The 72,089-nt window shown below is 42.7% G+C and overlaps 1 protein-coding gene across 2 annotated transcripts; it reads left to right on the forward strand.

The window, feature by feature from the left end:
• The first annotated feature begins 10,085 nt into the window (after nucleotides 1-10,085).
• Nucleotides 10,086-40,514, forward strand: LOC147887513 (uncharacterized). Of its 2 annotated transcripts, XM_087394398.1 has the most exons (6): nucleotides 10,086-10,153; nucleotides 19,017-19,215; nucleotides 19,402-22,071; nucleotides 35,625-35,867; nucleotides 38,272-38,415; nucleotides 39,835-40,514. In XM_087394398.1, exons 2-6 carry the CDS (start codon nucleotides 19,144-19,146, stop codon nucleotides 40,105-40,107), a joined length of 3,402 nt encoding a protein of 1,133 aa, XP_087250524.1. In that variant the 5' UTR covers nucleotides 10,086-10,153; nucleotides 19,017-19,143; the 3' UTR covers nucleotides 40,108-40,514. The 2 variants fall into 2 exon arrangements, with proteins under 2 accessions (XP_087250524.1, XP_087250525.1); XM_087394399.1 differs by lacking the exon at nucleotides 35,625-35,867.
• Nucleotides 40,515-72,089: the final 31,575 nt, after the last annotated feature.

Genomic DNA, 72,089 nt, shown 5'->3' on the forward strand with positions numbered 1-72,089 from the left:
AAAGAGATCCTAGTTGTCCACGTGTCGAATTTGGATCCAAAGAAATCAGGAATGAGTATCTCTCTGCTCTATCATAATGGTTTCCGAAAGGGTGGATCTGTTGAGAACTGCTACCCCTCCTGATCCACGTACACCCCTATGTCCCTACTCTCATCTCTGTAGGAAGACTCCCACGTGTACCCACTGACTAAAGGTAAGGAGAGAGTGAAAGATTAATTGGGGGGGGGAAGAGAGAGAGAGAGAGAGGGATCTTTAATATATATATACATATATATATATATGTATATGTATATGTATATAGAGAGAGAGAGAGAGGAGAGGAGAGAGTGAAAGAGTAAGAGAGAGAGAGAGAGAAGAGAGAGAGAGAGAGAGAGCGAGAAATTTTATTAAAGTCTTCGAAAGACCGATGGGTCTATGAGACTATGAAAAAACCTGGTACAAACGAGCTATGGTGGTGGAGCTACTAAACGAGCATCCACACCAATGCAAAATGCAAAAGATGAAAAATGGTAGTACTAAGTCCTAAGTACATTATAGTCATGTTGGTGGTCGACTATATATCAATCTCATCATCATCATCATCAAGACATCAGGGTGGATGAGGCAATGGGGGCATGAAATCAGTGATAGAGTGTTGTCGGCCACTCACATGTGCGCCCTGACACATCTCTTGGTCATAGCTCTACATCTAACTAGGGCTACCGTTCGTGTCAGTCAGGCTCCGACTCTAAACAGGGAGGGGATGTCCCAAGTGTGATTTGTGTGTCAACCCTCTGTCTGAGCTGTCGGGTCAGTGGCCCGGCGGGTCACGGTCATCTCGTGGGGGTCCATGTGATCTCGCTGAAAAAACTTCGTGATAGAGCTCTAAGAGACATCAGCCAAGGAAAAATTATGCTCCTGTCTCCATGCTCGAAGTATCCTCTCGCGGTGTCTGAGTACCTCATGAATGAAGCCTACCAAACATCGTTGGTCTGGGTAGGAGAGGAATCAGGCCAAAATCTCATAGCTATCTCTGAAAAGGCAGTAGAAACGCCCTCATATCTCATAGTAAAAAGGACACCTGAAGATGAAGTGCTCCTCTATCTCAACCTCCTGCATGTCACATAATGTGCATATGTGCCTCTCCCTGGGTAGTCGCTCTGCTCTACTGCTCTCAATACAAAGTCTATGTGAAGAGACCCGGAACTGCCCAATAGAGATCCTCAGTGAGTGGGGTAAGTAGATCTATGTGTATCCTAGGGGGTCAATGAAACCCTCCTCTGTGATATGTAAGCAGTGATCTCTATAGAAGCTAAGCTTCACTGGGCGTTCACTCGGTCCCAATGAGGTTCAGAATGTGTGTAGCTGTAAGAGATCCTCACGGATAACCTGGTTGACCTCGTGTGATAGGAGGGGAGAAAACAGAGCATCCATGCTATACTGGAAGGGCGGTAGTTTATTCGTATGGAACCCCAGTCGCTCAAACCATCTCTCTATGCGTGCATACCAGCACCTCTCGTCCCCTCCTACTTCTGAAAGTGCCATAGAAGAGGACAGTGCTAGCCACAGTATCCTCCTATGCCCGAATGTGTAATCCCCATACTCGCAAATTCGGTACAGATACTTGATGACCTGAAATGCAACATCTAGCTGTAATGGGAGTGACCCAAACTCAGCCTGAATGATCAAATGAGGAATGGATACGTGATGACCTGAAATGCAACATCTAGGCAACATCTAGTTGTAATCGGGGTGACCCAAACTCAGCCTGAATGATCAGGTGAGAAATGGATGGCTTACCATGAATCATCAGTTGATAACACGAGAACATGTAGCCACTCCACACGGGCCCACTCTGTATCTGACAAGTCTGGCTCCCAACAAGAGCTGCCATACATCCCCGTTGGAAGGACCAATGAGTCAAAAAGCAACCCCTTGGTCCGTGGATCCTGAAAGTGTGAGCAGAAGCACTGCCTCTCTAGTCTGACCAATGAGGCATATCCTCTGCCCAAGCGTGCCTGCATCGCAGGTCTCATAGTGAAGATGGGTCCGCAAAAGACAACCCCAAACAGGTGACCCATCAAATGTGAACTGCTCTTGGCACATGATGGCTCAAGATGTATTGAAGATCATAACCTTGGTTTTACCCAGGTTGACCTTCAAATCATGAGACTCACAAAAGGACTGTCGTACATCAAGGTGTCTCTAGACCCCCTCTGCTGAGGAAGACAAAAGAGCCACATCATCTGCGTTAAGCAATATCCAGATCAACATCCCCGCAAGCGAGAAACCAACCCCCCCTGTGTCTGCATCACTGTCTCAAGCTCATCAATGTAGAGACAAAACAAGGTAGGTGATAATGGACACCCTTGTTTGACCCCGATAGTGCTCATGATCTCGTCTGTCCACGTAGATCCTGCCCAGACTCTGCCTGAAACTCTCTCGTAAAGCGCCATGATAGCCCAAATGATCTCCTGGTCATAACCCAAATCCTATAATAGGCGCCCTATGAGGGGGCTCTCAGAACCGTGTCAGATGCCTTGCAAAAATCCACAAAGCAACAATAAACCCTCTGCTTCCGTGCCCTCGCCCCCTCCTCGATGATACACCTGAGCATGAGAATGTGGTCCATGGTTCCATGATCACACCGAAATCCGACATGTCCTACTGTTCTAAGTCCTCGACACTCTGCAAATCTACTGACCTCAGAAACAAGCACTAATGCATAAATCTTAGACATGACAAGTCCAATCATAATGGTCCTGTAGTACCAGAGACATGCGAGTATGGTCGACTGGTACGTGGAAAGAAACTAGACTTCGTTCGCCGAAACAAGGAGGAGCTACTAAATATTTTGTTTAGTAACAACTCTAAGGACTTTTGGCAGAGACTTCTAGATGGATGGTCCCCCTCACCACTCACTGACACGCAAGTCTAGTATGATTATGCATGCATTGTTTATGACATCCCAAATCAGCCAGTCCCTAACCTCTCACATATGCCACGCCCCACATCCTGCACCCTCTTCACTTGGGAGGGGGGTGAAAGGATGCCGTAATGAAAGTTCATAATGGCTGAGCGAAGGATCATGAGGGACTATGCACTGAGTTCATTACATATGGGATTAACCTCCTAGCCCTAATCTTAGCAAAGCTCTTTAATGAAGCTGTTTGTTTGGGGTTTCCACGCACCTGGACTATTAATACTATCTCACCCATCCACAAGGCAGGGGATCCCATGAGCCCGGAGAACTACTGGACCATTATGATTGGACATGGAGTGTCGAGGACTTAGAGTAGCAGGACAGGCCGAATTCTAGCGTGATCATGGAACCATGGACCACATTCTCATGCTTAAGTGTATCATCGATGAGGGGGCGAGGACACGAAAGCAGATTTACTATTGCGTTATGGATTTTCGCAAGGCATTTGACACGATTCTAAGAGCCCGCCTTATAGGGCACATACTACAGGATTTGGGTTATGACCAGGAGATCATTTGGACTATCATGGCACTTTACGAGAGAGTTACAGGCAAAGTCCGGGTAGGATCTGGGTGGACAGTCAAGAATCATGAGCATTATTGGGGTCAAACAAGGGTGTCCATTATCACCTACCTTGTTTGGCCTCTACATTGACGAGCTTGAGACAGTGATGCAGACACAGGAGGGGTTGGTTTCTCTCTTGCAGGCACGTTGATCTGGATATTGCTTTACATAGATGACGTGGCTCTTTTGTCTTCCTTAGCGGAGGGACTCTAGAGGCACCTTGATGCACTACAGTCCTTTTGTGAGTCTCATGATTTGAAGGTCAACCTGGGTAAAACCAAGGTTATGATCTTCAATACATCTCAAGCCGTCATGCACCAGGAGCAGTTCACATTTGATGGGTCACTTGTTGAGATAGTTTCATCATACACTTATCTTGGGGTTGTCTTTTTTGGACTCATCTTCACTATGAGACCCACGATGCAAGAACGCTTGGGCAGAGGATATGCTTCATTGGCCAGACTAGAGAAGAAGTGCTTTCGCTCACACTTTCAGGATCCACGGACCAAGGGGTTGCTTTTTAACTCCTTGGTCCATCCAGTTGGGCCATGTTGGGGGCCAGACTTGTTGGATATAGAGTGGGCCTATGTGGAGCGGCTATAGGTTCTCATGTTATCATGGATGATTTGTGGGGTAAGCCATCCGTTCCTCACCAGATCATTCAGGATGAGTTTGGGTCACCCCCATTACAACTAAATGCTGCATTTCAGGTCATCGTGTATCTGTATCGAGCCAGGGAGTATGGGGATTACACCTCTATGCGTAGAAGGCTACCATGGCTAGTAGCACAGTCCTCTTCAAAAGATTGTTTTTGGTTTTGAATTTGAGTTGATGTCGTAAATCCTTACACTCATCATCGTACAAGCTATTACAGGGTATGGTCCCAAGAGGTGGTGGGCGGGTGGAGCGGGTGGTGTGAGGGAAAGCGTGAAGGGTAGCCTCGTATAGTGAGCAGGTGACCAGGGTAGCACAATCCTCTAATAGGGGTATGAAGTCAATATAAGCGAGAAGTATGTATAGATGGCCAGAGTAAGTAGGTGAGTGCACGGTCAAATCATATATCATGATAGGCGGAGTAAGAACTCAGTGGGGTGGAGGGTGCTGTGATGCCAAAAATTGATATTTTTTATTTGGCATTGGTATTGTTTTCTTCTATGTTTGATAAGAGTTTGAGTATCAAGTGATAGCCTAGCGGCTCTCACTTATTTCTATTTTCTAAGATATTGTATGGGATTGAGAGGATGAGTGGAATGGATTATTGTATAAATACCATGTGTATGAATGATAAATACCTTGGTATGGGGTGAGAGTTATTTGTGTATAGGATATTATGGGGTTTTTAGAAAATAGGAAGAGTGAGTCATATAAAGAGGTGGGCTCATGTCCATGTGTTTCGATAATATAAGAGAGGCCACATGCCAAGCCGCACTTGGTTGAAGCGAACTTGCTCCTGTGTGCATCGTGTCAACTCCATCTCGCGCTCATGGATACTGTGTACCTCCATGAGCAAGGTCTCCCAAGCCTCTGGTGTGTCAGCCCTAGCTGAAACTGGAATGGCTGTGAAATGAAAGTATGGGGATGAGTCCAAAAGCTGGGCAGTGACTAGGTGAGCTGGGTGAGGTACGGAGATGATAGTGGAATGGATGAGGCAGGGATGTGGGAGTGTGGGCTGATTGAGAGGGAGAGGGGAGAGAAAGGTTGAAGCGTAATGCGGAGCAGTGTATGACACCTCCGAAGTTGGTGTCATAAGCAGTGAGAGAGCTATAATAGGAGAGGAAGGGAAGGAAGCAATCGGCGTCATGGGTATGAGTATATCAGGCTATAGCTGAAACTAGTGCTGAAGTGGAAGTGGAAGTTGAAAGTGAGGATGTAGAGGGAGCTGAGGTTGGGAACTCGGACTGAAGCGAGGGCTGAAGTCGAAGTAGAGATAGAGGGAGCTAAGACTGCAGAGGTGGATGTCGTTGAGGATGATGAGGATACTGCCAGAATGGATGATGTGGCGTTCTTCGTTATTGCTTTGCTGTCCACTCCTAGCCCACTCCTGTTGACGTGTGTATGAACGTCCTCTATGCTCGGTTGCTTTGGAATCCTATCCTCTTTCTTATCTCTCCCTTTGTCTTTGTAATTATCTCGCTCTCCTTTCCCCATGTTTTTTTGGCACTGATTCCATACTTTTTCTTTTTTGCAGGTACGTGGAGCATTACCATCTAGGAGCTATGGTCCCTCATGAGGGCCCGCTGACTCGTAAAAGTACTATCATTTTGATAGCACGAGGGAGGTTAAAAGGTTAAGAGTGGAGCTCAGTGAGATGAAAGAAAGGAGGGTTGATTGATTGGAGAGAAAATGAATTGAGAGTAGAGGGGCTCGGTGATGAGGTTAAAGAGGTTAATTATAGAGGGGCTGGGCAAGAAGGGGTGGTGAGGTAAGGAGGGTGATGTGGCAGACTAGGGGGTGGCAGCTAGCCTGTTAGAGTAGTGTAGGGTGGGTTGTAGCGGTGGTAGGAGTAGCTGCGAGCCTAGGGGCTGCAACGAGGGCAGCAAGGCCGTCAATGGCAGCAAATGGCGGGCAATGAAGACCAAGGCTCAGGTGAGGGGGGCAGTCGGGCAAGGGCAGACGGAGATGGATGCCCAAGACGGAGAGAGAGAGAGAGAGAGAGAGAGAGAGAGAGAGAGAGAGAGAGAGAGAACAAAATGAGTGAGTGTGTGTGTTACCTATTATTTCAATGAATCTAAATCTCCACTAATCCATGCTCTTAGTCAACGCTTTGAAAGGCCCTTGGCAGCCATTGCTTCATCAAGACTATGTTCACATTTACGTTAGTGCTAAAGGGTGCAACAGAGTTTAGAGAGAATCCTCAAGAAAAGAGAAATCCATTTTATTTACTCTAGTTGCATTTCAAATCGTGAATCCAAGAGAATAACGTTTTGTCAATTAGTCCAATGGTGAAAACCATAAGACAATTCCTAAATTAAGTAAGTTGCAAGGTAGTTCACTTTCAAATTCTTAAAATGCAAACACATATAATTATGTAAGTGTGCGTAACAAGGTCGAGAGCACTATATCTCTCATCATAAGTCTCTCAAGTGTATTCTTCAAGGTTGCCAATGTCTTCTTCTACAATATCATGCCCAAGACTCTACCTGCACATCCGACGGAGAAGTGTGCCAACTCACCTGGCATCATCACAACAAAAATGAAAGTTAGGACAATACATTTTTGATGTGGAAACCATGCTTCAATGCCGGCACACAGTTGTTATCCCTATCACTCAATCAAGATTAGCATTAATAAAATCTTGGCATTCTTAAAGCAGTTGGCATGTACAGTATTAATGAAGTGCATATAAAATGGTAGATGAATCCCAATGGGCTAAATGAAACTCCATAAGCATGGGATCTGAAATCAAGTCTACAAGGGCATTTCCTTTGCTCCCAAAGAAAGAAATCTCAAACCATAAAGGAAATTGCCCAAGAACATCCCTAGTGTAGCTTATTGTAAAGAATCCCAAGTGTAAAAGCTCTCAAGGGGGATCTTCCTCCATTAGCCTGCTTAAGTAGTTCTGAAAAGGTATAGTTCCCTTCACCAATAGACAAGTCTGACCAATCAATGATAAGCATAACAAGTAAATGTACAAGTCTTTCCGATCTACCTAGGGAAATCCTATAGAGCATTGGCCCAAAGATAATGCCCCAAATCCTCATGTGTGTGAAGCAATGCTATCATATATTAAACATGACAAGAACCATGTAACATACAAGAAATTCTAGAGAGCTCAGTTATAGCATGAATTTCAAGAGCAATGTTACTAAATCTAATCAATAATACTCCAAAATAAAATGCTCCCCACCTCTTGTAGTGTAGAAGTTTGATAATTCTAAAAAGTGCCTTATATAGTGCTAAGTAAATTCCTAAGGGAATACATGGAAATCCCAATAGTAAGGGTTCGTAATATTAAACACAAATCATGATGTGGAATCATGAACAGGGTTTTTCCAATGTACACCACCTTGCTAGAGCAGTGGTCATAATGGTGTTATCTTCACTTTTTCTTAAAAAGGAACATCAATATTTATCAAAATCCAAACTAATATCTTTTCAAAGAGGCTTACTTTCTATAACCATAAGGTACACATTATTAGCTATATTCTCTGGGATAAGATTCCCAAGGCATAGCCCCAATTGCAAAGCAATGCCATCATAACATTGTCTTGCAAAACATTGTACAAAATGGTCCGACATCCAATATAATAGTGTCATTGAGCTGTAAGTATCTTCACACTACTCCAACAAACTGAAGGAACTAGCACAGGACTCAGGATTATATGCTACTAGAACTCTAGAGTTTTGTAGTAGTCAGCACTCTTAGCTTCAGGCTCACTCTTCGTGATAGCACACCCTGCATTTCGCTATGCTCTTGAAGGCCCATGAACCTCGTGGATGAGCTAGGGTCCTATGTTGAAACTTCAGTAAAAACCTCAAGCAAACATATAATGGCTAGCGTGCATAGACTAAGGAAATGAGAGAGAGAGAGAGAGAGAGAGAGAGATTGCACCTTGAGACCAAAATAAGCGTCAATGAGATCCAACATCTATCATGAAACGTCCACAAGGTATTATAGGTGATGCATTTCGCTTGCGAGCAAAGTTGCACAAAGTGACACTCATTCAAGAAGAACCACCCAAACAGCTAGAGGGTGAAGGGAAAAATATAGGATGCTTTATCATCCCTTAACCAATTTGCCTACCTACACTGCCAACATTGATGAAATGGAGGGAAAAACCTATGCTGATGGTGGGGAGAAGGGCTTGAAGGAGGCACTTTGCTAGGGTTACTGGGTGTGAAAGGTTGAGGCAAGCAGCTTGCAATAAGAAACCTGACAATTACAAATATAAAATCATGTTTTGGTAGCCTTGACAAAATGGTGGTGAGGATCCAATGCCAATGGATGCAACTTTGTGGGAGATGTGGGCAAGGATTACAAAATCGAATGACAACCCATGTCAAGATTCGGAAAAACTAAATCGAAAGTACATGTCGAGAGGAGCGGGCAGTGGGAAGCTACAGTGGATGTCAAATTTGTTAGTGGAAAGTGACCCACCACTATTGTGAATTGTTCAACAAGGAAGAGGTTATGCGATGAGATGGACTTCGCAGGTCATTAGTAAAATGGGTGTGATAGAATGAGGTTTGTGGTGATGGAGGGGGTAGTGGAGGGCATGGCTAGAGGTTTGGGGTGATGGAGGATTGCCAGCAAGATGGTGGCAATAGCCATGCTTGCCCAAGCACCAAAGTTGGAAGGTGGACTCAAGGAAGGGCTCTAGCAATGTGAGGCATGAGAGAAAAAATGCCATGGTGGTGGTGGTGGTGCTATTGCTATGAAGGCAGAAAAATGCCGATTAGCAAACGAGCAATTACTTCAAGTGCATGTCCTACCACTACCTTTGAGGCACGTTTTGATCTATGGAGAGCTTCTTTTTCTTTACATTTTGTGCTGAGCTTTCTTGATAAATCTATGTATGATGTTTTCTTTACCTTTGATTTGGAAATTGCGAATACACCCATTCAACAAGGTATTCTAGAGTACATTTCCACCATTTATCACCTATATTGAGAATACTAATTTTTTAAAGAGACTAGAATGACAAGTAAACTACATAGTGGAAAGAAATAAATTGCGGGATGCAAATCATCTCTCCTTTGGCAAATTTTGAAATATCGAGATCAATTTAAACCCTTTGAAACCATGTTTAAGAATGCAAATATGTGCAAGTTTGGGGCATAGAAGGTGAATTGGGCTCTTCCCTCTACTTCTTAGAAATGGCCTTAGGAGTGCACACCTTTGTTTGGGCCTAAATGTAGACAATTTGGTAAAGAGAACATTTAAAGATTTCAACTTGAGACCGAGCGGAGCGGGTCTCGGAGAGGATGTTCCCGCATCAGCGCGAATGCCCAAAACTGCTGTCAATCTTCAAAGTCCACCCCGTTCTCACGACTATCAATGGAAATCGCCACGCCACAAGGTAGCACTACACCCTTCCATTGGAGATGGGTTTTTTTCCATTCTCCTTGGGCATTACGGGGCTACTGTCTATCCTGCCAATCCAAACACTCATCTTTCTTGCCGCGTTGTCAGAACTGTCAGGTGACTGAGCATTCCGGTTGATGGTGCATTCGTGGTGGGAACATCTCCCGGCCAGTGGCACAGGTTTTCTGTGCGTGGGCGTTTTTGCTGGGCTGGCGGAAGGTGGGAATGCGCTCTAACCCATCATAGATGGGTCATGATTCTCGATGTTATTAGAAATTGGATGTAGATGCTTTTGGTGGAGAGAACATGAGGAGCAATAAGCGTCCAGAGAGGATGCCATGAGTGACTCTAAAAGGGTTGCACTTTGGCGGAGCCAAAATATTTATCGTTAACTGTATGCGCCGACTAATTTAGTCAAACTCGTAGGGTCCCCTTCTGCTGGCCAATGGGAAAGGGCCACGTGGAAATGGTTGCCAGGTTGTCGGATCTTCTGCCTCAACTGAACAAAAAGCTTACCATTCTTCCTCTTCTTCATTTTCTGCTCCTTTTCTTCTCCTCTGCAGGCATTTCACGCCATCGCCGATCGCCTCTCCATCCATCAGGCACGTATCCTTCTCCCTTTTCTCTCCCATCGCAGCCCCATCCTCCCTCTCATCCAATCATAATCCGATCGCATTGCGATCGCCAGTGTTTCGATTGCTAACATAGAAACATATAGCTCGCGAATCTCGATACCTTCGCCCTTCTTTTCGCACGATCGCATCGCTGATCCCAGCAGCTGGCGTTGATGTACGTATTAGAAGAGTTTCCCGACGATCCGAGTAGCGCTTCTTGACGATTCGTCGTGCGCTTGATCACGAATTCATTTCGCGGCATGTATAATCGCCTGAAGTGCGTTTTACTGGTCGAGAGATTTTCGACTGCTAAGGCATTATTTTTCGAGGCTGATATTGTCAGACCGGAAACTAAATAGCCAAGCTCGTTCTTTCCTTGGACTGCGAGTCCTCTTTAGCACTATTTCGGACGGATCTGCCTGAATTTACGAGGCTATACGTGTGTTTGAATAGTTTGTGAACTCGTCCGATCGAAGCCTCTTGCCCACGCTCCCTTTTCGCGGTGGTCCAGAGGAGAAAGAATTCATTTGCCTGTTCTCTTCTGGAGGTACGCAAGGACGTGCGAGGAATTATGTTTTTAACAAGTTTTGGGCAAAAGTGAATCCTCAAGGCTAACACGCGCTAGCAAACAAAGAATCGACAAGAATCTTTTGCTGCGCTACTTCCATGTCGGCGATATCTATCGAGTTAGAGGTGCGCATATTAGCGGAGTGAGTGCTGTTAGTTGGTTTGGCTACCTCTGATCAATTACGCCTGATCTACGAGATAGTTTCCATGTCACTCAATATGGGGATAGGACGGTCACAAGCAAGAGCCTCATTCCTCCCCGCGCCGCTTTTTTCGTGTGGAGGGGCTTAGAACATGCTAAAGAAGGATTGGTTGGTGTTGATAGGGCTCTTATAAAAGGAACGTTACCAGCTTTTCCATCTGGTTTCGTTTAAGGTGCCCAAGACATGCCAGGGGCCTGTTTTCCATAAAAAATTCTAAATTCATATTTGCTGTTGAGCCTTAAGGTGTGATTTGACATATTTCCGTTAGTACTTGGTTGCTCAATCGCTAGCTCTAGCAGTTTTATTGCTTTACATGTCTGTTTGCCTCCATAGGTTGTTTTGTTGATTCTGTGGTTGAGACTTGTAAACTCGGGATAAGTCATCGGTTTGTTCACCTTAGGTTGCTTTGGATATGGTCGGGATTCGTGCAACTACGTTGTGTACCTGATTGAAAATCTTATTCTGTGAAACGAAAAGGTATAAAAAGGTCAGGAACAGTGAAGGCCTACGATAGCCTTCAAGGTTTTAGTCTAGTGGTAATGGAGCACATGCCTATGCATGAATATATCAATTGATGGATGGATTTGCTAATAAGCACTATGTTATATAGGATCAAACAAATCATATATTATTCACCACTTGCAAAGGAGATATTTTGAGAGGTGCAGCGATTTGTTTATGACTATTTTATTCCCATTATCAATTGAATGAACCAAATACAAAGGATGTTTTGCAAAATGAAGAGAGTTTTGATCTGACGTGATCTTCATATATCGAAGGAATGTTATATTTGTTTAAAGAATTGAAAGGTAGTTACTAACTTTTGGAAATGCTATGAAGGATATCAATAAAACCAACACTATGTGCCTCTCTTTGGATTTTGAGAACTGTGATACACTAGATTGAGCCTTTTTGGAAGGCATCATGAGGCTGGGTTCCTCCAAGCGATGGATCAGGGGGTTTCTCAGCCCTTTATTTGGCAGCATTACTAAGCTCCTTATTAGGGGCGCACATGAGAACCCTTCCTCCTCTTCAGAGGGTTTGGCATGGTTGCCCCTAGCATCTTTCCTTTTCATCTTCATGGCAAACATGCAGCCTCCAATTGATCGGGAGCAGGACTTGCAGGACTCAGGGTTAGCAGATGACAAGGCACAGAGAACAACCAATTGCTTGGAGAGGGTCTGCACGTACCTACATTAGTATTGCTCGCTAGGATCAACTGGCATAAATCGGGTGACTTTCTCATGGACGTCTCTCCTTGGGGACAACCTTGGGCTTTAGGCATATCCTGTCATGAAGAAGGGGGAGGGAACAAAAGTATTCAAAAGGTTGAAGACTGCCTCATGGGCAGATCTGAAGACTGAAATGTTGGTGCAGAAGGTCTTGTAGAAGACAACAAACTACTACGGGACTGTTACAGCTGCAAGACAGGCACTACGGAGCCATTCAGAGACCTGTACCTGGTCGGCAGCAGTGGGGGCCTGTCAAATGGCCCTCCAGGTCACTAGGACAGATGCAGACTGCACAGAACAGGTCGGCGGATAACAGCTAGCAGTCGGGTCTGTTGGATGAGTCACTTAAGAGGTGGTTCTATTGGTATGGGACAATACGGATACTATCTGTGGATGCATCATAATTGTTGAATAGTGGATTTTGAAACATATAGTAGAGGTTATAGATGAAATGATCTGTATATGGTGGTTAACTTTTCATGAGATGAAAAGTAAACTTGTAGAACATGAAAGTATTTAGAAGCAAGAAGCAATGGTAGAATCGTATGACTGATTTGCTTAAAGTAAGAATAAAAAGTCTTCAGGTCACTTGTCTTTTGTAAAGCTGATCAGTTGGGCCAAAATATAGTGTTGCACTCTTGATTGTAATAGAAGATGAAGTTGATCATGATATGGACAGCTTATCTAGAATTTTTGTTGGATCAGAAAGCTTGAAGTCTTTCTGAAAACTCCACTTGTAGTTCAAGTGAATGTTTTCAGTGTCTTGATTTGCTTTTAGCAAGCATTGCCAGCTTGGTATGACCGTTAAATCAAGGATACCAAAGGTACTTTGCTAAAATACCTCTTGGTGGTATGATATATGGTCTGCTATGCTATTTTAGGAACACATGTCATAAGAATATGGTCATGAGAATATCGTAATGCTATTCTTTATAGGGTTATGATGGGTTCTGCCATTTAGTGATGTTGTAAATTCCAGACTTGCGGATGTGTGTGTATATGCATCAGATAATAGTGTACTCTCTTGAGAGAACAAGCTCAGTTTCTTCCTCGTATAGGAGTTATGCTAAGTTGACTCCAGGGTGAAGGGAAGAAGAACTGATTAGCTCATCCTGTTTTTCATGGTTTGGTAACCGCTTGAAGGCAAACAGTGGCTGCAGTTGAGAGCTATTTAAGAACAGCTTTATGAAGGTTCTTTATTGGGAATATGGAGGTCCAGTAGTGGTCAGATATTTCATGTTGAGAACATGGAAATTAATCAAAACTACCTAGCTATGGGTGGTTTCTCATCATGGGATGATCTAATGAGGGGTTTACTCCTTTTTGGTTTAATTAGCTAGTGGATTCTAACTCAAGGTCATTGTCAGAAGTTTACAAGTTCCAATTTTGGGTACTGACTCATCTAGGAGCAAACTCATGGTTGCCGGTGTAATGGAACGTGGTATAAAACTGTCACATGCACCCCTGCACTTGGGTGCAAGGTGACAAGTGGCTTCATCGACTAAGTGCAAATAGTTCCTATGATAGGATATTTTGTTGTATGCCGTAACCCCATTGTCAACCCTTGTCCAGGGACAGTCAAGCACGTAGGTCAGTCTTTGAGCCTTAGGTCAAGTCAGAAAGTCAATCCTTGTTCACTAGTACCCACTAGAGAACAGTAGGTTAGTATTTCCGTCTTAGGGTTCGAGGTAGGTCTAGGTCTCAGCCTAGGTTAGGAGCCCAGAAGGGCCCCCAAAGGGCTTGACCATTGAGCTCCCATCAAGGGAGAAAATGCTGGGGAAGGGCTGCCTTATATAGGCTGCTCTGTGCCCCGCCCTAGGCTGCTTTTTATGGGGCAAAGAGCCCAACCAGCCAGCCAAACCAACCGACCAGCTGGTCGGCCAGTTTGGGGCTGGTTGGCTCACCCCACAGCCCCCTATATAAAGGAGGGGGCTGCAGCCCTCAATCCTTGTTCAGCTCTAGCCTTCCCTACAGCTCTACAGCCCTCCAGTGCAGCCCGGTGCACCTCCAGAGATCCCCTGCACAGTAGCAAGAGTTAGCAGTGCAGATCAGCCTCTAAGGGAGGAGTACATGCAGCACTACAGCCAGGGTTTGGACCAGCAAACGGAAGAAGGTTTGGTGGCTGTTTCAGCAGCTCTTTTACAGTTTCTGAGATTGATATATAGTCGACCATCGACATGACTATGTTGTACTTAGGACTTAGTACTGCCATTCTGCATTTTTTGCATTTTGCATTAGTATGGACGCTCGTTTAGTAGCTCCACTACCACAGCTTGTTGTATCAGGATTTTCACAGTCTCATAGAGCCATCGGTCTTCCGAAGACTTTAATAAGCTTTCTTTCTTTCTTATCACTCAGCTCTCAGTTCACATCTTGGCTCTCTTATAGCTTTCACTACTCTCAGATTTCCATCTTCCCTTCATCTCTCACACTCACGCAGCTCCACTGCATGCCCGGGGATAGCACAAGCCTCTTCAATAGCCTTGCACAGCGGTTCAATCGAGCGTGTGGGCAGCATGGTCTTGGTCGAGATTTGGGTTGCTTCTCAAGCATTTCTAGGTCAGCCCATTGTATCAAAGGGTCATCTTGAGAGTTGTCTCTCGAGATCTCTGAAGGAGTGTCAGTTGTATTCTTTTGCAGTTCTCCAAGATATAAAGTAAATTCTTCCCCATTTGGGGAGGGGGGTCCCTCAGTGGGTACATCTGGTGTCGTCTACATTCTCTCTCTAACCCTAATCTCTCTCTCTCTCTCTCTCTCTCTCTCTCTCTCTCACATGGTGCATACGCATACGCCTCGCACAAAGCTTGAAAGAAGGTCTTGCCGTGCATTACACAATCACTCACCGTTGCATGTTACATTGGTATCAGACCTTCAATCTGTAATCCAGCTTGACTACCACGAGTGCATGGTCTTGTTGAGATCTAGAAAGGACACACATGCCAGCATCATAGAGCAGCAGAGAGAAGAGGAACAAAACTTCGACTACCAGGAAGATAAGGAAAGTACGCTTTTGCAGAGCACTCAAGTGATGTTAGAGAAGGTCATGGAATAGAACAGACTCCTCCTGGCCCAGCTTGAAGAATCTCATGACAGTTGGGCGAAAAAGACAAGCAGTTGGATTAAATGCAGAAACAGCTTGAACTATAGAGGAGGACAAACCTGAAAAAGGCAAGGGACTCTTAGAATTCGAAAAACTGCTCTTGTTGATGCACAAGGAGTGCAAACAAGAGGCAGCACTTCGGCGTGGCCCAAGCCAAGAAGCAGCACCGACTCGACCAGGAAGCTATGTTGCTCCAACACAAACAGATGTTGGCTACTGTGCAAGCTAGGATGAGTACTACTTCCTCCTCGGGTTTGACCGCACCAAAGATTACTCCACTCACCCGGTCCACTCTGAATTTCATAAAATACGACGGTAAGTGCGACCAATCAGCCGTTTTTCAGTTTATTCATCAATTTGTAGCTCATTTTCCGTTAGCTCGTATTCAAGATGAACAAGACAAACTCCACCTAGCTAGCCCTCATCTGACAAGTGAAGCAGTGACCTGTTACCAAGGTTTGCCTTCCAGTTCCACTACTTGTGAACTTCCAATCAAGGCTCTGATACCATGTTAGAAATGAACCAAATAGAGGGTATCTGCAGCGGAAGACTGATAGATGGGCACGTCTTTACTTGTGTTACTCAAACATGCAGTGTGTGCAAGCCAGTAAATAGACAATGCTCCAAGAGAGATATAGAACCAACATAATATATATTTCCATCCACAAAAGGACACAATACAAAAGAGTCCAGAATCACACCTAACCGTGGTCATCTGTCCTTACCAAAAGTTGTCCTACTACCTCCTTGGCACTTCTAGGTCCCTGAGCCCTTATGCTCCTTGTCGGGATTCTGTAGACTTAGTTACCGTGCCTTGGTCCCTGCAGTTTGCTGCCCTGGATGTCAGCCTAGGTGTGCATTCCCTTCTCAGCTTTGTCTGCAGCTCTTCAGCCTCCTGTAGACCTCTTGAATGTGGGTCCTACTCTTTCTGATCTGCTGCACCAATCTGCTGGACATCTGCTGCTCAAGTCCTTGTACCTTACTGCCCTAGAAGACAGCCAAGGGTGCAGCTCTTCCTTGGATCTGTCTGCAGTACACAGCTCCTCTTGGTCCTCCTTAATGTAGGCCCAGGCCCTGTTGCTTCACTGCTCCAGTCTGCTTCTGAAGGCTGCCAAGAATGGACAAGATAAGAGCCGTAGGGGCTTTCCTTTTATAGGGCAAATGATCCTCCAACAAACCCGACCTAGTAGGGGGATTTGGGCGAACTTTACTGGCTTCCCTCTGGTCTGTAAAACCAACTTGGGGGGCTCACAATTTGATATCTTGTAGACCCTGCTTGGCCACGTGGCAGGCTGCCACTGCTTCAGGGAGATCTGCCTCCACACTGACCTGCTCCAGGCTTCTTCTGCCCCTAAACTTGCTCCAAACAGGCGCATACTTGCCCTGTTCATCTCGCCTTCAGTACAGGGCCATATCTGCCCTAAACCAAGATCTTTTGCAGGCACCAGACCTGCCCAAAATAGGCACCTGCTTGTTGTTTCTTTTCTGCCATCTATCAGGCTCAGTTCAAGCCCCAGGCAACCTGCTCGAGTTCTGTAGAATACCCAGCAGCCACTCCCTACACATCCGTACTGATTCCGTACAGTTGCTGACATCATCTGCCACATAGGCACCCTGCTCCAGCTCAGCAAACCTGTGCAGTCATGCTCCCAAGTAAGATGTACTGCCACATGTCTGCCCCGTTGCAGTCCACCATGGCACCTTCCATCTACCAGGAATGTCCTCGGACCTGCTGCCCACATGGCAGCCCATGTGCTGCCCATGTGGCAGCCCCATCCTTTTATGTTTTGTTGTGTGTGTGCTTCACATGGCAGCCAAGGTGCTGCCCACGTGGCAGCCACATCACTCCCTTGGTTAGCCTGCCCATGCTCTCCTAATATGGAGGCTTATAGATGGGGCGGTACCACACTATTTCCAACATGGAGAAGGATAAGATGGATTTGATGGGCAGGTGGTGAAGGGTTCAGATCCAGTGGATGTCAAAGATTGGGTGCAAAGCACTTTCCATGATCATTGAAATCTTTCCAACAAGGGAGATAGATAATAAAACACGTGGCCCTCCCTTGCCGAGCATGCATGCATATCAGAAGAAAATACAACAGGAAATGAGGCCTGTCTCAAAACCCTCCTGGAACATCCAGCAAAGAAAGTGGGAGCCTATATTAGGGCATCACAGCAAAGTCCTGGACCTACCACACCAATTGGCTAGTACTTGCAGTATAACTAAATATTGTACGAATTTCTTCTTCCGCAAAATTTTGATGTACAGCCACTATCTATTTCATAGTGGTGTCCAGTACCATAGATCCTGAAGGGTCTCAATATAATCATACCAATCATTCCATTGCTTCTGCACATTTATCTGGTAGTGAATCCATGTGAGGCATGGACAATCTCAAAGGATGTGTTCGAGACCAACAATGCGGCAAGGATAGCTAGACTCTAGAATTAGTTGTTCACGCTACACATGCCCTTACCCTGCCCTTCCTCCCTCACTCACCCTAGCATCTCAAGCCACTCCACTCCATGCCCTTCTCTCTTTCCTCCACTCCACTATCAAACACCTCAGCCTCAACCTTCTACCCTCCAGCCTCCTCCCAAGCCTCTCATCCTTTTAGCTTTCACAAGAGAGCTTTGCTTCACATCCCCCCTCCCCCCCTCCTCTTTCTCTCTCCCTCTCTCTCTTCCTCCCCTTGCAAGCATTCAATTTAGCCTCCCCCCCTTCCTTCTTCTCTCCCTTTTTTCCCTCGCTTTGCCGCAAATGTTCCAGCCCCTCTCCCCCGCCCCCCCCCCCCCCTTCTTTCTCTCTGTCTCTTTCTCTCTCTTCTTCTCAGCCTAAAGACTGCCAGTCTTACACTGATGTGATGCAGTAGCTACTCTTGTTGGTTGTATTATGTCTCATAGGCTCATAAGGCCTCCTAAAGACACCTCTCTCTCTCTCTCTCTCTCTCTCTCTCTCTCTCGGTAGTCTCACCTTCTCTTCCCTTTTTGCTGTGCTTTCTTGCAGCTCCCCCACTCTCTTTCCTCTCTTTCATGTTCTGGTATATTCCTGTCTCTTAGGATACTGTACTGCATGATGTGTCATATGATGTGGCATTCCCATTCCAGGTCAATGTTCCCCTTTTCCAAAACATTTCTGGTTTTGGAATCCGATGTTCCTAGAGTAACAATGCTAGGCCCATTCTTGGTACTTATCCTTGTGGCTGCAGGTGTGAGGGACCTGGAAGGATGCTTTTGTGGAGCATTGAACATACTACAGTGGGCTGCCTACTTGATTGCGTTCTTTCCTTGATCTGTGTGTTCTCTCTAGTATACTCGTGTGCACACGTTGTGTGGGTGAGATCTTGAGCATTGGGTGATCCTGGGCACACTCCATGGTAGGGGTTAGAGGCTGTAGGAAGCTAGCCTCGAATATTCAGACAGCTATATCCACTCTATTTTATCAGAGCTGTGACATGATTTCGGACTTCATGTTCCTGCTTTCAAACACATTTATTGAACATTTGCCAATAGGTCACTTTGCTTGTTGACTGTGAGTTATAATTTTTTAATTAAGGGGCTTTAAGCTATTTAAAGTGATATTTAATCTTGAGAGCAATTCAACACCAAAAATTTTAACTATTGAATTGATTTCGATCTATGATATTTGTGGTTAAAAGAGTTAAATTCTTTATGGAACTCTCTTTTATCTTGCATGCTTTATAATGCAAGTACATGTCTCATTCCTCAATCTGAAATCCCTTTTGCAGAAAAAGCTACCAGGGAACAACCGATTATTTTTGTGTGCTTGGAACTTTTGTCTTTGGGAATTTCCCGAGAGCAGCTATAGAAGCTGATCTAAGAAATCCAAATCCCTGAAATTTTTTCCAAGCAAGCATGGAGCCAGAAAGCGAGTTTATGGTTGAAGATGCAGCTCCTTTAGATGACACTGCTAGAGAGGGAGACGAGGTTGTCTTCCTCAGTTCCTTGTAAATTTTGGCCTCTGAGGATTGTGTTTTTCATGCATTTCTGGATTTTCTTACATATGATTCAGAAAAACTTTGCAGCATTTTGTGGCATGCCACTAGGAGAGGTTTCACTTTGTATTTTGGATTACGAAAGGGCTAACAAAATCTGTTCTGTACATGAATGCAGCCATTAAATTCAAAGGAGACACAGGGTTTGGAGCTTGAATCTAAGGAGCTTCTGCACAATAATGATAGTTCAGAGCAAGGACCGTGTGAGACTGTGACTGAAGATGACAATCTTCACAAGTCAATGGCTGCACACCCAGAAACCCCTCATAGTGAGCTTATGATTGCAAAACACAATCCTGAGCAGGAAGCCTTGGACTGGGAAAGCAAATTGAAAGCAGCACAAGAAAGCATTGAGGACTTGGAAACAAAACTATCACATTCTGAGGAAGCAATAACTGTTAACAAGATGGAATCTGCTGAAAAAATATCTTCTCTTCTTCATGAACTGGAGAAATCCAAAATTGATCTTGAAGCTTCTTCAATTCATGAATCGAAGTTGAAGTCCATGGAAATCGAAGCAGCTCGCCTTACTGAAGAACTCTGTAGTTCGAAATCTGAGGTGACAGATTTGAAGGTAAAAGTACAAATGACACAGGAAGGTAATGCACAACTTACTAGCCAGCTGGAGGGTTTGGCAGATAAGGTACCTATGCTACAAGGGCAGCTTGCTTCTGCAGAGCAAAAAATGAAGGAGGCTGAAGAAAGTCTTTTGGCACAAATTGAAGCTCATAAAGCAGAGTTAACTACAAGGGAATCGATTCATGAAACCCTCCACAATGCTCATGGAAAGTTGCAGATGGACTTGGAGGCCTCAAAGAGCAGACATTTAGAATTGGAGACTGCCCTTAGTGCTGCACTTGACAAAACAGAAGAACACCAGAAAGAAGCCAAAAGGCAAGAAGCACTTTTTAAAGAATCTTTAGATAAGTCACAGGAATTAGCAGAAACTGCAGAAGCAAAATTTACAGAGGCAGATAAGAAAATTCAGTCATTGCAGCTTGAGCTTGATGAGATGCAACATCAGCTCATTGCACATGCTGAAATAGGAGAGATTCTAAATGAGACAAAAGATCAGTTGGCTAAAGTTGAAGAAGAATGTTCTCAAGTGAAAGAAAACTTGACTCAAATTGAGCAAGATTATGCTGATGAAAAAAAGCGAGCTGTAGAGCTTGATTCAAAACTGAAGAGCATGGAAGAAATAATGGGAAACCAGTTAGAAAGTCTCAAAGTGGCTGAAGAGTTTGCAGAAAAATCCAAAGAGCAGGTTTCAGATTTAGAAAGAATGCTCAAGGTCGTTGAAGATAAGCTCAAGTCAACTGAAAAAGTCACTGAGAGTTTACAACTGGAAGTAAATGGTCTGAATGAAAGAGAAGCAATAGCTAAAGAGCATCTTAAAGAAGCTGAAGCAAAATCTGAAAATCTGGAGATTGAACTTCAGAACAAGCTGGAGGCCCATGAAGAAAGGTATCAGGGTCTTCAGAAATCAGTGTTTCAACTCGAACAGAACTCTGCTGAGCTGCAGGATACTTTAGTTGCTGCTAAATTGGAGGCGGAAACTGCCAAGACAAAAGTGAGTGAGCTAGAGCTTTCCTTAGAAAATTTACAGCATACTAAAGATGAACTTAAAGAGAGGCTAAGGATTTCTGAGGAGCAGTCTTTGCATCATGCAACTAATGCAGACAGTTTGATAAATAGGGGGGTTGAACTGGAGAGCATGATAAACCAGCATAAAACAGAAGCAGATGATGCAAGGAAAAGGGTCACAGAGCTTGAGGCTGCCTTACTGGATGCACAGCACAAAGGCAGTGAACTTGAAGTGAAGTTGAAGTCAGCTCAAGACAATTCAGCAATGTTCGAAAATTCAGTCAGTGAATTGTCAAATACAGTTGCTGAATTGGAGGAATCAGTAAGGATTTTTGAGTCTCAGGCCAAGGAATCTTCTGCAAAAGTTGTTGAGCTAGAAACAGCACATGCGTCTTCAAAGCTAAAAGAACAAGAACTTACAGAGAGCATACAATCTGCAGAGGAGAGGCTGATGCAGAAGGAGAGTGATGCAAAAGACACGGAAAATAGAATCCTCGAACTTGAAGCATGCATTGCAGATATGGAGATCAAGTTCAAAGTTGTCACAAACAGAGCAGATGAGTTGCAAGTAGCTTTGGAAGAAGCAAGGAATAAAGAACTTGCCCTTGCTGAGAAAGTGGGGGATGCAGAAAGGGAACTGTCAGAAGCAACCAACCAAGCACGAGAACTTGAAGGATTGATTGAATCCTCTCGTACTGAAGCGAATGAGGCCAAAAATAGGGTTACATCCATGGAAGCTTTGCTGGTACAGGTGCAAGAGAAATGTGCTCTAGCAGAAGCTGATGTGAAGCAATTAACTGGTGAGCGGTCTCTGCTTGAAGAGAAGCTTGGAGAAGTGGAAACACATCATGCTAACATATCAACAGAACTTATGCAAGCCGAACATAAAATTACTGAACTGCAGCCATTGGTTGATAAATTAAGGGATTCTGAAGGTTTAGTAATCACCCTGAAGGAGAAAATATCTGCTGCTGATGAGGGGTTGAGTAAAGCAGAAGCAGACTTACAGGCAGCCAGTCTTGGTGAATCAAAGTTGAGAGAGGAGTTGTCATTTCATCAAAGTTCCAACAGTAACCTGCAGGAATCGTTGGCTCAGATTCAGAGTGAGAAGCAAGCTATCATAGCTCAACTTGACAGTACACAGAAGAGCTTTGCTGAGTTAAACGAACAGCTTATACAAGAGAGGGAGCAACTGCAACGCCAGGTCTTTTCATTCACTGATTTTTTTGAAGGGGAGGGATATTGGCATCAAATGTTTATTTAGCAGTTATGCCTGGGCTTTTCCAACTAGATGCTTTCTTTTTTATTTGTGATCTGTAAATTCAGAGTACTGCAACACACTGTATCTCTGGTTTACAAACGTGAATCTCATGGGCACTGAGATGCACACCAAACCAGGAACAGCATAAAATCTTATGTGCATCAAGATTGAGAGAGAAAATGAAGTGGAATGTATTTTAATTTTGGTTCCTCAATATAAATATGTCTGCTCATTTTGAGATTTGCATAATCATTTCTTTAATCAGCTTTTCAAAACAAAGGCAGCTGGCGGTAAGCAGAGACTGGCCCCCGACACTTTTGTCTAATTTTGTTAGTCTAAGGAGTAGTTGAGGGGATAAGATTGTAAGCCTGCTGGCAGAAGAGAGATGAAATGGATTAAGGTTGTGTTCGGGCATCTAAGGGAGGCTTGCTGACTGATGAGCTCGCCTTGTTGCAAGTTTACAGCAATGCTAGTTTGGTAGGAATGCAACACTGGAGTTTTGACTATGCTGAATAGTCCCAAGATACCTATGTAGGACTTGGTGAATGATTTAAATATTCAGTCCGTCCAAAATATGTCTTTTGTTATGCGCTGGATCCTAGGAGCTTAGCAAAATTAGGTTTAACTATTTAAGGAATGGACATGGTATGCCTACATCTAGGCCATGATATGGACTTGGTTTCTCTGATTTTAAAAATGCTAACCTTAGAAAGACCAAGCTTCATGAATATGTTTTAAACTCTTGTAGCAGCCTCTTCTTTCTACTATACTACAGACTGTTGTTACTATTCACCTTTATGCAATCCATACAGGTTTTGTTGCAAAGGTCACCTCCCCATCTGTAAGCCCCCAAATGAGGAGAGCATGGGGGAGGGAGACCTACGGCAGGATGTGTGGATCTGGGACAGATTTGGAGCATTCATGGTTGGCGGGGTGTCCCAGGTAAAAGGCGCGATGACATCAGCAATGTACGGAACAGTACGGCGCTGCATACGTGGCTGGAGAGAGCCTGGCAGAGGGCAGAACCAGCAGGGAGAACGGGCGCTGACATGGCGGGGGATGGGGCAGCACATGGCAGCCCATATGGAGGGCTGGTTGGGCTGGGCAAAGCCAGCAAACCAGGCCCTATCTAGGAATAAATGCACGCATCTTAGGCCAATAAAAGGTATGCTTCACAAGAGACAGAGTCCGATGTATACCCGGATGTCCAGCACTAGGAATGTCATGACACTCCCAGAGAATCTTGGATCGAAGTTCCAGAACATCTGGCACACAAATCTTTCCATTTCGGAATAGCAAGCCGTTCCTAATCATCCACTGACCTCTTGCCGCCTGTACCGTAGGGGGCACAATCCCAGAGTCCTGGTCAACCATGGAGCTCCCATCCTGGACTCTCTGCCAATAAGAACTGAAATGACTATCAGTTGCGCAAAGCCCTCTCAAGGATTGAAATAGGTATGAGGATATTTCCATAAATGACATAGCATTTACAAACTTGACTCGACTTAAGGCATCCGCCACACTATTCAACGAACCCTTTCGATAACGTATTTCAAAATCAAAATCTTGCATTAATTTTGCCCATCTAGCTTTCCGTCCCCTCAATTCAGACCCATCACACACATACTTAATTGACTGATGATGAGTCAATACAAGAAACTTCGAACCATACAAGTAGTGTCTCCAAACCTTAAGGGCATACACTACAGCATAGAGTTCCTTTTCTAGTGTGGGCCAACGATATTGGGTGTCGTCTAGCTTCTCACTCTCAAAAGCTACAGGTCTGCCCTCTTGAAATAGAGCTGCTTCAATCGCAAAATCACTCGCATCGGCCTCTAAAACATAAGGCCGGGTAGGATCGGGTAATGCAAGAACGGGCGCTTCCTTGATAGAAAACTTCAAGGTTTCAAAAGCCTTCTTCAATGCATCATTCTAAGAGATCGGCTGGGTAGACCTGCGTCCACGATCTTTCAATATGTTTGTCAGGGGTGCCGTGATGTGTGAATAATCACGCACAGACTTCCATAGAAATACCGTAAATCCTAGGAAAGAACGAAGTTGTTTCACAGTCTGAGGGATCGGCCATTCTAAAACCTTCTGGATACGATCCAGATCAATGCTAATACCTTCAGAAGAAATCTTGTGTCCTAAGTAAATGATCTCCTTCATAAAGAAGTCACATTTACTCATCTTGACATAGAGCTTATGCTGTCTTAGAATAACTAAGACAATCCGGAGGTGTCCTATGTGATTCTCAAGCGTTCGGCTATATACCAAGATGTCATCTAAGAACACTACAACGAATTTGCCCAGAAAATCTCGGAAGAAATCGTTCATCATTTGCTGGAAGGTGGCAGGAGCATTGGTCAAACCAAAAGGTAATACAAGAAACTCGTAGTGGCCATACCTAGTTCGAAATGTGGTTCTATCTATGTGTTTAGCATAGATACGGATTTGGTGATAACCCGTATGCAAATCAATCTTAGTGAAATACTTCGCTCCGGCCGAATGGTCTATCAGATCATCGGAACGAGGTAGAGGGTATCGATTCTTAATTGTCACTTTATTCAATCGTTTATAATCTATACACATTCTCCATGTAGAATCTTTCTTCTTTCTTAAGAGGACAGGTTCCCCCCCGGTACTTGTTTCTTCTCCAAGTGTTTCTTGGAGGCGTTGTCTATAGACTTCGTCTCCCCGGTACCAGTGGTAGATTGGAAGAACTTCCGTTTGTTCTTCCCACTCGTGTCGGAAACTGTGGTTCCCTTTGCACTGGCCATGGTATCATCATAAATACGTGCGTAATTCATGGCCTCTTGCAACGTGGTACACTTGTTGTTCTTGATTTGTAACTTGTAGGAGTCAGGCAAACCATCCACAAAGAAACCTAACAAGGTCACTGGATCCATCTTTGTAGCTCTGGTCTGCAAATCCCTAAACCTCTGAAGATAAACCTCAAAAGTCAAGTTCAGCTTGGACATATCGAGGGCTTTGAGCTTGCCTACGATATCATAATCTTCCTCCTTCTTCAAAAACTCTTTCTTGAAGACCCCTTTGAAATCTATCCATGTTGCAGGCTTGGGTTGGAGTTCCTTCCACCACAATAAAGCCTTTCCTGACATGAATCCGGCTGCAAGCTGTATTTTCTTGTCATCTGGGTACGGGTGAAACTGGAAGTGTACTTGCCACTTGTGCAATCAAGTGTCAATGACCTCCTTGGTACGAGACTTTTGATCTCCGAGAAAAGGATCTGGAGTGATGTTCGGACCTAACACTGAAGCCATGGCATCCACATGCGTGAGTGCCTGAACAGTGCTAGTCAGAAGTGTGAAGGTAGTCTGAATCCCTTGGAGTTGCTGCGTCAACCCCGTTTGATTCGCGTTAACTTGCTCAAACTTTCCATCAAGAGCAGTGGTGAATTCACTGAACGCTTTCTTCATAATCAGATTGTCGTAGAGACCCTGGTCATCCTCCACAGGGTAGTTCAAATCCTGGTCACCCATCGCAAACTCAGGATTTACAGAATCATCCATGGCTGAAATCTGATCTGAAAAGTAGTGGACTTAGAGAACTAACAGGTGGAATCGAAGCTTGAAGGAGAGTGGAGCCAAGGGAAAAACTGTCCCAAGAGGAGGTGACGAAAGAAGAGAAGCTGGCCGAAAAGAAGGGGTACAAAGCTGACGATCAGCTTGAGTAGGTGAACCCGGATTCCCACTGTTGGTTCCGCTGCAGGCTGTACCGTACGGAAATCTGCTGCAGCTGTAGCCGTACCTAGGTGACGAAAGTCTGCTATGGGTGTGGAGGGATCCTCTTGCGCACTCCTGCATAGGCTGTGGTTGATCTTATGATCTCGCCAGGCTATAAAGGAGACGGTGCAGCTATTTAGAAAGCTATGCTTTCTAAAAAAGCCCACCCTCCCAACTTGGAGGGTCGATGCTTTTTTTTAGCATGCCCACCCTCCTAAACTTGGAGGGTTGGTGCTTTTCTCGCATCAGCCACCCCGAACAGCAGCCTAGCCGCATCTGCTCCAGTCTATGGCGCACCCCTCTACACGCACCTACCTGCATCACCTAACCTCCTGCGCAGCCCTGAACAATACACGGAATCCCTTCGCCTACCAAACAGCTCCTCTCACGCCTCTCCTCCAATCCTCTCCACTTAGCTACACCTCACACCCTCTCTCACCTAACCCTTCAGCAATCTCGAATTCATCCTCACTCTCTTCTTCCTACCTTTTCCCTAAATCTTGACCACTTCCCATAACCGACGGACCAAACAAGAACTTGCAGCATAAATTTCGAAATTGGGCATACCTGGAGGAACAAATCGTCCAAAATTCTTGGAACAGAAGTTCCTACCTCAGGAGTTGGCTCTGATACCAACTGACACGTCCCAACACTCCTGAAACCTCTGATCTGCAAGTAAACACAAGAACACACACAACGTGAGAAAACTGAGCAGGCTGCTCACCACCCAACCATGACATCTACGGGATGTGAACCCGAATCAGGAGGTGTCCCCTCCGAGCCACTAGCTGAGCTACTGGCATGAACTCCCAACCAGATCCTAACCAGCCTGGTGTCCCATACCACCAGGTGGCACTGTGAAGCCTGGGATCTGCTACTGGGCCTTGGGCTACGTTATGATGCAGGCGAGCGTCCGCGACTCAATCCAGGATCAGACCTAGCACCTGGGAACGAAACTTGCTCCCATCGGTTCCTTGAGAACTGAATCTCTGAGCCTCTTTTATAGACTCGGGCCCCAAGCACCAAAAATAGCGAAGACCTCTAACTGGTTCGTACCCTTGCCGCTCAACTCGAGAATCAAGCCTACCTAGCTCTAAGCCTCCCCAGGCTACCTGAGCTAGTCGCCTCCTGCTTTGGTCGTAGGCCTATCGTCTTCCTGAACGCTGCTGGTTAGTGTTGTCTGGCTAGAAATACTCAGTAATCGTGCGATGAGGGGAGTCTGGCTGTACGTTCTAGTCTCGCCTCGTCTCGCCTCTGTGATCTGAGCAAGAAAGAAAGAAAGATATATTAATGTATTTGGGAGGCCTCATAGGCCTATGACACAAAGCACATAACAAAAAAGATAGCTACTACATCTCTAAGTATCAGAGAGTCGAGGAGTGCACATGGCATCTCAGTTGGAAGTTATCATAGCACACAACTTTATTCTAGTCCTATCAAAAAGTGGCCTTCATTACATCAATTTAAGACTAAGAGTTTGTGGTTTGGATTTTAAATCCCTAATTAGTGCTTGTGCTTCTCACTAGACAAGCCATTTGCCTGATTTACGCTCCTCCTTCACTTTAGTAAGTTCAATGTTCCTTTATTTGAGCTGGGTCGGAGTGAGCTTCTCGGATATTACACACTCTCTTTTAGTGTGATCCACGTAACTTTATATTACAAGAAGACTGTCTCAAAAGGAGAGATCAGCCAATACAAAATCAAAAAATCTCAGTATAAGACAAGTAGACAGCATAGTCTATCTGCTGAACAGACAAGTAATCATAGAATGATTGCTTGAGTGACATGCGAAAATAAAAGAACATGGAAGAGGTGGGCTCGTGAAAGACTTGTTGATTCCTGTCTTTCCATATGGTCCAAAGTGCCCAATATCTAACCCATGCAAAGAACAAGTCAAACTCCAGTTGTCACGGGTGAATCCCAAAGAGCCAAAAAAGCTTTCCAAAAAGATTCCCTGGGAGCCAAACATCTGTGGCATAATGCATGAGCAATGTGTCGATAAGCCAAGAGTGTGCTAAAAGGAATGACACCAAGTAGCACTTGCCATAAAAAAACCTGTTGTCAAAGTGGCAGTTTGTAGGACCTGATTTGATGCAAACTTTTTACGCCACCAGAGTCAATTGGCATGTTGTGAAATCCAAGGAGAAGGTACCATAACTCTGTACAAACCAGCCACTGAAATATCAGCCAAGCATAAAGACCAGAGTCAGTTGGCATGTTGTGAAATCCAAGGAGAAGGTACCATAACTCTGTACAAACCAGCCACTGAAATATCAGCCAAGCATAAAGGCCGCAAAGTAGAACCCTGGCAATGCAAAGGCCAATCAGTAAGCCAATCTGTGAGCTCCAATTTGGGAACCGGTAAGAAAGAGCCAGGGGGGGATGTATTGTGGGAGCCTTTCTATTGGCTTTGATGGGTCTCTTTATCTGGCCTGGCCGAGTTCCAAGATGTTGGTACATTCCCTAGACTGATGTGTTGGTTAGGTAGCCATGCTTCATTTGAGCCTCTGAGCTACTTGGGGTGCACAGAGTAGTAGGCTCAGTCATAGTCATTTTCATGTTTTGTTTTTGGTTCTGTTCCAATAGTCCCTCACATTTCCTTCATTGGCGGGTGTTGGAACATGAAGTCAAAGTGAGTGTTTTAGGTGCTCTAAGAGTGTTTTTATAGTCTAGTGAGTCCTAGACATGCCACATGTCATATTGGGAGTTATCCCATATACACTTTGGCTTTCTAGAGTCTAGTGTCACACTATATAGTGTTGTACTTGTCTAGTGTCACATCAGAGCGGCCTACATCAAGCTTTTCTATCATGTGATTATTTTGGTTATCATTGCTTTATACTTTCCATTTCCTTTCATTGCTTTCTAGTTCTTTCATTTCTCTTCATTCCATTCCTCCTACCATGTGCCTTCATTGTCAGTGTAGATGGTAGTAGAAGTTGGCTGGCTGCTGTCAAGATCTACAAGTAAAATGAAATGCATGAAGATCCAAGCATGAAACAATTGCCAATGTGGGACACTCTCGTGTCATAACAACCTACCCAGTCACATTGTCCATGAAAGCATGCAAGACCAGTGGAGGCTCATCACCGTATAACGTTCCTGTTATTCCGACGGAGCACCCGCGCCCCTGCCCCGTCATCCCCTGCTCCCTCATCCCCGCTTGCCTTAGCTAGGCCTTAGTCATCCCGTGCCTTAGCTAGCCAATCAGTAAGGCCCCAGACCGACTCTCTAAGGTAGAACGGGAAGAAGTGGCAACTCAAGTGAGGGACTGACTTCAGAAGAGTTTCATCACTCATAGCACTTCTTCTTTTGCATCCCTTGTACTCTTGGTGAAAAAGAAGGATGGTTCTTACCGTATGTGCATTGACTACAGAGACCATCCAAAACAGGTTTCCAATTCCTAGGATAGATGAGCTGTTGGATGAACTCAAGGGTGCTCAGTTTTTCACTAAGATTGATTTGAGATCCGGCTATCATCATATTAGAATGAAAGCTGGGGATGAGCACAAGACAGCCTTTCGCACAGAGAGGGGATTGTATGAGTTCAAGGTGATGCCTTTTGGATTGACCAATGCACCAGCTACTTTCCAGGCACTCATGAACAAGATTTTGCAGCCTCTCCTTTTCAAATATGTGCTGGTATTTTTTGATGACATCCTCATTTATAGCAAGGACAAGCAGGAGCACATCATACATGTCAAGCAAGTGCTGGAAATTTTGAGGTTGCATCAGCTTTATGATATAGCCCAGCAAATGCACTTTGATGGCACAAGAGGTTGAGTATCTTGGTCACATTGTGAGCAAGGATGGCATTCGAGTGGATCTTGCAAAGGTGAAATGCATTGAGGATTGGCCGCAGCCACGCAACCCTACTCAGTTGAGGGGATTCCTAGGTCTTGCTTCCTTCTACAGGCGCTTTATTTGCAAGTTTACCAAGAGGGCAGCCCCTCTGACAGACCTTTTGAAGAAGGATGCTTTTATGTGGTCTACAGATGCACAGCGCAGCTTTGAAGACCTGAAATTTGCCCTCACTCATGCTCCTGTGTTGGTATGCCCTGATTTCTCACGTACTTTCATTGTGAAGGCAGATGCGAGTGGCAAAGGATTAGGGGCTGTGCTAAGACACAAACACGAGGTAATTGCTTTTGAAAGCAGGAAATTGGATGCCAAGGAACTAGATTATCATGTGTATGATCAAGAAATGTTGGCTATCCTCCATGCTTTCGAAAAATGGTACCACTACCTGTATGGTAGCAAAATCAAGGTTAAGATAGATCATAGGACACTCAGGTATTTCCTTACGCAGCCGAACTTGTCAATGAAGCAGAAGAGATGGCTGGCTAAGGTTCAGTCTTATGATTCGACATCAAGTACAGGAAATGGAAAGAAAACGTGGTTGCAGATGCCTTATCCCGTATGTGGGCTTGCAGTTTGTCTGCCATTTCTACCATCTACCAGGAGTGAATTCATGGTATTCAGGAAGAATACATGCAGGATTCTAAGGCGGCTTCCATATTTGTGGAGTTACAAAGGCCATCGAGCTAGGGGCATGCTGAATTTAAGCTGCATAATGGGCTGTTGTGGTGCAAGGACAGAATTTATTTGGTGCCGGATTCAAAGTACCAACTGCTGGTCTTACAGGAAATGCACTCATCTCCTATGGTAGGACATGCGGGTATTACTAAGACATATGAAAGGTCAAATAGAGCTTTACCTGGGATGGCTTGTGGCAGGATGTAGTTAAATTTGTCAATGAATGTTTGCCCTACCAGCAAAATAAAGTGGACAGCTGGTTATCCGCAGGTTTCTTGCAGCCATTACCTAATTTAGAAGGCAAATGGACTCACATTGCTATGGATTTCATCACAGGGTTGCCTTCCACAGAGCGGGGATGGGATAGCATTTTTGTGGTGGTTGATAGAATGACAAAGCAGGCCCATTTCATACCCACTAAGACCCGTTATTCAGCATCACAGGTTGCTTGGCAGTTCATCGAGCATGTTTTTAAGCATCATGGTTTCCCTCAGGAGATTGTCAGCGACAGAGATGCAAAATTTATGGGTCACTTTTGGCAGGAATTATTTACAGCAGTGGGTACTTCTCTTACACCTAGCACTGCTCACCACCTCGAGATGGATGGACAGTCAGAAAGGGTGAACAAATGGCTGGAGGAGTATTTAAGGCATTTTTGTCATGACACACAGAAGTATTGGGATAAGTGGTTGGCACTTGCTGAATTTTGTTACAATAGTACCAAGCACATCTCTATTGGCATGAGCCTGTTCGAGGCTATGATGGATGCACAGTGGGTATGCCATCTTTAGTTGCAGACATGGCTGTGAAAAATCAGCAAGCAAGAAATGACTTGGAGAGTATGGATGCCCTTCTGCAATTGGCTAAAAAGAATATGCAGGATGCCTAAGCCAAGGATAAGAAGTATGCGGATGAACGCAGGAGGTATCTGTCTTTTGAAGAAGGGGATTATGTGCACTTGAAGAAGGGGATTATGTGCACTTACGCCTGCATAAGAACTGTTATGCCTCGTTGAAGGGTAACACCAACACGAAGCTTGCTCACAGGTATTATGGTCCCTATAGGATCATCCGCAAAGTTGGCAAGGTGGCGTATGAGTTGGAGCTACCCAGGACCTCCAGGATTCATAATGTTTTCCATGTGTCCTTGCTGAAGCCACATATCGGACAGCATGTTCAAGTCCTTCCTAAGCTACCTCCTATGGATGAGGAGGGCCCCATACTCTATGTTCCGGAGCGCATCATGGGTTTCAGGGATCATGTACTCCGAAACAAAGTCTACACCGAGTATCTTATCAAGTGGCAAGGACTCCTTGAGGATGAGAACTCATGGCAGCCAGAGAGCATTGTCCAGGACAACCCCTATCTCCTACCGGGCTGATTATTATTTGCTGTTTGCTGCACCTATTTAACAGCCCGCATATGAAATTTTGAGGGCAAAATTCTATGGGAAGGGATGGCTGTAATGAAGGGGTAAAAGAGGTCAAGTTAGAGGTCCTTTAGGGGGGAAATGTGGAGGGACTATATAAGTCTCCATCCACCCCCTACTATGTACTTTTTGATGTGACATCTAATCCTATCTACTCTCCCTTCCTCCTTCCTGCCTATGCTCACTCACTCTCTCTCTCTCTTCCCTACTCACTCTCAATCTCTCCCTCTCTTTCCTACCTCATTCTCTCTCTCCTATCCTTCCTCTCCCTCTTCCCCTCTCTCTCTCCCCCTTCTGCTCCGCTATCCCCCTTTCTCCAAATCTGTCCCTACCCCCTTCTCTACATTTTTCTCAAAACCAGGAGGCTGAGTGACACAGACCTTTTCCTGTAAATCACCATGAAGGAAGGTGGTCTTAATGTCCCCAACTGATGCATCTCCCAATGTTTGTGGGATGCAAGAGCAATGATGCACCGTATGGTCGTGATGCGTGAGATGGGAGCGAGGTCTCCTCAAAATCAATGCCATGTTGCTGTGCATAACCGTTTGCAACAAGACCAGCTTTGAATCAGTCAACGTTGCCATCAGCTTTCCATTCGACCTTGTAAACCCATTTGTGCCTATAGTACACTTGCCTCCAGGCACTCCTAAGCGCCATTTGCATGAATGGAGTCAAGTTCAGCATTCATAGCATCCATCCATTCTTTGTTGTCAAAAGCATTCTTATGACATAGTGGCTCTTCATTACAGGCAGTGGCAATCAAATATACAAACAAAAAATTGCCTTGCATCTGTTTGTGCGCACCTCTAGTGCAGGCACGCAAAGGTTCAGCTTGCTTGCGGTCCCTTAGGGTATCCAAAAGCCAACGAGGGACTAATTTTTGATGTCTCATGACGGCCCTCTCCTCTTGAACTGCTTACTTGATAGCATGGTCATTTGGTGGTGGAAAATCAGGCTAAGCAAGGGCAACGGGAGGAGGATTGGAGCTGCTAGAAGCATGTGACACAGTGCTCTGCACTGTGTCATCTGTATCTGTGAAAGGCGGAATAGAATCAAATATATCAAAGGAGTCGTGCCTGAGTGTCATGGAACCGTATGATCAAGGGTTGCTCTTGATTGGGGTCTCTCCCCACTCGCCATGCCCTCTCAATCCTATGCTCAGCCACACCCAGAGTAGCGGTCATGAAAGTAGTCGCATCTACCATCGGTGTAGCCTCAGTGCGCGGGATCCCACGTACTCTGATGTTGAGAGCCTTGCTGGCTCTCTGCTGCTACTCCATGAGGGTAGCCGAAACGGTTACCCTTGCGGGTTCCTGTTTGGCCATGTCAACCCATTTGGAGGTGTCCTCAATAACAGATTGTGTTCTCGCAATTTGTGCCTCAACAACCAGGGTACTCCCTGGGACTGTGTGTATGGCTGTGACCTCCTACTAGAGTTGTGAGATATCCTATCCGAGTCCCTGAATGAGACCAGACTGCTCCTGAATGGCGCATGCGTGCGAGAGAGAGAGAGAGAGAGAGAGAGAATCTATTAACGTCCACTGGAGACCAAAAGGTCTATGGGACAGCAAGAAACCCTCTAGTACATCTACTTTAGGGAGGGCACATGGCAGCTCCCAAGGAGTGCAAAAAGCCACCCACATTATTTAGAATACCTACATGATAGTTTGGAAGAATAAATAGCCATACATCGGTTTAATAATGAGAGTCCTTTGGTTTTGATTTGAACTCTCTGATTAGTGCTACGCCTTCACGGTAAACTGTCCATTTTCCATCCTTTCTGGCAGCCCTGACTTTAGCTAATTCAGTTGCCTTAATCTTAAGTTGATCTTGTGTAAGCTCCTCTGCTATCCATACTTTGGTGCCCTTGAACTTGTAAGATTGTCAAAGAAGCTTAACCCGCATATCTTTTGACTTCAGTGTAAGGATTGCATGACCTTTATAGTGCATAATAGAAGCTGGCCTGGAGTCGTCATCATCCTGCTCATCATCATCCACTCATTCAATGTTGGGCAAGCTTGCTTTGATCTTTGTCAATATTTCACTATATGTGTCCTCCTCTTTGTACCAATCTTTTGGGAGTCCCCCTATTCTAATCTTCAGCGCATTATCACATCTAGCTTCGTGTTCTTTAATCTCTGCTTGAATATCTGACTTACATGCTTTGGTATCCACTTCCACAATCACTTCCTTCTTAGCAGTTTGTACTTCAGTATGAACAAGAGAGAGAGAGAGAGAGCACTCACACGTGCACATGCGCATGCATGTACACATGCATGCACACACACACATACACCTTTTTTTTTTGTGAGAAGAATATTTTATTGCTGTGTAATAATTACATTCATAGGTACTCCAAAAGCGGAGTAACTACTACTCAACTGAAAATCTCAGTATAAGCCATATATACATCATGGTCAATCAAATGAGTTTGAAAGCAATCATAAAACGATTGCCGCAGAGATCGTTTGAAAAAAACAAAAGATGGAAAAGTAGGATCACTAAAGACTCTATGATTTCTATCCATCCATAGAGTCCAAAGTGCCCAGTAGCGCACCCAAACAAAAAAAAAATCAAAACCCTGTCGAGCTGGATGAAAACCAAATAACCGGAAGAACCTGCCAAAAGTAACAGTAGGAAATCTTGCTCGAAGCCCCTGACGAATGAGAGCGAGGAAATCACAAGTATGTGAACAGTGCCAGAAAATGTGAGGCACAGATTCAGCAGAATGTAGACATCGGTGGCAAACAGCCAAGGCAATATGCCTATGCGCGAGTAACTGCTGAGATGGAAAAATGCCAAGTAGGACTCGCCAAAGGAAAACCTGTTGCCGAAGAGGGACTTTATAATGCCAAAGGAGACGCAGCCGCTTTCTCCACCACTTTGATGGGCGATCCATATGCCAAACAGAATTGGCTCTATCAGAAACCCAAGACGGAGGTAACATCACTTTATATAGAGACAGCCCACAAAGAAGAAGGAAATAGTGTATTTGCAAGGAGAAGAAGAGGAAAGAGATATTTAGGGATTTAGAGAGAAGAAAAGACAAGTTCTAGAGAAGGAAAAGAGGAAAAACAAGAAAAAGATCCAAGATGAACTAGAAATCAGAGAAAAAAGAGAAGTTCTAGCGATGGAAAGAGTACACAAGACCCAGGAACCAAAAAGGAGAGAAAGGAGAAAGACAGAACCCTCAGAACTAGCATTTAGAAGCAGCCCGTAAGCGAACCCAGTACAACAGCAACCCAGGAGCAGGAAACGAGCCGGCAGCAGCAGCCTGAACAGGGTGGAAATGTCCGTACAGGTCCGTACACCTGTACGGAGCTATGGCAGGCCTGTACAGCAGGGAATTATGACGCTAGACAGCTGTTTTGGGTCGCTGATTTGGAGCAATAGGTAGCTGAGGCGGATAGGCTTGTTTGAGGAGGCTAAGGAGCTGATGGGAGGGCTGGAGCAAGGGCTGCAGGTCCTCTTCTCTTCGAACACCACACACACACACACACTGGGGGTTTACACACACACACACACACTCTTGCGTGCGCATATGTAGCTATGTCTGATTTCCAACATTTTATTTTCATTCCGAATATTAAAGATTGGAAGCAAATAGTTTACAAAGATACTGTGCAAATAAATGGATCTGCCACTTAAGAATTCTGCTATTGAACTCAGTGTTTCCTGATGCAAGGAAAGCCTGTGACATCTATTGAATCTATAAGTTAAAGTTTTTTGGAATACGTTTAACTTGTTTGTGGACTGAACTACAAGGAAATTTTACTCTTTTTCCAGATGGCAACCATTATGCAAGAGAATGGAGATTTAGCAGAGAAGGCTGCAAGCCTACAGGGAAAGTTGCATGATACTCTGTTAGCTGCAGAAATGTCTGCTAAAAGTCTTCAGGAATCCTCATTGAGGGAGGTGTCACTGGATGGTGAAGTTCAGGATCTAAAGGTCCAATTAGAGAAAGCTGTTAAGGAAATAGAAGAGCTGAAGCGAAAACTCAAAGATTCTATGAGTAAAGAAGAATACCAGGTGCCCACTTGTACTTGTGTTAGCTTCATGTATTTTGTAAAAATGAAATCGTACAGTCTTCACAGAAGTTGTAATTAAGAGGGTGTGGACTGCTATTTTATAGCCTTCGCCTTTGCTACTAGCCTTTGTTATGGCTGAGTTTTCCCTTCACCTTGGAGTGTTGATAGAAACTCAATACGAAGACCTTTGTATAGATGGATGCTCAAGTATGTGCGGGTATGTGGATATGTATGTGTGAGAGCATATGTTCATACTATGGTCTACACCTTCTGTTGGGCATTGATGATGTCACTATGTGTGATGGAGTTTATGGTTTGACCTTGTGAGTGGCAATCATGTGATTCAAACTGCATGCTGTGTTGTGTTTCAAAGGATGAGTTTGGGCATGTTCCTGGATCTGTCTATCTATTCAATGCTGCCCTATGGGGGAGAAGATTTATCTCAATGAGAACAAAGGAAACTAATATGCCAGCTATGAACTAGCTCCCACAAACTCCAAGTAGAGACTAGTATGGAAAAATGTGCTACGAGAGGATAGGTTTGCAGCCTATGCCCATCACGGGATGTAGAGGACGAATGCCACACTCTGGGCTGCTCGTCTGACCCGCTAACTTGTCCTGAACCACCTTGATTTTTTTTAGAAACTCCTCGACCTATTCACCTTCTCCCATCTTAAGTGCATTGAGTTGGTTTTGGAGGGGTTCAATATCATCATGGAATTGTCAGTCTCATACCGATTCTTTAGAACAACTCACAAAGCCAATAAATATTCTTAGCCCTCAAGGAATTTCCCAACAAAGAATCCCTGCCATTCCATTCCAAGTGGGATAAAATATGCTTATACTTTTCCTCCATAGCAGACTTGAAAATTTTAAAAACAGAGTTGTAAGTTTCACGAGTTACACCAGCAACATCACAAGCTCCAAGCACCTCCTTTTCTTGCATATGGCCCTTGAAGTCCTTCATTACCTCTCTAGCAACTTGTTCACGTAGCCCTTTTTGTCTAGGGTCCTTGCACCACGAAGCTAACCATGGAACCTCAGGCTTGATGGAACAGATATGACAAACTCCCTTCTTTCCTTTGTTCTACTAGTTGTTCTATAAAAAATTTTAATTTGTACGATTGGATATATTCTAATATATATATCTTACATTTAGACTTGTAATTAGCTCTTGAAATTTTTTGGGTTGGGTTGTTTGTAATGTGTTTTGAGGTTTTGGAAGCTGGATTGTGAGTTATGGATGGGTCTTGGACGATGGAATCTATAAGCTAATGTCTAGGCTTAAGACGTTAAATTGTTTGTCAAATAGTTAATAATTCAATAACATCGAGTCTGGATTTTGTAGATAATAGAATATATGTATGATGATTTCATGCGTTGACTAATTCTATTTAATGGAAATGCTGCATGCTTTGCATCATTTGAACCGGGTCATAAAGTACAATGTGGAGTTTTGAAACTTCCCCTCGTTAATAAGACGTTTTGAAACATTTAATGTTTCAACATGTGCTACTATGCTGTTTTTCATTGGTCCGCCAACACTTTTTCAGAACTTCAAGCAATTAATTGCTCATTTCTCTTACTAAAGGCATTATTGCTTTGCTTTGATCATAGTTGAGCCACATAGGATCTAGTGTAAGTACGACACCCACAAACCTGAGAACAAAACCAAAAGTCCTAAAATATGTAGTTTCACGTTTTTATTATTTTGTGTCCAAATTTACTTCTAATAGCTGGACACTTTAGATGACATGACATATGCGACATGTTACTCTTTGCTTTAAAATTTGTACCTGTCCATGCATGATACTCATTTGTATGAAACTTTTATAAGTTATTGCAGTACAAGATGAAGGTTCAACTCTGTGAATGTGTAAACTATCATGAAAGTACAGTTGTATAGGCTAAAGGTTACACATAGGTCACAGGTGTCTGATGTTATGTATGTAGTAATATGTATCACGTTTGAAAACCAATGGCACATACCTAACCTACCTTAAAAAATTTCCCTGTACGGCACCAGTACTGGTATTGTGCTGAGAACATTCCGTGCAACCATGGCTTTGATTCCTTTTTTGATGCGTTATGGTTCGTTTTGGATCTGTGGTGTTCTTTTCCTTTGGACAACCTGTTGTTTGAACATTTGCCCCTACTATTGGGCTTTTAAGGCAGTTTCTATAAGACCCAAAGTCTGAGTACTATCTTGTGATGGAATGCTTCTTTAGAGGTGACGATGTAGGAAAGAAGCAATAAATGCGTAAAGCTCATCAGCTGAGCCCTTGCCCTATCCTGGTGACCCTTCCAATCATCCCTTGGTTTTTTCTTTGTGATGCTGCTGTATAAAATTGAGACATGAATGTTGGATCTAACCATACTGTAATTTACTTTCTGATGGATTTCAGGCACAATTAGATCAACTCATGGTTACTTCCAACTCTTTTGAAAGAAAGCTAGCTGAAGCAGAGGAGGAGATGTTCAAATCAAAGCTTGAGATCAACAAAGTCCAAAAGGCTTACATGGAGCAACAGACTATTGTAAAGGCGCTGGTATGATTAGATATGACTCTACTCTTTTCTTGAAGCAATATGTTGTAGATGGTATCTTCTCACGACCACATTTCTTTTGCTTGATACATTTAATAGTATCTCCTCTTACACCCTCTCCTTCTGTAAAAGTTACAAACACAAGAAAGAACCTCAGCTGGCTGAATTGAAAAAGCCCCTTCTTAAGCCCTGGAGCATAAATTTACTCTTGAAGTAATCCACAGTTGCACAGACGCTAACCATGATTGGCAAGGCACCTTAAGGAAATAGGGGATGGATGAACCCCTGCCTTGTGAGAACAAGGGAGAGAGCAAAGTGAGAGAGCAGGAATAGGAGAGAGAGAGAGAGCTGAAAACGATAGTTGCAATGGATGAGTGTGTTACAACTGAATAGAGCGATAGGTTTTGTCTAAGTGACAAAACCTTATCCTTCACTAACCGTTAGTGAACTAACTGTGGTTAGGGGGGAAAACCTCTAAGTGAGGGAAAAGTGCCCCTAACCTACTTATTACATTACATTGGTCACTGCTAAATTATAACAATAATTCTAACATGCCTATCATGTGGACACAAAACTAGAGTGATAGTAATGCAGGTTTATCAATACTTTAAGCCCACACTCAAGATATTCACGAGATTTTTCTGACTAGCCTGGAAAATAAGTGACTGATGGAAACTCCAAAGGACACAAAAATAAGATGCTTGTAGGCCCCCCTGATACCGATTCCGAAGGACAGGAAACTGCCCAAGCGCAAAGAGACCAGAATCTAGAATTATCAGACCAAAGACAAACCGTATTGATCAAGATGCAGCATTTATCTCATGAGTGTCGTCTATATGTGTTATGTCTACGTTTTAAGCTCACTTCAAAAAATTCGGTATACTATGGCAGATTTCACCACCATGGTTTTCGGTCATCTTTCAGAGATGAACTCTGTAATTGTGTTTCCATGCACATGGCCATCTTGGTGAAATTGCTAGTGTCGTGTTCAGATTTGTGAGACATAATTTAGGCTTGTCCAATATTAGTAGAAAGTAGCAATTGGGAGACAGTTGTTGTTTCGCCTAAAATGCAAAGTTCTGATGTGCTGTGCAAAACTGATATGGCTGCTTTCTGGAGACCTCAAAAACAGGAAAGACAAGCTTTGTTCTTTGCATGGCAGCTTTCCAATTGGTTTGAGGCCTTTGGTCTCGTAGATTGTTTTCTATGAACTGCCTTAGGCGAAATTTGTAGCTGACCTAGGTAAAGCATCGCTAAACCTGCATATTTGTTCTTGCTTTCGACCTAATGTCTGTTATTATTTTGCTCGAATGGTTCGGAAGTGTAAGATTCGCACATTACTTCACATTGTCTTCACATTCAACTTGGGAATCGAGTGTTATGAGCTATCAAAGTTTTGTGATGGTAATTTTGTGTATGCAGGAGGTTACGGCAGCCCAAAGGGATACTTTTGACAAAAAACCTTCTGGGACAACAAAAGCAAGGGATTTTGATTTTGGTTCCACAGGGATAGCTCGACAGAGGAAAAAGGGGGTTAGTAAGGAGGTGGTTGATGCGTCGACTCCACAAATGAGAGCAAACGGAAAGCATTCCCAGCTTTCAACTCACAGCTCACATCAAATGCTTTTTGCGCTTTCATTCGTATCATTATTGTCAATGGTAGCCGGATTTTGGATTGCACAAAAGATATATTAGTAGATCTATTCGAAAGTATTAGAAAGCGGGGAGAGCTGAAGCAAGATTGTGGCAAACGAATTTACGAATCTTAGATCAGTTGTATATGGGAGTACCTTTTTAGAAGCAGAAGTGCCAGACGTGTGCTCTTTGTTCTCAACGTGTGTAGCTTTATGATGGGATCTCGAGCTTTGTAATAAAGAGGGGAAACAACACCTTTGTAACTCTTCTATACAAGGTGACAAGGTGGCGCAGCTATGGCGTGTAATAGAATTTCAAACAATTTGTATAGCATATACTAGAGGATTTTGTTGGCCTTCCCTCATGGAAGGTCTAATTGGAGGTGCTGAGAAAATTTAGCATTTTGATTTTTGGCTTGCCTTGCCCTGAGGAGGGAAGGCTTTAGTAAAGGTGTTTCTGTTTAAGAAAGGGAAAATGATGTGGATTTTTGCTATTTTGGTCCCCATTTTTTTCTCTCCCTTTCTCGCTCTCCCCATTTTCTCTCTCTCTCTCTCTCTCTCTCTCTCTCTCTCTCTCTCTCTCTGCTTCTTCTTCTTATTCTCTCAGCTTCCAACTTCCAAGGTAGGCCTTTTGAATTTATTCAACTTGTTATGATTGGGCCAAGTTACACTTGCAATTTGCATCCCATCTTTTTCTCCCCCTTTCTCTCTCTTCCTTCTTCTCTCTCCCTCTCTTCCTAGTTGCATCCCATCTTTTCTTTCCCCCCCCTTCTCTCTCTCTCTCTCTCTCTCTCGGCAAGCCACATGAATGAAATTCATCTTGTTAATATTGGAGAGATGTTGACCACCGATTTAAAAAAAATTAATCGACCACCTTTTTTCGAGATAATGTGCTTTTGTATTGCTTCGCCAATTGTAGACAAGTTATTCTTTGAAAAACAAAGAGACTCATTTTTTATTCATTTCCTTCTATTTAATGTTTTTCAAGAGGCATGCTAGCTTTTAGTAGGGAATGGTCAGTCCCAAAAAGAATCCCATTACGAGGGAATCCCTCGGGAAGGAAAGATAACTGCAAAGAGTGTACACAAACCAAGGACATCACTAAAACTACAGATTCACTTTTGGAAGTCTAGGACATTAACCCTTCTTATTTGCACTTGCTGATAACATAGTTTACAACTTCATTTACATCATGGGCATGCATTACATCCAAAGGATATGTTGTGAAATATACTCTTGTTAATGTGTGTCCAACATCTAGTTGCATATAATGGCGAGGTATGTGAACAAACTTGGAAAGCTTAATTCTTTCACTATTGCTTCTAGGTTTTCTCACATCTTCTTGATTTATACACCTTAGAATGCTCGAGATATTGTGAGAAAGGGAAAACCATGCATTGCATAGTAACCAAAGTCTATCAACATATGTCCTTGCTTCGAGCCATGAGCACGGATGTTGACATGAAAAGTCTTGCATCGAGTCCAGAGGCCAAGCGAGCCTTGGAACCAAACAAGACAAAGAAGACCTGACTATGTAAGAGGGTTGAAGTAGGAACAAAACCACGGACGGAATGTGCCAATCAAGCCAAGTGCAACAACAAGACTAGCTCTTGTTGGTGGAAGGCGTGTTCGATTGATGGATATACCAAGGCCAAAGGAATTGGCTTGATGACGGGGTGCATGAAAGCACACATGCATGTCCACACTGACAATTGCTGACATGGGATGAGTGGACATCCAGAGTTCTAAGTCCTAACTAGATCGAGAGGGAATGACCACAGCCAAGAAGCCTCGAGCTGGTGATCGTCAAATCAAAAGCTACGCAACCCATCAAGGTGAAGTTCCAGGAGTTCAAGGGTATTGAAGAAGAAAATTCTTATAGCCACTTGCAGAGTTATCTTCGAGTCGCCACATTAATGGAGCTATAACAAAGGATGAGTATATCAACTACTTCCCTTGTACTTTGGCCAAGACTGCTCAACAAAGGTTTAATCAATTTCCAATTGGGTAGTTCAAAGACTGGCAGTATGTGTTCGAACTTCGAATCCTTTCTCAGGCGGTTCAAATAGGAGTTTAATAAGGAGTATGTATGCACCAAGTTGAGTGAAGTTAAGGAGAAGGAGAATGATAGGATTTGCCTTGTGGGTGCGGGCCCTCATCAATAAGCTAAGCACATCGCTTGATGACAAGTCTTTACATGCTTGGTTGCTTACGGGTTGCACCCAAGTGGATTTGCAATTATCAAACTAATGAAGAACTATTGAATTGAGCAATAGCATTGGAGAAGAGTGGACTTGCCAAGTCCAAGCCCAAGAGGAGAGTGATAAAGAAGATACCAAGTTATCTAAGTGACAAGTTGAAGTCCAAACTCAAGAACGCCTCGAAGGATTTGGGTATCCGAGGTAAATCTAGATAGAATAAGCAATGGTGCAATAAGTGCTTTTGAAAAGGACACACTAATAATGATTGTCAGACCAAGTATTGTACGATTGTACTAAATTTAGGCATGATGATTCCAAGGGTTAGTACGGTAAAAATCGCATCGTAGATGTACACCAGGTAGCAAAAGATAACAAGCCCGAGTATGGACACCCACCAAGACCCGAACAAAGCAACGAAAAAATGATAAAGGGAAAAACCAAGGACCACCACAAATCTAGTGTTACTTCTGTGGAGAGCATGGTCACACCAAGACCGAATGTAAGCTATCATTGGATCACACCAAGTTGCTTAAGAGCAATGCACAGAGAAGGGAAATCAATCCCTTGACTATCGAGAGATCTTGGCTGAGATGCCTAACTCATTGGATGCCAATGTCGTCATTTGGTCTCAAGCACCAATGACTAGTACCGAGAAGGGCCCACCCAATCCAAGGATGTCAATTAGAAAGAGCACAAACGTCCAAGATTGCCAGAGAATTAAAAGGCAAGGAGCTTGTAATTGATCTACCAATCGAGCAACATCCAACACTTCAACCAATCGAGCTTGATGAGGCTCAATAAGAAAGCCTCAGAGCGAGCCAAGTACCATGGAGTGCCAAGAGTGCTATAGTAGTGGCAAAGAATCCTGTGTTTCATGCTCGCACGAAGCACATTGAGGTTCACTATCACTATGTCAGAGAGAAGTTGCATGCAGGAGAGATTAGTATGATCTGTGTCAACACATGACAATGTTGCATACAGCTTCACCAAAGCACTTCCACATGAAAAGTTTGAGGCATTTTGCAGAGCCCTGAACTTATCTCCTTTTGGTGATTGATCATTTCCTTGTACATGACATTGGCACTACAGGGGGTGTTAGAATTATTATTATATTCTAGCAGTGACCAATGTAATGTAATAAGTAGGTTAGGGGCACTTTTCCCTCATTTGAGGTTTTTCTCCCTAACCACAGTTAGTTCACTAACTACGGTTAGTGAAGGATAAGGTTTTGTCACTTATAGACAAAACCTTTCCCTTTTGTTGTACTTCTTCACTTCATCTATTGCAAGCACAACGTTCAGCCCTCTTGCTCCCACTCTTTCTCTAACAATTGGAGGTGAATTGAGCATGGGAAACCTTTCGTAATATCAAGGTAAGTCTCACAATGGATGAGTTATTGTGGCTTGCTCCATATTGTTGAGACTTTCTCTTGCAATAGCTCCATGCCGATTAGCACCCACCTTAAGTTGTAGATTCTCTAATTACCATTCGAGTCATTGCTACACCACTAGAGGATGAGGAAGTTGCAGTCAGGCACTGTCAAAATCGGAGCAGTGAAACACAACATGAGTCTCATCTAATGAAAATGCACAAATCTTGAGATACACATATTTTAGGTGATTGCTGACCTCAAACTGAAAATGAAAGACAATAGGTTACAGAGAATAGTAATATTTGTATCCTAGTCACTTCATTGACGATGTGCTTGTAAAATGAGAATTAGGCTAGCCCAAGATAACTATAACATGGCTTGGTTTTGAACACTTGGTTCTAGATCCAACCCAAGAGCTCAATTTGGGTATGATTGAGGAGTCGTGTACAATCTTGGTAAGTCCCATCTATAAGATGAGCAGCTTCGTGTTGTCAAAATTCTTGTTTTGCAATATAAAGATATGTTTGCATGGAGCTATACCAATTTGAGGTGAGTACCACCCTAGATTTTTTAGCATCGGATTCCATTGATACTGAATGCTAAGCTGGTGTATCAACAACAATACAAGGTAAGCCCAAAGTATGCCAAGCAGGTGAAGACTGAGCTTGAGTAGTTAGTCCAAGGAGAACTCATCTATGCAATTGATCGAAGCAATTGGCTATTCCCAATTATGATGGTGTCCAAGAAAAATGGGAAGTTTCAAGTTTGTGTTGATTATAGGAAGCTTAATGCTTAGAAAGAGCCAAATTCTTCTCAATTTCCTTTCACACTGATGGAATACTAGAGCAAGCTATAGGACATAGTATGTACTCATTTATGGATGGCTATAGTGGATACAAACCCGATTTCTTTGGCACTTGAGAATCAATAAAAGACTCATTTATTACAAAATGGGGTGCATATGCCTGCAAAGTCATGCCATTTGGTCTATGTAATGCACCATTAAATTTTCAGTGAGACTTTATGAGATTACCTCACTGAGTTCATTACCATTTACTTGTGTGTACTCGATAGTTGCCATGCATCTTCCTTGTCTTGAAAAATGCTAGGTGTAGGTAGGAAGGAATTTGCTTGAACCATGCCAAGTGTGTTTTTTGTGTGGGAATTGCCATATTGCTTGGTCATGTAATTTCCAAGAGAGGCATTGGACCTAGCAGAGTAAGATAGGAGTAATTGAGCAGACGCTTGAATGCAAGAATCTAACAGAGCTTGGGTCATTTGTGGGGTTCATCAGCTTTTTTACAGAAGATTTGTAAAGGATTTTTCTAAAATTGTAGCACCTCTCTGTGAGATGACTAAAAGAGATACTAGGTTCTAATGGACCAAGGAGTTGTCTATAGCATTCCATGCACTCAAGAAACAAGCATTCCATGCGCTCAAGGAATGAGCAATTAAGACACCAATTCTCAAGCAACCCAGATGGGATGTGGTTTTCCATGTCCATGTAGATGCTTCAAGTTATGCTATTGGAATTATTTTGGCACAACCAAATGGTAGGTTGGACTACCCGGTTTATTATACTAGTAGGTTGATGATACACCCGAGTGCAACTACAGCATCGTTATGGTCTATATGTCCAAAAGTTCAAGCACTATCTGCTTGGTAACCTGTTTGTCTTTTATGTTAACCACCAAGCTCTATCATATTTGATCAACAAGATAACCTGTTTTTCTTTTATGTTAACCTGTTTGTCTTTTATGTTGACGACCAAGCTCTACCGTATTTGATCAACAAGATAGTCATTTAGGGATGGTTGCTAAGGTGGATGCTATTACTACAGGAGTTCAATATTAAAACTATTCACAAAGCAGGGAAGTCCCATGCAAGTGTAGACTTCTTGTAATGATTTCTTGCCCTAGATCCAAACCCAGGAGTCACAATTGACCTCCCAGATGCACAATTGTTTGTTGTGCATTTTTTGAAAATTGAGTATGGTGATGTTACAGTACTTACCACAGGGCACATTCCTCGAGGGCATCCCTGAGACAAGTGCATGCAATTGGAGTTGAAAGCCTCATACTTACCACAGGGGCACATTCCCCAAGGACATGCCCTGAGACAAGTGTAGGAAATTGGATTTGAAAGCCTAGAAATTGGATTGAGGCTAGTTACATTGCTAAGGGGCAAATGGATTTTTGCGATGTCGGAAGCTGCTATAGGAGCAAGAAACAATGCTCAACAAGGACATCTATGTGGAGTACCCTATTTTGGGATGCATATGCTCAGTGTGTGGGATGTGATTTTGCCAAAGAATAGGATGGTTGCTACGCAACACCATATGCATCTTCAATCATGCTAGCCATGGGAAGCATTCCAAAGATGTGGCTTGAATTATATCGGTCCCTTAAAAAATGTGGGTCAGTTCACACAAAACAAGTACATCATTGTGGCCACACATTATGAGATAACTTGGCTTGTAGTACAACCAAGTTTATCTTTGAGAACAACATTTGTAGGTATTGTTGTCTAATTGAGTTTCTCAGTGACCAAGGTACACACTTTATGAATGAAGTCTTTCAATCTCTAAAGATTGATTTCATGGTAATGCACTAAGTTGCCACAACTTATTATCCTCGGAGCAATGTCCTTGTTGAGTCCACTAAAAAAATTATCAAGTCTATCTTCACCAAGATAGTGAGCACGCATTAGTGGGGATTGGGACACCAAGCTGCATGTGACACTTCGGGCCCATAGGGCAATGAATAAGGTAACCACAAATCTAACTCATTTTAGAATGGCATTTGTTTTGGAAGCCATGGTACCTTTGGAATTGTTTTTCTCATGGTAGTCGAGCATTAACTTGGGGAACTTGAGGCTATCAAGAGACGGTTGCAAAATGGCTCGCTAACCTGGATGAGCTATGCATTCGAGAAACTTGGTCGCAACAAGTAATCCAAAGGAGAAGCAAAGTTTGGCATGACCGACACATTCTCCAAAAGAATGTACAAAAGGTATGCTTGTCTTGTTGTACAATGCCAAGCTGGGTCCACTTAAACAAAATCTTAAGCTTGGTTGGAATGCCCCCTACAAGTGGCATAGTCAAGATCAGGCTTCAAAATAGAGTTTGGCTTCCAATCTTGGTTTTTAAACCAACCTTGGTGGAGGAAACTCACCATGTTTTTCTTGGATTTCATCATCCACTAATGAACCCAAATTCTCCTTCTTTGTGATGGATGGATCCTATTACTGTTTAAATTAGCCTTCTATTTTTTATTGGCAAATGGCTGCCTGTTCGGCCACATGAAGAAAAAGATCTAAATGAAACCTTATCTCGGCATCATCATTCCAAGGACATGAAGTTCACTAAAGTCAAGGTGTCACATGCAACCATAAGTCTGATGATGTCCATTATTGCATGGGGGATAAGGGAAGTTTCAATCACCATGTAGTTCACTTTTCTATGTATTCTCAAGCTTCCTATGAACTCTAAGCCCTTACTTCCATCTCCTTTGCTTTGTCAATGCCTTCATTGTTCTCACCCTTGCTCTAGCTATGGAGGACTCTTTCCCTATTCCAGAGGGTGAGTTCAACAACACAATGAAGATTATGATGCAGTGCAATGGGCTTCGCCTCTTCATTGAGTTTCCATGGGAGGAAGCATGGGACATGGAAGCTATAGACGAACTTCTTGAGTCTTGCACATCTGCAACTACAGAATCCTCATTGACAATCATCATGTTTGGCTCAATAAGCTTCTACTCTAGCAAGTCTTCTTGCTACATCGTGGCCCAAGAATAGGTCCAAAATGATGGTAGTGTTGAGTAGTGTACACTGTGACCGATACTTTGAGGAGGGAGGCTACTTGACTTTGCAAGGGTACCTCATCAACAAGACCATGGATCTAGATACCCAATCATTCTTCCCCATGTCCTCATTGCTAAAGTGTCTTTTGGTTGTGAGGATGAGTAGCAATCAACTGGCTTGAGATCTTTCAAAAAGTTATTAACTCTCAACTCCAAGCAGTTAGTAAGGGCCAGGCATACTACTATTGGATCTTAATCTCCACTAGTTGCATCTATTTGCCTTGTTAAGCTTCTGGAGAATCTTTTCTAGGCCTCTGCATTGACAGTTTTCTTCTCTTCCTCCCCTTTATTCTATTGATGTCTTCGCTCCTTTTGAGCCTCAGTTATTGATGGAACAAGTGCCTCCCTCCAATCCCGCAGATTGAGTACTTGCTCCCAAGATTGTTGACCAAACTCAAGTGGTGGATTTTAAAGAAATGCATACTCAAACTGAGCCACTCCAGATAATCACATTGAGGAGCCAAGTAATGGAACAATGACAAACACCAAAGGTCTTAATGAGTGACGGCAAAGATGAATTGTTTTAATTTGATGATAATGTCCCCCCATGAAGTAATCGAGGCTGATTGGCATACTAGGGGAGGACGACGGGACAGAATGCTAGGAACCAATTGTTGCTACTCAAATGCTAAGGCTCCTGGGTTGTATCCATGGGGGCACCGGGAAGGATGGCATCTTCATCACGGTGGTGGATTGGGGCGAGCTGGCTAACTAGAAGGGCTAGCTTCATTAGTAGGTGAGGCTCGGGGAGGAGAGGTTGCAGGCTTGAATTCAAAACTTTGTTTCCCTTGGGGAGGCCATGGATATAACAAGCTGATGTCGATGGGGGCCCGCTCGAGGTTGATGAGCCAATCAGCAGTCCACATTTCGGCCAATGTAGCTTGGTGATGTTTAGTTCCATCTCAAAATTTGTACGAACCAAGGTCATCCTCTCTTGCCACTTAGTGAGTGGATCTTTACATAAGTCTCAAACATTATTTCTCATCGCCACTGCTTCCATAACATGGCTACTAATGAGCTTCTCAAGCTCTTGCAAAGTCTCTGAATGGTAGGAAGGCTCTACGAAGGGAGCTTGGGCAGTGTTGGTTTAGGTAACTAGGAGACCCTAAGGAAGGCCTTTATAGTGGGATTCTCCCACAGGCTGAAAGTGGAGTCCAATCAGCTAGTTATATGAAAGTTAAGCAAAAGGAGCACAAAACCCTTTAGGAATATGTTGCAAGGATCAAACATCTAAATTCCTATTATGAACCGCATGAGAGGATCAGAGGTGAGCAGAGATGTTGCCTCAATTTCTCATCGTATTAAGAGATGCTAAGTTACATGATCATCTATTCACCCTAAGTCCTACATCCTTCAAGTTGTGTAGCAAGACCACCGTGCTCTTGGATGACAACATGAAGGATAAGGCGGCACAGCCCAAGACTTGTTGCCCCCTCAGTGGTGTATCATTCCAGTAAGCCCATTCGTTATGTCGAGGCCAAGGATGCCACCCAAGTGACTAAGGGCACAAACATAGATGAGGTAGCCACGGACCTACTGAATTGAGTAGCCCAATAGCTCAAGGGTGGGTTGAGCATGGAAGGCCCAAGTAATCGACACTTGTTTCCGAGACAAGACAATGTGTGGTGTGGGATATGCATAGGAAACTACCTAATGAATGAGTGACCTCGTCTATGGGCAAGTTAAGTGCTCTATTGCACCCATTGTGCTAGGTGGGAAGATCATGAAACTTCACAATCCTGATACCCCAAGCCAACGCCTCCACCCATGTACCAACAAAGACAGCTATTGTCCTGGCTCCTTACCAGTGCCAACTAATCAATACAATCAGGGCCAATTAGCCTAACAAGGATCCCTTAAGCCCAACCAAGGGTCATTACAGGCTCAAAACTTGCCATTGCCCTCGCCAGTTCTAGATCCACAACCCCCACTACCAACATTACTCCCATAAATCAGGTAATCATTGAGGAGCCACCAAGTGAGTGGGAGGACCCTGACTATGCCGTAATGGCATCTGAACCAACTCCCTATGAGAGTATTATGTATCAAACCAGTCAGATTATCCCAATATGTGATGTTGAATGAGTAGTACATCTTGGTGTACTAGATATGGCTGCTACAATGCAGCAAAGTGAGAGACATGAATGCCGTGAATCATAGACCAGCGATTCAATGTTATACATGCCAAGGTTCGCAATGCTCTAATGAGTGTCCATACAAAGCAGCTGCCAACCAAGCTCTAGCCTATTATAAATGTTAGGGACCTCACTTTCTTAAAGAGTGCCCATATAAGGATGATGAACCTGCACTCGAGCCTACTACACCTAAGCACCCCGTTGTGTTTCAGTTGTGGGGTAGATCATCTATATAAAGATTGCCCTATGAGAAGGACTCCTAGACTGGTTGGATCCTGACCCAAAAGCTAGCGTTAACTTGCTAAGTATTCAAAGGGGGCAAGTGTCCTTAGTGTCATTGAATGTGATCATGAGGTCCCAGCTCAAATCCATGAGTAAGAAGCTCCATAAGTAAGCCAATAGGGAAAGGACAGTCGCATCTCAGCAGTCTAAGGGCAAGGGCCACGCAAATGCAGTTAAAGTAGGGAAGGGTTCAAATCATGTCATTATCCAAAGTGATTCAAACAAAGGGACTGCGACGGTACCCACTTCAACATCATCAGGACCCGACCAATCAATCATGGAACCCGTCACACTGTGGTCTGAGGTAAGGGGGAAGGCAAACAAAGCACAGCCTCGAAGATGGCATGTAAGCCCACCAATGGGCCAAAATGAATACCCCGACCCAGTGACTCTAGTTGAGGCACATCGGTTAAGACTCTTCAGAATATGGACACCATCCACCCCAATCATCAAGTACCAAGGGGAGCTGCAAATCCCCTTGCCACCCTAGACAAAGTGGATGAGATAGTTGCAAATAGCACTTTGTCAAGGAGGTCCCTATTGAGACACAAGATGTTTGAAGAACACCCAATTTGTCTTGAAGCTATAGACGATGAGCCAACATCTTTTTATGGGTTTAAAGAACCCCAGTCTGAGGGTAGAGAACAATTGGACCACAGGTTGTGGTCAAGCTTGTCATGTTCCTGTCCACAGTGATAGAGATACCCATAGCAGCACTGCTAAAAGGGAATCCCATCCTTTGGAGAGATCTCTCCGATTGGATGAATGGGAAGATGGTCAACATAGAAGAGGTGGACACTGAGGCCATCAAGGCCCCACACAAAGAGCCAAATGTGCTAAAGATATCAGTCAATAAGCTATGCTAGTACTTCAAAAGCGATGATATAAATGTTGTAATTTTGATCTTTTGCCAAAACAAGGCCACAACTATCTTGGATGGTGAAGCTGGTGTTAGTATCATCATGAAGCAGCACTAATCCAATTGTGAAACTAGCCAATGGTGCGACGGCACAGCCAGTGGGGGTCCTAAAAAACAAAGATCAAAACCTTTAGTCTCTGACCTACCATGTCTGGTTTGTGGTGATGGATTTCCATGGGCAACCGGATGGCTATGATGTCATCCTAGGTAGACCTTTCATGCACGTTACTAGACCTCTAATCAGACTTATTTGCACAAGGATGGGCAAATTGTGAGGGTTGACCTACAGAATTGGAAGGCACACCCCATCATTGACAATCTATTTGCGGCCGAGTCAGATATGACTCAGAGAACTACCACTGTGAATGGGCTCCAAGCGTGTAATGAAAAAGATATGGGTGAGGACTGGTATGAACATTGGTATGTTCCACTGCCAGAGCCCGAGTTCTCCTAAAATTGGATGCATGTCTTGGCAACTATAGACCCAATCAAAAAGATGGGGACCAAGATGGTAGTTGATGATCCTAAAGGGTCACATATGGTAATTCCTCTTGACATGAGTCCTAAGATCCACCATGGAGAATTAAGGGGTAAGGAAAGTCAAGATAGACCTTCATTGGATGAGGTATGTGGTTGCTGTTATACAGTACACCATGAGTTCTCATCAAACTGGGGAGCCCAATTGAATAGGCTAAAGGCCCCCTAGGCTCCCTCAAAGCAAATGAGGCTCTCCCAATAGAGATGCCTCCTACAGAGAATAAACCACCCTGCAAAACCAAGCCTCAAAGGCCAAGGACACTAAGACCCCCTTCAAGGGAAAGCAGATTGCCCTAGAAGCTATAGAAGATGACGAGGATGGGGAAGACACTGACCTCTGTCAAGTTCCCAAACACTTTAAAGCCTACATGGTACAGGACCACATAATACTACTAGAATAGGCTAAGAGGTCTGCTGAGCAAGGAGATCAAAATGGGTATGATGGTCTCGCAAAGGTTAAGCAACTGTGATCCAGGAGAGGACTCTAAGCTAGTTTACATAGCTGATGAGCTAACTCCCAAGCAAGAATGGGCCTTGCTTGACTTGTTGCATGAGTTTCAAGGTTGTTTTTCTTGGAAGTATGTATATATGAAGGGCATGCCACCGGAAGTAGTGTAGCATACCATCCCTATTGTGGATGACATTAGATTGGTACGGTAACGACCCTTCCAATGAACCCAAAATATGTGATGATCATCTCTGAAAGGAAATTCAAAAGCAGATCGATGTAGGGTTCATTTATGAGATTAAGCATACAGACTGGGTTTTGCCCATCATTATAGCGCTGAAGAAGAATGGCGAAGTTAGAGTATGCATTGATCTCAAGAATGTGAACACCATGACTCATAAGGATCACAACACACTACCCTTTACGAAGCACATCCTAGAAAGAGTTGTAGGGAAAGAAGCTTATAGCTTCTTGGAATGTGACCGGTCATGCATGGTTTATTGACCAAGTAAAAGAGGGCCTGGTGATTGACGAAGAAGACAAACTTGTTCGCTAACAAGTAATGCCTAAATTTCTTAACCGCATATACCATGGCTAGTCCTTCACATTCGGTGGTGGTGTAGTTCATCTTAGCATCGTTCAGCTACTACTGGCGGTGACTAGCAAAGTATATTGGATAATCCAAATTAAACTCACATGGCTATGCCAGTATACACCCTATTGCAAATTTTGAGACATCAATGTGAACATGGAATATTAAGTCCCAATTGGCACTCACAGAATAGGGGCAGATGCTAAGACTAATGTAAGGGTCGCATAAGATAATTGACATTCTTCTGTTTAATGGAATATAATCAACAACTTGTATAGAGGGTGGGAAATCTCTACATAATTGTACATAAATTGATGGTAGTAGCCCGTATTCCTGATGAATCATTGTACACCCTTTGCATTCATGAGCAGGCATAATTCCAAGATGAGTTTGATCTTATTGTAATTAGTGGAAATCCCATTTTTGGACTCTACATGCACGAGTATCACCCCATGTTTCACTCAGAACTGACACTTCAAGGGATTGAGGGAGATCCTAGAGAGACGACATCTCTCGAATACCAACTTGCAATACTTAAGATGATCATCCCAATTAGAGTGAACACACAGGTCATCTAGGAAAACTTATAAAAATCCCTTCAGGTATTCATTGAACGGAGTGATCATTAGCCATTGGATGTTGCGGGCACATTGGTGAGTCTGAAGATCATCACTTTTGAAGCATAGACTTCCATTCCATGGCAAATGCAGTTTTATGTTGATCTTGAGGGGACACCTAGTTATACCTTGAGAACACAACTCATCTTTTTGGAATTTGACTTCACAGTGGTGGTCAAGAAGGGATGCACACAATTCATGGTCGACCATATGTCTCAGATCCCTAATGGAGAACTTGCCATAGGAATGGAAGATGATCTTCTCAATGCCCCATTGTTATTGGTGGACTTAGTTTCAGAATGGGCACAAGAGATCAGACAATTCTTAGCAAATGGGTTTCCCCCCAGGAAAAAATAGTCAATAAGGATAGGGCTAGAAAACTAATCAACGATGCAGCCCCATATCAACTGATAGCCAGACAACTCTACTAGATCGATAAAAATGGCATTATGCATTGATGTGTCTGGGAAGATGAGTGTGAGAAGTCCTAGAGGAGGCTCATTATGGCATTGCTGATGGCCACTTTGTTGGAGAACTTTCAGCATGTAAAGTACTACAAGCTAGGTTATGGTGGCCAACACTCTCTACAAATACCGCTAAGTTCATCAAGCATTGTGATCCTTCCAAACGTGTCTCCATACCACATAGCTAGGACTACATGCCATTGACCGGAGTCCTCAATCACTGACCAGCCCTTTGAAAAATGGGGAATTGATTTGTTGGTCCAATCAACCATGCTGCACGAAAGGGATCCAAGCCCGTTATAGCATCACGATCACGGATGATGTCATCAAATGAGCAGAAGCCCGAGCCACACAGAAAGCGGATGCAAGAGCCACCACTTGCGCATCCAACAATGAAGACCAAATTCAACCACTTGCCCTTTTATACATGCCATATTTTGAAGGGAGGGACAACCCTAATCTCTTTTTACCCCTCTCTTTACTCATTCTTTACAATCAACTTGGGCCTATTTGGCTCTAAGGCACAATCCTAGCTCTACATACTTCCCACTAGCCATCAAAGGACATTGCCACCAACTATAGTTAGCAAGAGGATATGTACCAAGCTTTAGCTAGGACAATGTGGGTTTCCACCAAGGCCTTAGTTGTTGCTAAGGAGAGTTTGGCCAATATCCAATAGGCCAATATCCAATAAAGAAGCTTGCACTACAAACTCTCTAGTACCATGGCAATCTATTATTTTATCAATATGTCCAAAACCACTTGGCATCCAAGTTATCTCATTGTTATTGTCCTACTCAAATTAAGTTTTTTTCTAAATGAAGAACATGCCTTACCTCCTTTAACAACCATTGGTTTCCATTCTACAATTTTATCAACACCTTGCTCTTTCCAACAAACTTCAATGTTTCATAATCACCTAAATAAACTTCTCCAAAATCTCCTTAAGCATAGTCTCGAAAATATTTCCTATGATGTGTAGCATGAAATGAAGCCCCTAACTCCACTAACTACCCATGAATCATAGTATCCAATGAAAGAATTATGGCATCTTGCAACAATAGCTACTACATTTTCTTCCTACGTATTCTTTTGTTGTCCATCTCCTTCCTTTTTCTTTCATGACCAAGTTGCATTCTTCTATCTTTGCTCCCACCCAAACTATGAACCTTGTTCCTAATGAGTCAAATGGGTGTTGCTTAATCAAACACTCTGAGACCAGTTCTTACAAATAATGCAATAATGGAGCAACAATGTGAGAAACAAAATGCATAAAATATACAATACAGAATGCACACAAAATGGAAGAGACATAGAGACACTGAAATACGTGGTTCGCTCTGTGTAGGCTATGTCCACCACGGAGAAACAACTAGTCTTGGATTTTTTCAATCTAGAAAGGGAGAATATACAAGATACAAGTAGTATATCCATTGCAATCTTGCTATGTTATCTTACAATTTTGACCACACAACTCATGAGCAACCCATGCATCAATTTTCATGTCTTTTTTGCTTCAAGGGCACTGCCCCCAAACCCCTACCAAGGGGGGCCTAATGCATGTCATCGGCCCACCTTGGAACCCATCGGTGACATTATTAGGGGAGGGTAGTTGCCCTCCCCCTACCCCCCCTTCATGGGATGGGTATAAACACACCTGGGTCCAAAGCATGGCCCAAAAACAATCTATGAAAAAAACATCAGGCTCAACATACAACGTGGAGGCCCCTTAAACCATACCTAAGGTTCTCAATTAGGTGTTTCCTTGGGTTGAGGAAAATCTCACGTAGGTAGTTTTGAATGATTACCTGGTTGCATGTATGTACAATAAAATTTTGATGTTTTTGAATAAATTGTTATATCGTATGCTCTTCAAGATACATGCTTTACCTATAACATAGCACTTGTAATGCTTTAAAAGTCTTCTTACAAATCTTTATTCCATATTTTTTTGATTTCATATTCAAGATTAAAATGTAATACAAATTTAACACAAAGTTTGTCAAATTCTATTGAGGAATGCACAACTTATGGGTCAAGTTAGATACCTATATACAAAAAAGGGCCTGAAACTCACCAAAAATGGCTACATCCAAGCAAACATTAAACCTATGCACAGGCTTGAAAAGTCAGAGCTAAAGAATTTCCCTTCGTGGAATAGCATGGGTCTTGATGACATTCTTGGGAGGGAAGGAGTAGCATAGGCATGCATGGGTAAGTGTGAAAATCCCGATAAGCACACAAAGGCAAGTGCTAAAAGCACTGTACCTAGTAATACAAGTGTTCCTCACTCCAAGTTTGGTAGTGCTACATTTTATGACTACAATGTTGGTTTTCCTTTATTGGTTTTTCATTTATGATCTAGGAGAATGAACTTTAAAGAGGTAACATGCATAGCATTGATGAGGGCTCATCCTCTTTAAATAATCATGTTGCCCATTTTGTGGCAGTGCTACATGGTGCATATACTAGAACTAATTGAGTCAAAGTTTGGCTACGTTTTGAATAATTTTTTAGAGATTTTTGTAAACTCTTTACACTGGTGGTGAGGGGAAAATGAGTGTGGAGAAGAGCCTCCTCCTTTGTGTATGTGATAAAGTATAGATATGTTGATGCTCATTATGACCATTGTAGACTAGTGGGATTTCATAGTAGGAATGAAGAGCCCATGACGTGCAAAGATTCATGTGCATATGTTGGCTCCTGGACTAGAGGAGAGGGAGTACATTAGAAAGGGGAGATATGTCTTGGATTTCCTAGACCTTCCCTTTGGCAAGGAGCATGTACACCACCCTCGCATCCATAGTGGGATGTTCTTAGAGAGGATCATATTCATTATGGAGTTTCATTGTCTACATCAACTATCTAAGATGTAGGATGGTTGATTTTTATGGCCTCAATTAGAGGTACTTTTTGTGATGATCCCTCATGTTTCTTATACATCTTAGCATACATTTACCGAAGTTATTTTGGATGTGTTTAATGGGCTTGTAGTAGGAGAGTTGATTTATTGGTGGAACACTACTATCATGTGTGTGAGTTGTAGAAAGTACGATGCATAGTTATATTGCACCGCATTTCATATCTTTTATGAGTCCATTGGCTTGTGCTTCAAAGTATAGTTGGATTGATTTATGCTTTGCTTGTGTTTTATGGGTGAAGTGCAACTACAACACATTGTTTCTTTGTCTTCATAGAGTTCCTACTTCAAAGATATTCATTGTACATAGATCCAGGATGAAACCATGCACATATTCCATGGAGAATTTTACTTTCAAGGCCTCCATTTAAAGCCCATTGATGATGTTATGCACAAGATTAAATGCTTGAACATCTTGGAACCCAGTAATAATAAATATGTGGCAAGGAGAGGTGTCATAGTTTTCTCACTTTATGGAGTTGGTGTGCCGTCTAGAGGGTATTTTCCTTGACTTGGGATGTGGAATAGCCCTCGTACTCAAAGATTTCTTGAGTATAGGATGTTTGGATGTCTCTCTTGACATAGACAAGAGGCTCATCACATCCTATGCTCAGCCCTTGATTGGCAATAGGAAGTGAGGTAGGGAGGACATTGGAGTTATGGGTGATGATGATGTGGACAAGAATGTATGCAATAACCCCTTTGTTGATGAGTGGGAACCTTCAACCAAATATGGGGCCTTAATAATGCATGGGATACTATTGGTTCCTGGTTGTCACAAGAACTAAGCCCGGCACTCAGCAACCAAACACCCTGGTTAGCTTAACACGTAGCAAGCACCAAGTGGTGGAGTTTCAAGCAACAAGGACAATAAGCACATTAACATCAAATTGGTCTAATAATAGTTAGTGGTCAATAAGATTCCCAGTTAGGAATTAGTAGTTAGTTGTTGCTAGAGCCACTTGGTAGATGGGAACCAATCTATAAGAGTTCTATTGTAATGGTGAAACATGCTTCTTGCCTCATGATGTCTTGTATGAGAGGTCTGAGTGAGTCTAGATTCATATTGTGAGTGTAAGTTGTTCGCCTTGAGTTGAGGCGAGCCTATATAGCCCCTTACTACTCGTAATTGTTGAGTGCCTTTGATTAATATAAGTATTTCATTCAGTTTCCATTCACTCAATATACTTGTGTACTTGTATTGCTTCTCTTTTCACTCATCTTCATATGGTTTTCTTCCACACAACATAGACCCTGCTAGTGCATGATGTATTTTGGCAACCATGTACCAGTAGAAATGTGAGCTGGCTATACCAAGGAGTGGAAGAGACAGAATCTTCCACCAAGGTGCTGTGCACACACTACTCATCAAGTACTAGGCATGGGGTAACCTAAGAGGTACATGGAACCAAGCGTCTGTTGAGATATCGAGCTCCACTCGTGATATGCCAGGGTGACCGTTGTGCATTTATGTCACCGACTTGTTAGCTGCAGATGTGGTTGGTACACTGCCCATGAATAATAGCTAGATGACAGCTATCCTTATGTACTCTAGTTCGTGGCTCAGTTATTATGCCACCTTAGTTAGTTGATTTTGGTTTGAGACCCACATATAGGGTTCTTCTATTTCTTTGTACTAGAGTTCTTTTGGCTTTCACAACTAAGAAGAGGAAAACTGTTTTCAGCCTCCACCTTTGTGTGTATTTCCCCATTGTGTATGTGAGAAAGCCACAAGTGAGACTCCTTCCTTCTCTCCCACTATCTTCACATGGTATCAGAGCCTGGTTCGTGGTAAGGAGCTCAAGAAAGCAAACCAAGTTTGCGGTGTCCTGGTAAGAGGACCAGTGTCGCTTTCCTTTTTTGAGTTTGGGAGCAAATCTCTGCAGGTAGCACAGCCAAAAAGTGCAAGAGTGCATTGTCTCAGATTGAGACGCCCTTCGCGGTGTGGCGAGAGGGCAGTATATGCTGTGGGATCAGGTGAAGCCCTTGGTGACTTTATTTTTTTGATTCAAGGCCATTTTGGCGCCGTTTTGGAGGCAGAAGTTCTTCGCAAGCACTGAGAAAAAGGCCTTGTTTTTACTGTGCGACCACTGCTCTACAGGTTGGTGAAAAGTTGCCATAGAAATTGCATCGTATGCCTATGCGCAGAGATATTGGGAGTTACAAAATCATCCTTATCGCCTATTGATGCAAAATCGTCACTAGGAAGTGACTGTGTGGTCAAATACCACTTTCGTCAGTTTGCAGATTTGCCCTTGTGAGGCAGAAGCTGTGTTTTTTGCAGTGACAGAATATTTTACAGTGTTCTGCAATGGCGTCTGATTCTCTTTCACAGATTGTCACTAAAAATCTTGACAAGAACAACTTCCAAGCATGGAAGTTTAGAATGACGAATTTCCTTATGGGAAAAGGCTATTGGGAGTTCATTACAGGAAATGAAGAAGAACCAGTTCTTCCTATATGGTGCAGCACATGACCAATTCTATGACAAGTGAAGAAGAAAGCAATGATGTGTGGTATGTTGACTCAGATGCCACATGACAGGTCATGTAGAATAGATGCAGGATGCAAGGAAAATGGAAAGACCAGGATTTGTGGAGACTGGTGATGACACTGCACATCCTATTGTGTGTGTGCAGATTGGTAAAATTCCTTTGTCTATGCAGGATGGGAAAAAGAAATACCTATCTGATGTATTTCATGTCCCGAACATCACCAAGAACCTGGTTTCTGTTGGTCAAATGGTTGAGCAGGGCTTGTAGGTCAGATTTAATCCTCATGGATGCTTTGTTGAGGATATGAAAAATAACGGTGGCTTGATAGCAAAAGGAAAGAAGAAGGGCAGGATGTTTACGTTGGACGCGGACATGCCTGAATTGAGTGCAGCAATGTTTGCACATGGGACCGGTGTAGTTGCAGATATTGATATCTGGCATAAATGCATTGGTCATGTTAATGTACAACGACTTAAATCAATGCAGACCCAAAATATTGTTGCAGGATTGCCTAAATTCAAGGTTGGAGAAATGCATAAGGTATGTGAAGCCTATCGATTTGGAAAACAAGCAAGGAAACCATTTCCTAGACATGTTCAAGAGAGTAAGAAGCCATTGGAATTAATCCACTCCGATGTGTGGACTACTAAAGCTGCATCTATTGGAGGCTGTCATTATTTTGTCACTTTTATTGATGACTATAGCAGAAAAGTTTGGGTGCATTTTATGAAAAAGAAAAGTGAAGTGTTTGGGAATTTCAAAGCTTTTAAAGCTATGGTTGAAAAAGAAACAGGCCTACAAATAAAATGCCTAAGGTCAGATGGAGGGGGAGAGTACCTCTCAAATGAGTTTGCAAGGTTCCTGCAGGAGCATGGCATAAAGCAACAATATTCATGCAGTCATACCCCATAGCAAAATGGACTTGCAGAAAGAAAAAACAGGCATATTGGAGAGGTATCTGGGGCTATGCTAAATGAAAAAGACCTACCAGATTATTATTGGGCTGAAGCAGTTGCTACAACAATTTACATAATGAACAGGACTCCCACTACAGCAATACATGGCATGACGCCAGAGGAGATGTATACTGGTAGGAAACCGGATATTTCTCATTTGAAAATTTTTGGTTGCATTGCCTATGTTCATGTGCCAGATGAGTTGAGGTCCATGTTGGATCCAAAGGCTAAGAAGTGCATCTTTATTGGTTATTCTCTGCAGCAGAAAGGGTATAGATGCTATAACCCTTCTACTCGTAAGTTTACAGCGAGCAGAGATGTTTTTAATGAGATGAGCAGCTGGTATAAACCAGTAAATGTGATTGATGATGTAGATGCACAAAATGGTAATGCTGCACAGAATTCACAGCAACAATCACAAAATATTAGTGGACCTACAATGTCCTCTAGCAGTGGTTCACATGCTTCGCCATGGACAAGCAGATTGAGATTAGGAGAATCTCCTCAAACAATGCAGATAGTGGTATGCAGGTATCACGAAAAGGAAAAGAGAAGGTAGATTAGCCCATGTTTGATGTGAATGCAGGTCACTCTTATGTGGATGGTGAATCTAGTGGCTCAGAACAGAGCATTGATGATGAGTTGGGTATTCCTTCTGTTGTTACACCTGGAGTAAGGAAGACCAAGGATGTTTGGAGAGCACCTGGTAGTGAGCCTATTTTGCACAGGTCTACCAGAGTCAAGTATCCTGTGGATAGGCAGAAATATGATGGATTTACAACCATTCACTATGCCTATATGGGCAAAGTGATACAAGAACCAGAACCCACTTCTTTTGAGCAAGCCATGGGAAAAGAAAAATGGGAGAAAGCCATGGATGAAGACATGGATGCCTTGGAAGAAAATGCTACATGGGAATTGGTGCCTTTGCCTAAAGACAAGAATGCAATTGGTTGTAATTGGGTTTATAAGGTGAAGCACAATGCAAATGGTTCTGTGAACAGATACAAGGCAAGATTAGTTGTCAAGGGGTATGCACAGACATATGGCATTGATTATGAAGAAACATTCAGTCCAGTTGCAAGGATGGCAACCGTAAGAGCAGTCATTGCTATGGCTGCATCAAAGGGATGGTCTTTACATCAGATGGATGTAAAGAATGCCTTCTTGCATGGTGATTTGCAAGAAGAGGTCTTTATGGAGCAGCCACCAGGTTATGTTCATGCGGTTCATCCTGAGTTTGTTTGCAGGTTGAAGAAAGCCTTGTATGGCTTGAAGCAAGCACCTAGAGCATGGTCTGACAAGATAGGACAGTATCTTGTCACTATTGGCTTTTAGATTTCCAAGGTAGATTTCTCACTTTATGTGAGAAAAACAAAGAAAGGTATTATGCTGCTTGTCATTTATGTTGATGATTTGATCATCACAGGTGATAGTGATGAAGATATCCTTCATGTGAAAATGCTATTGAAGCAGAAGTTTGAGATGAAGGATTTGGGAGAGCTGCATTATTTCTTGGGCATTGACGTGATTAGATCACCATGTGGGATACGGCTCTTGCAGAGGCAGTATGGATTGGACATGCTGTCCAAATATGGGATGACAGGCTGTAAGCCTATTTCAGTTCCTTTGGAGCAGAATGTGAAGCTGAGTGCAGATGCAGGTGAGCTTCTGGAAGACCCTACTATGTATAGACGCATAGTAGGAAGTTTGATTTATATGAGTATTACCAGGCCAGATATGAGCTATGTTGTTGGATTGGTAAGTCAGTTTATGCAGGCTCCAAGGAAACCGCATTTGGATGCGGCTAGACGCATACTAAGGTATGTGAAGTCCACATTGCAGTATGGACTATTTTATGAGGCTGGGGTTCAGATATAGTTGCATGGATACACTGATGCTGATTGGGTTGGTAGTATTTTTGATAGATGATCTACCAGTGGATATATGTTTTCTTTTAGGAGTGCTGCAGTCACTTGGAGCAGCAAGAAACAGCCTACAGTTGCCTTGTCGAGCACAGAGGCTGAGTACAGGGGTGCAGCAATGGCTGCATGTGAGGTAGCTTGGTTGCATAAGCTACTTTATGATATGCATCAGTCTACAGATGGGCCAGTTGTCATTTATTGTGACAACATGAGCAGTATACACTTGGCAAATAACCCAGTCTATCATGCTAGAACAAAGCACATTCAGGTGCATTATCAATATGTGCGGGAGAAGGTTTTACTAGGTCTTATTGATCTAGTTTATGTCAGCACAGAGGATCAGGTAGCTGACATATTCACGAAGGCATTGGGTGCAGAGAAGCTGCACAAGTTCAGAGACCTGCTTGGTGTGCAGGAATTGGGATTGAGCTCGAGGGGGAGTGTTGAGATATCGAGCTCCACTCGTGATATGCCAGGGTGACCGTTGTGCATTTATGTCACTAACTTGTTAGCTGCAGATGCGGTTGGTACACTGCCCATGAATAATAGCTGGATGACAACTATCCTTATCTACTCTAGTTCGTGGCTCAGTTAGTATGCCTCGTTAGTTAGCTGAGTTTTGTTTGAGACCCACATATAGGGTTCTTCTATTTCTTTGTACTAGAGTTCTTTTGGCTTTCACAACTAAGAAGAGGAAAACTGTTTTCAACCTCCACCTTTGTGTGTATTCCCCCATTGTGTATGTGAGAAAGTTGTAAGTGAGACTCCTTCCTTCTCTCCCACAATCTTCACAGCAAGCTAGGCCGGACCCAGACAATATAACTACAAAATCATAAAAGGAGCACAAGAAGGTTGCTTGATCCAACTATTGGCAGACTCGGAGATGAGAGCTTGTTGTTGCCTGCATGATTTTCTCTAAATCCAAAACTTGAACACACATGAAGTTGCTTCTCTTCCTGCTGATCCAAATCTTTTTCCTTCTCCTTCTTCTTTCCCATCTTTCTGTCTCTATCCCTATCCTTCTCCTATGTTGGCATCGTCCTCTTCTCTCTCTCTACTTTTGGTTTGCTCCACTCTTCTTAGTGCCTGCCTCTACTCACCTTTTGTTTGGCTGATGTATATTCTACAATATCTCAATTTCATCGAGACACATGTAGTAGACAAATATTTGTATCCAACATTCAGCAAATGATCAACATCTTGATGCAAGCAAGGTAGAGGCGGGATTCTTCATTGATTTTTCCTTTCAAGACATTCACAGATTGATGCCCGATTCTTTCAATCGGCTTCCTTTCTCTTTGTTATGTATTCCACAGCTTTCTTTCATTGACAAGATAGTAGACATAGCTTCTAATCCATGGATTTCTCATATGTCATTCAAAACCAAAAAATTCAACAGAAATTAGCAAATTGTTCACAAGACCCCATGAGAAGTCTATCAACAAATTTGATACTCAAGAACCATTCCAAGCTTGCTCATTGCAACCATAAAGGCCACAATCCAACACCTCCAAGGTCAAGGCACTTGACATATATTAGGATTGCCAAATGTGTTCAAGGGATATTCATCCCTAAATAGTTTCCAACCATTAACATCAAACATGCAAAAGCATACAGAGTCGGATCCTAGTCAGATTGACAAGTAGTAATCAAAATACAGTTTTTATCAAAGAACAATCTTGAACATTGGAATTGCAGCTAAGATACATACTTTTCCATTTAGGAACATTGAGAATAGTCTGTCTTCTCAGCATAGAACTTGCCCAAAAGGTATATGCTGTGAGAATCTAGTCAAAAAGTAGTCAGACAATAATCTAATAGCAGTTTGACTATTACATATCAAGACACCATTACCAAGTCAGAACAAGCAAAAAGTAGTCACACAACTATCTAAGAGTAGTTTTTCTATTAGTTATCAAGGCACCATTACCAAGAATATCCCCAAAGGAGTTATAACTAACCATCATGGTTCTTGGTAACTGCCACATCTCGATGCATGTAGACATGTTGTATCCGAACCTCTGTGACGCATCTTGTGACTTCCTTTTTTACTCTGAAATATTTCGCTCTGCACTTCCAAGAAGCTAAAAAAGTGTTAGTTGATTGCTGCTTTCTCTACTTGTTGGGTTGCATTAGAACCCAATCTCCTTCCGCCAATGCTATCCTTTTCCAACTACCATCCACATTCACAGTATTGGAAACTTCTACACATGAGATTAGTGAGGCAGGTCTTCGCGGGGGCAAAGAGATACTTTGTACATCCACATCTTTGCCAGGTAGAGCGACAGACTGCTTCCTAATGGCACGATCAAAGTTTTTGGTTGCCATCTAAAATCCTCACTTTAATACCTGCTGCTCCGAAGTCAAAGAAACACACACTAAAATAGTAAGACATTAACAAAAATGAATGAAACTGAGAATAAGCAAATAAACGGTGAAAGGAGCTTCTTGTCTGGAAAGTTTAAGAGCATCACAACAACAAAGATGCAACAAAAAATGTTTGTCGAAGAGAGAATGGAATGGCTCATCATGGTGAAAGTAGAGGAATGGCGCTGGATAACAAGAGAAAGTGGATGGTTGTTTTGGGTCACCACACGGGAAGGTTTCAAAATGGAGCTTTGTTTAGATTTTGGGTCCACATCTCTTGACACGATAGGCAAACCATAAAAGAATAAAAAACAAATCTTCTCATTAATGCCACACACTTGTAACAACATAAAGTACTATTTTCTTTTTCATATTTTTGCCTTTTTTTGTAAAATTTCTATGTTACGTTGGCCTTCTCCTCATTGGTTGAGACACATTTTTTCAAAACCCTAAAAGGCCCCAAAATGAGCTCCCTTTTTTCTAATGGAGAGAGAGAGAGAGAGAGAGAGAGAGAGACCCATGACACAATGTGGATGAAAGAAGCAAAATTAATGGTCCACCATGAAGCCATATTCTAACAAAACACTGCTCATTATTTCCATTAACAAACCACTACCCATTCCTTTTACTTGCACATTACTACCTATACCCATTCTTTCTTACTAGAATGTTCCTACCTTTAGCCACTACTTGTTAGCACTTGACACAGTAATGTCAAATGGCACTACTTTTTGAACCACCCAGCCATGCTTTCACCCATGTTTAAACTTGGATACTAATCCAGAGGGTCCTTTAAAATTGGGTTTTACATAACACTTTTGATGTGGAAGTCTTTGTGAATGCTCATTATGGTTTTGTACCAAAAAACCAATTTTCATCGTGGCTCAAAATGAACGCTAGTGATATGCCATTGTCACAAGTATGCTAACACCTTATATGTATTATTGCATAATACTAAGATTGTCTAGTTGGAGCTATAAGGCATTTTTCTTATCTATCACCTTATAGAATTTCAATGATGGAGTGTTGATTTTATAGGTTCCTTTAAGTCAGCTACACAACTTGCTTAAAATAACCAACTAAGGCAAAGGCACACTAAGATAATTTTGTGCCTAGGTCATGAGACTTATTATTTACCCCTTGGATGTCCTGTTTAATTTATGAGTTCTCAAGGTAATCACATCATGAAAATTATAATTTCTATATTAACTCATGATTTTATGATTATGAAAAAAAAGAAATACTACCTATTATGTCCATATTATCCTTGCTAAAATGGGCAAGCAGAGTCTACAAGTCAAATACTGAAGCCAATACTAACTGAAATGGTGAAGCTAAGTAATAAGGAAATTAAAACAACTTTTTAATTGCTATTAGATTATATTAGCTTAACGAAGAGAGGAAGTAACGTTTTTTGTACTTTTGAGCCAAATCATTACATAACAAGACCTAAAACGATTGAGAAGCTAGTAAATTTGGAAGGAAACCTGCATAGGTTCCTCTAAAAATCAGATCAAGGGATGTGATCTTGAAAAAAAGAAGTACAAATTGGGATCAAATTTAATTTTTTTATTAAGTAATCTCACCAATGGTGCAGAATTCTAGACAACAATATAAAGTCAGAGCACAAGTGATACTATAAAAATAATTAGATTTGAGAGATAGGGTTGTAGTAATACTTCATTCCACAGTGAACCTATCAATTGTGAGAATGAGTTGCACTACCTTTCACAATAAGCAACGCTTAAGGGAAATCAAGGTAGCTATACCACAAGAAGGCACAATGAGCCACTTTGACATTACAATGAGAGAAGAATCCCAAAGAGTTTCTGCCTTGCAAATAGATGTAAAGACATAGATATGCTTATGAACATTAGTACCCTTATAAACTTCCATGAAGAAAGACCTAATACATTCTATAAAAAACAATTAGGTTGAAACAAGAGCAAAAGGTCAAAGGATCTCATCTAGCATTGATATAGTTCTTGCACCAATGGAAAATATTTATTGCTTGCCACAAACTCTATTGGAGAAAAGTCACCTATTAGCCTTGCATAATGTTTGCTTCCACGTTGACCAATCAAGGAATGATGCCTTGTGACATATAGAATGCAATATATGTTAATAGATTACATTTTTTCACTATTCCAGTTCATGATGTTCAAGGGTTTCATCCCTCCAAGAAAATGCAAGAAAGGATTAAGATGGCTATATATATATATATAATAGTTCTATATGTTAAATATATAGATAGATAGATAGAAATATATAAATAATAATTTTTAATTACTTTTTAGTCAAAATACCAAGGATTGCCACAAATACAAAAAGGGGATGATTGGAAGACGAATTCACCTATTAAGGATCAAAAGTGGAAGAATGCCTTACTATTTGCTACATTCCTGCCAAAGAAGAAATGTGTGGTTCATCGCCAACTTTGTAAACCATCACAAGACTAATGTGTACCATTCAAATACCTTCCTACCATGTTTAGTCTTTATGAAGACCATGCAATGACATTCAACATCAAGAAATAGTTGATTGCAAAGAATGCTTGGAAACATTTTCGTTTGAAAAGAGATCATATCCAGAGACAAGTTGAGGTTTTGATTGTACTAAAAAGGGTCCCAATAACATATTGCTTTGTAACATAGGTGCTATCATTTGAGAGAATGTGGAGGATCATTGTGGTTAAATGTGATGATTTCAAACTATTAGATTAGTTATTTGTTCTACACTCGACCTGTACACAAAATTAAAAATGATGCACACTACAATATTTTGTCAATTCATTATCAAAGATTACACCAAGTCATTTAGGGATGGTCTCGAGATGGTGCAAATCCCATGTGCTTAAAAAAATTGCTTTAAGGTGATCTTATCTTCTTGCTCAACTTGTATCTCTTTGTTTCTCTTTTGCAAGGGATCTTAGTGTATGACTTTACAACGTATCAATGTCCATCCTCTTCGTCTAATGTGCAACTTTCCCTTGCATCTCCAACTTTGCATCGATCTTTCATCTTGGCTATGAAGTGTCACTATTGACTACCTTATGCTACTACCATTCATATTGAAGTTGACCTAGGACTTGCGACTTCCAACATGCCGCTAAGCATTGTCCACTTCAAGCTCCCAAAAGCACTTAATCGTCCACTTGAGATCCCTTTTTGCCTGCCATCCTACAAATAGTGTGATCTTCTCAACTAAGCCACATTATAGAAGACAAAAGTCTCAGATTGGATCCCTATGATGGCAGGTGACCCTATCGGCATCTCAAACTATGTTATGAAAGGCTAGAGTCTCGAATTGGATTCAAATGATAGGCAGACCTACAAGCATTCTAGACTTAAGGTTTGAAAGGATATAGTCCTAGTGGATTAGATCCAACAACATCCTCGACTAGGTTTTGAAAGGTATGATTGGATTGGTCCAAAATGATAAATAGTATTGTAATAACCTGGATGATGAGTCGAACAATTGATTAGGGGTTGATCAATCGACTAGAAATTACAAGGGAATCTTCATGGTCATTGGGGCTTATCAGATGTATTGGTCTATGGATAACAACTTCTTTTTCATTTCATTCAACAAAGGAATCCTTATTGTTACAACCATGCCTTATATTTCTTCAAACTCAACATATCTAATTCAATCAATTGGCTTCAATTTTATATTTTTCTACCTTGCCTTTTTTCCATGGCAGAGATGTGCCCCGTGGATGTTTGTAGCAAATTCCTCTACATCTGTTCTTGGTTTGGACATCTTTCTCAATTATTTCATGAAGAGCACTTTATTCTCCACAATCTAATCCATTATATTTTTCTATTTTTTGATTTTGTATTTGATTGCATTTTTTGCTGAGATTCTTCCATTTTGATTAGGACCATTAGAGATATTCTTGAAACAATTTCTCTCCTTACCTCAACTTCTCCTATCTCTCTCGTTACCTCAACTTCTCGCATGTTGAGTAGGACCATTAGAGACATTCGTGAAACAACTTCTCTATTTACCTCAACTTCTCGCATTAAATGAGCTGCAATGATGTTGTTCTTCATATTGGGAAATTATTTTGTCTATTTTCTTCATTGATTTACATGAGGTCTATCATTATTTGAATTTCTTATTTGAATTAATATTTCCTTGGCATTTCTTATTGTACTTCTTATTTGACTTAGTATTAATCATGGAATTAGGCGCAATCTTATGTGCTTGTATGGGATCCACCATTTAATTTGTCTATAACATTCTTTGTTCTATCCTTTCACTTTGCTTTCTTGTACTTGTGCTAGGTTTTTTCTTTGGTTCCTCTCGCTAACTTTTATACCTTGTCTCTTTACAAATCTTCCAAGGCTGCTAGGTAGTTGTCATGGCAATATTATGATCTCGGTCCATGCCCTTTGCAAGTTTTGTTGTGGTCTTGATTGGACTTTGTATAGGAACATCAATATTTGTTTTGTGAGATTTTTTTTTTCGAGTGTCTATTTTGCCAAGCTTTCCTTTGTCTAGTATGACAACTTGTGACCAAGAAACCCTCAAATGAACTCTTTGCTCCATGTGTCTTCTACTACTATACAAAGGCCTTGAGCTAGGAATTCCTCTAAAACCATTGAAAAAATGCCAATTGGAATCGCAAGTTATTTTTTGTCATTTTGAAACTAGTTTATTATGTCCATAATGATACTTGTAGCTTATGATCCTAGTCATTGTTGCGGTTGTCTTTGACTATCTTTATAAAGATTGATTTGAGGACCTTGCTTGTTGTTTGTGTAGTCTTTGGCAATGACACGTATTGTGGGGATCTTACCAAAATTCTGATGGAGAACTTCAAGCTACGCTGGGTTCAAAGAAATGCATGCAAATTCCATGCATTAGTGTAACTTTAGCAACTGGCGGCTTGTTGTGATCATGAATCCATAATGAGAAGATGGAGTAGGGAAGCGGGAAGTGGAGGAGGGAGAGGAGGAGAATAAGAAGGGAAGAGGAGATGAGAACATGTAATTCACAAAGGACACTATGAGGGATCAAGAGAAAAATCCAAAGAGGAGGAGGAGAGCTTGTATTCCAATGTGTGCAACCAACAAGTGAAGACCAAAGTCAACCATTTGGCATTTATACATGGCCACCTTTTGAAGGGATGGAAAATCCTAATCTCTTTATACAACTCTCTTTCCTCATTCTTTACAATCCTCTTGGGACCATTTGGATCCAAGGCACAATCCTAGATCTATGGACTTGCCACTATCAATCAAATGACATTGACAACTAATGTAGTTAACATGCCCCCCTTCCTGTTCTTTTATCTTTTATCTTCTATCTTCTATCTAAGATTCGGCTCAGTTTGGTTGCTATGTATCCACATTGAACAACTCCCTTGTCAAAAAAAAAAAAAAAAGCGGGTTTATATTATCAAGTCAAAAATATAGATAGTCATTTGTACATCAAAAGTTCTCTGCCCCATAATGGGGGGGAGTAGTACTATGAATAGGAGAATCTACCAAAAGTGTTTGTCCTGATCTAGGTGAGGTAACAAGTACATCAGTTCTCTTCCTTTGGGACGACATGGGTAACAACCCTAATAACTACAATTCTCGGGATAGTCATGTAGGGGCATGAACATCTACGCTTGAGCCTTCCCTGAGAGTTCTCTAGGTGGTTGCTCCACGGACTAGAGGAGTTGTTCTCTTGACATTATCTCGTTGCGCACTTCAACACAGGTGCTCGCAGGGTCAGCACGTGAGACTGGTTTCTTGAAGAGGGGTAGGGGATTATCTTCGGTTTTTGGGGGGTAGCAAACTTTTGGGCATGCGTGGGTGGTACACATTGCACCACGTTACTCTCATCAGGAGAAGGGGAAGTAGTAATCGATACAATTACAATAGTGGAAAAAAAAGGGGAAGGGGAAGCATCGTGGGTGGGGGTGATAGGTTGAAATCCCTAGGCTTCCACATTGCTATGCTCTTGGCGTCAACTCTGCTCTCTTTCTTTTGCCTCTCTCTCTCTACAAGGTTATGTAGTTGCACCAGTAGTGTGCTCTCTTCTTTTGCCAAGCTGTCCCTTTCTAGACAAACACTCGTAGCTGCATCCTAATTTGAAGAATTCTCTCCTGTAGATTATCACTTCGCTCCTGGTTTGATACATAGATTTAGAAAAAAATCAGAAGCATCAACAATGTTATCATTAAAAACTTTTGTACATCAAGTAAACCGAATTTACCAAAGCATAGAAGCACAGATAGCATTCCATTTGGAACACTATATTGGAGAATTTGGAAATCTCCCAAGTCCCACTTTCAAGTAATGGGTTAAGATTTAACCATGTGGCCAAAACTTGAGCCCTTATTTGAAAGTGGGACTTGGGAGGATTCCCTAATATGGCGTTTAGGATGGATTCCAATTTCAAGTAATGGGTTCAGATTTGCCCATATGGCCAAATCTTAACCACATTGGGAATTCCCAAACTATTTGAACATTTCCAAATTCCCTAATATAGTGTTTTGGGGGAGATCTGCTACAGCTGTCTTGACCAACAGTAGGTAGGCAAAGTTGAACGGGAGCCTAGTATGTTGTAGCTGTGCAAAATTCTATAGAGATCTAGATAGTCTACAATTGATAAAGAGGTGTGGAATGTACTCCTATGCACATCTACATCTCTTGCATATTCCGTCACTGTGACCTATCCACCGTGCTTGACTAGCTGTCCAGACTCCTTTGTGTAAGATTAACCAAAGAAGGTAGAACTATTTCTCTGAGATGTTCTTATCCCACACCTTTTCAAATCTCTTCTTCCAAGTTTTGCTAGAGTCTCTCTTGTGCCATTTCAAGTTTAGGAGCCTTATAACCTCTTCCTGTCCTTCTAACCAGATGGGGATAAGAGTCATTTGCCCATTTGAACTCCTTTAGGGACGGTTTGAGGTGGCGTCCCATCCACGGTAGGTTCTCTCTCAACCACAATAGTTCTCTTATGTATCAGTATCAAGTCAAAACTATTGATTGAAAACCTGGCTATCAAGATTTTGTCATCCATCCACTTTCTCTGCTCTCGGTTCCAGAGATCACCCCAAACTCTTACTCCCTTCTTATTCAGTGTAAGAGCTCCTTTCAAGTCTTCATCGAGACCAAAAATTTCTAACCCACCCTTCGAGGAATAGCGCAAGTGGTCGAGGGCTTTGAATGTATCCTACCACCATGTAAGAACGGAGCCACTTTGTGGTTTCATTTAGAATACAATTATGTACCTTCACCATAGGGAGTTTACATTTGAAAGAGCTATTATCTGCTCGAGCCTTTTCAGATCACCGAGCTCCTTTTACGGAGGTGTTGGAGGGAGGATCATGGAAGATATTTCTTGCTCTTAGTGAGAGTTGTTCCCATGCCGATTTTTTTGGGGTCGCAGGGGCTTTAAACAAGCTTCAATCTCCTCCTTGAATGGCACTCACATAGGTTCCTCTCTGCATCTCCGACAAGGCTTGCCCTTTCTCAATCTGCTGCACCGCATGTTGGGGGGGCACTCCATGAGTCGAATGTTTTTTCACTTGGACAGCAAACGAAACCGCTTTCACGTTTTGTAATCTACTCATATCCTGCTGGAAGAGTGAAAAATTTCCTGGTGAGGATCTGAAGTCTGCTAGCAGTCTCTTGAGGCCCTTGTAAGATGTGCCTTCTGTAGGCTTTGCATGTCCTTTTCCTCTAAGTGTAAGGTAAAACTTGGTAAGTTGGATAGATCCGCCGTCTTGTCTCATATCATCCCCTGCATGTCTACATCCTCTACTCCCTAGTAGTGTTCGTCTCATGATTGGGCCTTGTCCCAGGGGGACCTAGATCTCTGCTAGTAGAGTCATTGTCTTTGGCGGCTTTAGACAGGGAAGCTTTGGGGGGGGAGGCAACCCTATCTCCTCTACCATTGCTACTAGTGGAGGCCATTTTATAGGAATCACATTGTGTTAGATTTATG

The sequence above is a fragment of the Dipteris shenzhenensis genome, chromosome 23 (assembly GCF_047967505.1).
Source record: "Dipteris shenzhenensis isolate YYH24624 ecotype China chromosome 23, Dip_SZ_1.0, whole genome shotgun sequence".
Classification (NCBI taxonomy): domain Eukaryota; kingdom Viridiplantae; phylum Streptophyta; class Polypodiopsida; order Gleicheniales; family Dipteridaceae; genus Dipteris; species Dipteris shenzhenensis.

Bases quoted from the DNA above. Each gene is read 5' to 3' on its own strand.
- LOC147887513 (XM_087394398.1), top strand. From the start codon at position 19,144: ATGGAGCCAGAAAGCGAGTTTATGGTTGAAGATGCAGCTCCTTTAGAT. The intron at 19,216-19,401 runs GTTGTCTTCCTC...ACATGAATGCAG, and splicing joins CTGCTAGAGAGGGAGACGAG to CCATTAAATTCAAAGGAGAC. The intron at 22,072-35,624 runs GTCTTTTCATTC...CTCTTTTTCCAG, and splicing joins GGGAGCAACTGCAACGCCAG to ATGGCAACCATTATGCAAGA.